Below are 55946 nucleotides of genomic sequence, written 5' to 3' on the forward strand. Positions count from 1 at the left end.
ACATTTCTATAGTATTAGAAATATATGACTTTGTATGTATGAGTTTACTATTAACTGAAAGGGTCAGTGGCATCCTTTGTGACTCTAATGTTTAGCTATAATTTCCAATAGACCAATTTTGTTACATTAAAATTGAACCTTAAACAATAGACCTCAGTACGAGGCTCTGGGAAATAGCAACAGAGTTTGGTGGGTTTATTGCAAAGAGCCTCGTGCTGGGGTCTATTGTGTTAGTCTGAATTTTTATGGCTCGAAATAATGGTCTATTCAGACCATTGAGTACATTCTGCTACGGTATTCGCTAAATCAGGAATCTTAGAGCCAGAAGAGGAAAAGAGTTTTTTCATTTCTGATGAAAATTAAAGTGGGACTGCTTAAGCCTTTGGCAAGAATCAGTAGAAGTACTTCGAAGATGCTAATTCATGTTCAGTTTAATTTGCCATAACGTATCATTTGTGGAAGGTTTTATAAGTTTCTTTTCCATAATTATTTTTTTTAAGTGAAGGATTGAATATCTATTATTACTACAGTTGAACTCTGCTATTTCGAACTCTCAGGGGAAACGAAAAATAGTTTAAATTAGTTGGAGTTTGAAATAGCTGATAGTAAATGGCTGAAGGGCGGATCCAAAGGAAATGGTTTTGAGTTCAACTTAAAGAGGAAATTGAAATAACCGAGGCTGTTCGAATTAGCCAATTCCAATTGTATCTTTGTAAATATGAATTTTTGCTTTCATCATGAATATGATAGATATCATGCTGTGATGCATGTGTGAATACTGTTATTTGAAGAGACAAGTATTCTAATTTTATGACCCATTTAGTACCATTGCTAATAATCTATGTACAGTATACTATTTCCAAGGAAAATAAATTTTGTGGAAGTGAATTTGATACTGATATTTTTATTTTCTGCTTTTCTAAAAGGAGGGGGCTTGAACCACCCAATCCACCACCCCTAAATCTTCCCCTGTAGTGTTACAAAGAGGGGAAACTAAAACAGGCCCTGGAGATAAGTGGGAGTGCTACTAAAACAAAAATTTATGGAGAGATAGATTCATCAGAGCATTGGCTTGTGCATTTCATTGTGTAAAACATTTGTCTGGTGTGTCTTACATAAACAGTATTTGTCCTGCATTTATCAGGGACAAATATGAAAACATATTTGTCCCACATTTGTTGTCTTCACAACCCGGACAAATATAACATCAGATTTGTCTCATATTTGTCTTAAAGCCAAATATGATCAAATCCATTATTTCATCCAGTGATAGTGGAACGTTGATTTCACGAACCTCTCATACGAGGTCCTTGGTATACAGCTGTTTTGACAAAGGTTGTCCAAAAAAGCGTAAAAGCGTACGCGACAATGCCGAAAAGTAGTCTGGAAAATACCCAATAGATTTCAATAAAAGCTCAGAATCCACAATGCCTTGACCGTACAACGAAGACTTGAGATGACGAGATTGGGCATTGTGGATTCTGAGCTTTTATTGAAGTTTATTGGGTATTTTCCAGACTACCTTTCGGCATTGTCGCGTAGGCTTTTACGCTTTTTTGGACAACCTTTGTCGAAACAGCTGTAACGATCGATATTCTCCAGCTCGGCCTTTTACAATGTATGGAACAGAATCTCGATATAACGAACTAATTTCCCTCTTCGCTAAATCGAAGTTCCACTGTTTTTGGTAATATTTCGCGGGGGGAAAAGCTGCTAGACATGAATTAGCCTTCTAGATGGTTTTCCTTCTTAAGCGTGAAAACAGCCATCGCTACTAAACATACTGAGAGGCAAGCTGCGTCTGTTTTAACAGTCATTATCGCATCGTTTGCAGTGCACAACTCCACTGCGCATTACGGTGAAGTGGAATTTTTATCTCTCCAGTTATATAGCTAACTGCTTTAGATAGTTTTCCTTCTTCTTCTTCTTCTGACAATAAACATTCTTAATTTGCATTATGCGAAAGAAGTTTAAGCCGAGATATTTTTCGTAAGAGTCTCGCCAGTCCCTTCTCGTAAAAGTCAGTTTTAAGGCTCGATTTACCACTCTCAACTGTTTTGTAACCCAGTAGTGTGTCAAAAACATTATGTCAACTAATATGAAAATTTAAGAAAAATTCTATCGTTAAAGCAATCTAATTTTGCGTCCAAATTAAGCCAACAGACATTTTGGCGTGCTTTAAGAGGTAACAAATGTTATATTGTTGAATTTCCCAGGAATAGTTTTGATATTTATAATAATTTATACAAGAATAAGAAAATTCTATAAAAATGAGCTGTTAACTATTCTCTTCAGCAAAGCAAGGCTAAGTGCTAAGTTTTCGTTATGAAAATTAGTATTTTATTTTTTATGCAAACAAAACTAATTTTCATATCAAAAGCTTTGCACTTAGCCCCGCTTTCATAATGATGTTCACATCAACTCGGAAATGGCCTATTCCTGCTGTTTGCAAACGCTTCACTTCTTTTAACGCTTTGTTTTCAAGAACGAGCGTGGTGATTTTGGAGCAAACACATGTAGATTACGTGTAGCTATATAAGAGAAATGAAACATTAACGTTGTTCACGTATTTTATCCTCCAATATTATATTAAATACGCTCTCATAAGTTTCTGATTGTAACGTTTTTTGTTTTGTTTTCAATTTCAATGTTGTAACGTTAAATATTTCGCTCATGCCTGTTGGCAAGCTCGAATTTCATTTTCAGTTTTCAACTTGTTAAGATTTTGTTATTTCTAACAGTTATTTTGCGCAAGCCTAAGTTATTGTGATACCTAATTACATCCCCTTTTATCAGTTAAATTGATACGTCTTTTCGCTAGGGTCAATTCTCATGTGTTTATTCTAGGGGAAAGTTAAGCAAAATCCTATAGTTAACAATTATTCACCGAAGTGGAGGTGAATAGTGATGGATATTTACCGGGCCGCGAAGCGGCGAGGTAAATATTCATCACTTTCACCGACACTGAGATGAATAATTGTTTTAGTATATGCCACACAAGCTGAATAACTAGCGGGCCAAAAATTATTTTACTTCTGACAATATACCGACAAATGGTATGAAATTTTAAAATCTCGTGCGGCACGCGGTAAGCGATTTCTTATTGTAGAAAGTTCCGTCTCGCTTTCTTGCAGACAAATAAAACTTTTGGAGACAGTTGTTTAGTTCCTACAGTGTCATTTCTTCAATTTTTCTTTGAAATTTGTCTTGTTGGTGAAAACATGCTGAAAAATGTTAGATGTTTCATTGTTTTCATTGTAATTTTAGTGCTCGGCAGTTTTCGTAAACAAGGAATTGTATTTTCATTTTTCGCCTCAGAATAAGTGGTTGAGAAGATTAAATAAGTTACCATTTAATACCGTCAAACCAAACTTTCTGGCAATTTATGTATTTTTTTTAAACAGCCGCCTCGTTTATCGAAATAATTTACTCTTAAGTAACCGTGGCGAAACGGGAAGCCATCTTGTTTCTCTTCGGCTGCTCGGAGGTGAATAGTACTTGGCTAATCACCTCCGAGCTAGCGAATCAGCGCGCGCGAAAAGTACTATTCACTTGTGTGGTATATACTAATCGCTTTTATTTTAAATCAATGCCCTCTTAAATGGTGTACAAATGGACACCGGTAACATACTGCCAGGGGTAACAAAACAATGGACTAGCATCCCATCCTAAGGGGAGTAGTAATACTCCAAGTTATTACTACAAGCTACAGAAACCGGGCTAAGCTCAGGCCGTATTAGCCACATAGGCTCTTATGCGACCTTACCTTCCATACTACAATACCATAAAGACGAAACAAGTTTTCAAAGGGGTATTTGGAATACATTTAAAACGCGTTTTGGACGTGTTTTAAACGCATTATCAACGCATTTTAAACGCGCCTTGATCGCATTTAGAACGCGTTTTACACCCGTTTTGAACAAGTTTTGATCACGTTTTGAACACGTTTTAAACGCGCTTTGATCGCGTTTTGAAAGACTTTTAATCGCGTCTTCAATGCGTTTTGATCGCCTTTTAAACGCGTTTCGAACGCGTTTAAATGGCGTTTTGATCGCGTTTCGAACGCGTTTTTAACACCTTTTCAGTGCCTTTTTAACGCGTTTTGATCGCCTTTTAAACGCGTTTTTAGCGCGTTTTAAATGAGTTTCCAACGCGTTTTAATCGCGTTTTGATCGCGTCTTGAACGTATTTTAAACGCGTTTCGAACGCGTTTTTAACGCCTTTTGAGCGCGTTTTGAACGCGTTTTATTCGCGTTTCGAACGCCTTTTAATCGCGTTTTAAACGCATTTTTAACGCGTTTTAAACGCGTTTTGAACGCGTTTTAAACGAGTTTTGATCGCGTTTTCAACGCATTTTAAACGCGTTTTAAACGCGTTTGGAACGGGTTTAAATCGCGTTTTAAACGCGTTTTTAACGCCTTTTAAGCACGTTTTCAACGCGTTTTATGCGCGTTACGAACGCGTTTTAATCGCGTTTTAAACGCAATTTGAACGCGTGTTAAACGCGTTTGGAACGGGTTTTTAACGCCTTTTGAGCGCGTTTTAAACGCGTTTTGAACGCGTTTTAAACGCGTTTGGAACGGGTTTTAATCCCGTTTTGAACGCGTTTTTGACGCCTTTTGAGCGCGTTTTAAACGCGTTTTATTCGCGTTTCGAACGCGTTTAAATCGCGTTTTAAACACATTTTGAACGCGTTTTAAACGCGTTTTTAACGTGTATTAAACACGTTTGAAACGGGTTTAAACCGCGTTTTGAACGCGTCTTTAACGCCTTTTGAGCGTTTCGAACACGTTTTAATCGCGTTTTAAACGCATTTTGAACGCGTTTTAAACGCATTTTAATCGCGTTTTAAACTCGTTTTGAACGCGTTTTAAACGCGTTTGGAACGGGTTTTAATCGCGTTTTGAATGCGTTTTATTCGCGTTTCGAACGCGTTTTAATCGCGTCTTAATCGCGTTTTAAACGCATTTTGAACGCGTTTTAAACGCGTTTTAAACTCGTTTTGAACGCGTTTTAAACGCGTTTGAAACGGGTTTTAATCGCATTTTGTACGCGTTTTAAACGCGTTTCGAACGCGTTTTGATCGCGTTTTAAACGCCTTTTGAATGCGTTTTAATCGCGTTTTAAACGCATTTTGAACGCGTTTTAAACGCGTTTTGAACGCGTTTTTAACGCGTTTTGATCGCGTTTTGAACGCTTTTTAACCGAGTTTGGAACGGGTTTTAATCGCGTTATGAACGCGTTTTGAACGCGTTTTATTCGCGTTTCGAACGCCTTTTCATCGCGTTTTAAACGCATTTTTAACGCGTTTTAAACGCGTTTGGAACGCGTTTTGAACGCGTGTTGATCGCGTTTTAAACGCATTTTAAACGCGTTTTGAACGCGTTTGGAACGGGTTTTTATCGCGTTTTGAACGCGTTTTTAACGCCTTTTGAGCGCGTTTTGAACGCGTTTTATGTGCGTTTCGAACGCGTTTTAATCGCGTTTTAAACGCATTTTGAACGCGTGTTAAGCGCGTTTTTAATGCGTTTTGAACGCGTTTTAAACGCGTTTGGAACGGGTTTTAATCGCGTTTTGAACGCGTTTTTGACGCCTTTTGAGCGCGTTTTGAACACGTTTTATTCGCGTTTCGAACGCGTTTGAATCGCGTTTTAAACGCATTTTGAACGCGTTTTAAACGCGTTTTTAACGCGTATTAAACACGTTTGAAACGGGTTTTAATCGCGTTTTAAACGCATTTTGAACGTGTTTTAAACGCGTTTTAATCGCGTTTTAAACTCGTTTTGAACGCGTTTTAAACGCGTTTGGAACGGGTTTTAATCGCGTTTTGAATGCGTTTTAATCGCGTCCTAAACGCATTTTGTACGCGTTTTAAACGCGTTTCGAACGCGTTTTGATCGCTTTTTAAAGGCGTTTTGATCGCGTTTTAAACGCGTTTTGAACGCGTTTTAATCGCGTTTTAAACGCATTTTGAACCCGTTTTAAACGCGTTTTGAACGCGTTTTTAACGCGTTTTTCTTGCGTTTCGAACGATTTTTAATCGCGTTTTTAACGCATTTTGATCGCGTTTTAAACGCGTTTTGAACGCGCTTTGATCGCGCTTTAAACGCGTTTTGAACGCGTTTTTAACGCCTTTTGAGCGCGTTTTGAACTCGTTTTAAACGCGTTTTTAACGCGTTTAATCGCGTTTTGAATGCGTTTTGATCGCTTTTTATTAATGCGTTTTGATTGCGTTTTAGACACGTTTCTAACGCGTTTTGAACGCATTTTGAACGTGTTTTAAACGTGTTTCGAACGCATTTTTACATACATAGATACATACATACATACACTTTATTTAAACACGGTAAAAACATCAGTTTCAAGATAAAAATTTAAATTAAAACTGATTTACATGTTTTCCGTTTTGGAGTACGAGGAAGACAATTGGCGATCTGTCTCATTTCTAAAGTTAGTAAAAGATCTAATGGCTCTGACGTTAGATGGAAGGCTGTTCTACAAATGTGCCCCACTGTAGCAGAAACTACGTTTCAAAAAATCGGTACGAGGCTTAGGCAGAGCCAATTTATTATCACTATTCCTAAGTCCATAGTCCGAGCTGAAGGGCTTGAATAGGCCTTTCAGGTGCTCCGGAGACTGATCATTTAAAGTTTTTAACATTACATTCAATTTTTGCTTTTTCCTTCTGGTACAGAGATTATCCTATCCCAGCTTACCGCGGAGGGCGGTAGCGGTAGAATAGTAATCAGACTTTGTTATGACCCGAATGGCGCGATTTTATAGTTTTTGTAATTTGTCAGCTAACTCGTTGCTGAGACTGTCCCACACAGGACAGCAATAATCAAAATATGGTTTAATAAGGGCTTTATATAGTGATTATTATATTATTATTATTATATTGCTGTATCTTCGCAAATGAACGGCCTCAATCTTTTAAGTGCACCAATGCCAGAGGAGATAATCTTGGCAGTCTCATTAACATGTTTGGACCACGAAAGACTTTGATCGATGTAAACTCCTAAGGATTTGGTGTGGGGCACTCTATCAATTTTTAATGCGTTTTGATCGCGTTTGAAACGCGTTTTGGACGCTCTTTTAACGCGTTTTTAACACGTTTTGATCGCGTTTTTAACGCGTTTTGATAGCGTTTTAAACGCGTTTTGATCCCGTTACAAACGTCTTCTTAACTCGATTTGATGGCGTTTTGAGCACGTTTTTTGATCACGTGTTTAACGCGTTTTGATTGCGTTTTAAGGCGTTTTGATCGCGTTTTGAACGTGTTTTAAACGCGTTTTGGACGCGTTATGATCGCCATTTGATCGCGTTTTGAATGCGTTTTAATCACGTTTAAAACGCGTGTTGAACGCGTTTTGCACACGTTTTAAACGCTTTTTACACGCATTCTTAATACCTTTCAAACGTGTTTCCGTTCATAATACGTTGTGTTTTTTGTTCCCATGTCGTTTTCTTGTCTTTTAGTGTTAGTTGTATAGGCTTTTATCGTATGTTTCAGTAGATCAGTATTACGTTATTTTGTACTTTTTGGGTTCAAGTAAACTGAAAAATTTTCTTTCAAACTATTGACAATCTCTGAGTTAACTAACGTCTTCCGAACAGATATCCCAAAATGAAATAATTGTTTGTTGGTCCTGATATTGTTATACTGAAAATCGTTGAGCGGGTGATAGAATGAGATGTTTACACGGTTAAGATGTTATATTGCGTTTGAAAAAAAAAATGAAATTTGCGATGGTGCAATGCAACTGGCAAACTGAAGCTTTGATCATCAAACTACTTTAACAATTTGTGAGCGGCCTTCAGCTTGGTTGAGTAGAGCCCCTGTCAGAAACTTCAGGCACTGGAGGGTTTCAGATGGCGCGTCAGTGTCGGATCATTTTCAAGGTGGACTCAATGCTACGTTGGGCAAGCTAATATGCGCTTTAAAAATAATTGGAAACGATCATCTCTAAATGTTATAAAAACTAACGACATGCGTGTTTTTACAACTTACATGTCTCTTAGTAACACCTGGTAACCAAATGGGCTTAACCTCGTCTCTAAAGAGGAAGTGAGAGGACCTGGGAACGAAGTTGAAAATGGGTGACGCTAAATGACGTCAAGCCCGAGTTCTGTTTAACTCACCCTGACTTCATACCTTGAGGGCTAATTCTTTGTCCCTGGTCCCTAGGGAGGCCTAACAATTGTCTCAGGCGACGTTTTCGGACACGCTGATACCATTAGAAACTTAAAAAAAAATTTGTATTTAGTCCAAAAATCGACTTTTTTTTCAAGGGGTAAGTCCAGCGTTTTTGGTAAAAAAAATGACCAAATCTGAAAGTTGGCATTTCTTACTTGTTTATGTCCCTAGGGATCTCTGAGTGTCATAAAACTCACTTGGAAACCATTTTTTAGTGCAAATAATGCCCTGACAAAGAAATTTCTGTTAAACTTTTACACTGAGTTAATATTTTGTGGACTATTTCTTTGTCCCTGGTCCCTCGGGAGGCTTAAAATTGTCTCAGTGGATGTTTTCTGATACACTACTTCGATTGAAAGCTTTTAAAACAATATTTGTATTTCGTTAAAAAATCGACTTTCTTCCAAGGGGTTACCCAGGGTTTTTGATCAAAAATGACCAAATTTAAAGTAGGCATTTTTCACTCGTACTTTCCGTACGGATCTCCGTGTGTCAAAAAACTTCCCTGAGAATCATTTTTAAGTGCAAATAATGCCCTGACAAACAATTTTCTGTGAAACTCTCACCCTGACTTCATCTTTTCTGGGATATTTCTTTGTCCCAGGTCCCTTGGAAGGCCGCAAAAGTGTCTCAGAGGACATTTTCCGACACAATGAGTCGATTGAAAGCTTTCAAAAAATATTTTTATTTCGTTCAAAAATCGACTTTTTTCTAAGGGAGAAGTCCACGATTTATGGTAAAAAATGACCAAACTTTCAAGTCGGCATTTTTCACTTGTTTATGTCCCGAGGGATCTGACGTGTCGAAAAACTCCCTTGGGAATCATTTTTAAGTGCAAATAACGCCCTGAGAAAGAATTTTCTGTTTAACTCTCAACCTGACTTCATATTTTCTGGGCTATTTCTTTGTCCCATGTCCCTTGGGAGGCCTAAAGAGTATCTCAGGGGACATTAAGGACACACTGATTCGATTGGGATTTCGTTCAGAAATCAACTTCTTTCTAAGGGGTAAGTCCATGCTTTTTGGCCAAAAATGACCAAATTTTCAAGTCGGAATTTTCACTTGTTTATGTCCCTAAGGATACCGTCGTGTCAAAAAACTCCCTTGGGGATCATTTTTAAGTGCAAATAACGCCTTGACAAAAGGATTTTCTGTTTAACTCTCACCCCGACTGTATCTTTTCTGGACTATTTCTTTGTCCCATGTCCCTAGGGAGGCCTAAAAAGTGTCTTAGGGGACATTTACGGACACACTGATTTGATTGGAAGCTTTAAAAAGAATACTTTGATTTTGTCCAAAATCGACTTTTTTCCATGATTTTTGGCCAAAAATGACCAAATTTTCAAGTCGTCAGTTTTAACTTGTTTATGTTGCTAGGGATCCCAGCGTGTCGAAAAACTCCCTTGGGAATCATTTTTAAGTGCAAATAACGCCCTGATAAAGACATTTCTGTTTAACTCTCACCCAGACTTAATCTTTTCTGGTCTATTTCTTTGTCCCATGTCCCTTGTGAGGCCTCAAAAGTGTCTCAGGGAACATTTTCGGACACACTGATTTGATTGGAAGCTTTACAAAATATTCTTATTTTGTCCAAAAATCGACTTTTTTCTAAGGGGTAAGTCCATGCTTTTTGGCCAAAAATGACTAAAATTTTCAAGTTGGCATTTTTCACCGGTTTATGTCCCTAACGATCCCGGCGTATCGAAAAACTCCCTTGGGAATCATTTATAACTGCAAATAACGCCCTGACAAACAATTTTCTATTTAACTCTCAACCTGACTTCATCTTTTCTGGGCTATTTCTTCGTTCCTGGTCCGTTGGGAGGTCTAAAATGTGTCTCGAGGGACATTTACGGACACACTGGTTCGATTGGAAGTATTAAAAAGAATACTTTGATTTCGTCCAAAAATCGACTTTTTTCTTAAGGGTAAGTCCATGCTTTTTGGCCAAAAATTACCAAATTTTCAAGTCGGCATTTTACATTTGTTTATGTCTCTAGAGATCCCGGCGTGTCAGAAAACTCCCTTGAAAATCATTTTCAAGTCCAAATAATGGCCTGAAAAGAATTTTCTGTTTAACTCTCAACCTGACTTCATATTTTCTGGGCTATTTCTTTGTCCCTGGTAACTCGGGAGGCCTAAAAAGTGTCGCAGGGGACATTTGCTGATACACTGATTCGATTGGAAGCTTTAAAATGAATACTTCGATTTCATTATAAAATCGACTTTTTTCTAAGGGGTAAGTCCATGCTTTTTGGCCAAAAATGACCAAATTTTCAAATCAGCATTTTTCACTTGTTTATGTCCCTAGGGATCACGGCGTTCTGAACAACTCCCTTGGGAATCATTTTTAAGTGCAAATAACAACCTGACAAACAATTTTCTGTGAAACTCTCACCCTGACTTCATCTTTTCTGGGATATTTCTTTGACCCTGGTCCCTTAAAAGGCCTCAAAAATGTCTCAGAGGAAATTTTCCGACACACTGAGACGATTGGAAGCTGTAAAAAAATATTTGCATTTCGTTCAAAAATCGACTTTTTTCTAAGGGTAAGTCCATGCTTTTTGGTAAAAAATAAGCAAATTTTCAAGTCGGCATTTTTCACTTGTTTATGTCCCTAGGGATCCAAGCGTGTCGAAAAACTCCCTTGGGAATCATTTTTAAGTGCAAATAACGCCCTGACAAAGGATTTTCTGTTTAACTCTCACCCTGAATTTATCTTTTCTGGGCTATTTCTTTGTCCCATGTCCCTTGCGAGGCCTAAAGACTGTCTCAGAGGACGTTTTCAGACAAACTAATTCGATTGAAGCTTTAAAAAAATATTTTTATTTTGTCCAAAATCGACTTTTTTTCTTTTCCATGCTTTTTGGCCAAAAATGACTAAAATTTTCAAGTTGGCATTTTTCACCGGTTTATGTCCCTAGAGATCCCGGCGTGTCGAAAAACTCCCTTGGGAATCATTTTTAACTGCAAATAACGCCCTGACAAAGAATTTTCTGTTCAACTCTCACCCTGACTTCATCTTGTCTGGGCTATTTCTTTGTCCCTGGTCACTTGGGAGGCTTAAAAAGTGTCACAGGGGACATTCTGTGATGGACTGATTCGATTGGAAGCATTAAAAAGAATACTTTGATTTCGTCCAAATATCGCCTTTTTTTAAGGGGTAAGGCCATGCTTTTTGGCCAAAAATGACCAAATTTTCAAGTCGGCAGTTTTCACTTGATTATGTCTCTAGGGATCCCGGCGTGTCAGAAAACTCCCTTGGGAATCATTTTTAAGCGCAAATAATGCCCTTACAAAGAATTTTCTGTTTAACTCTTAACCTGACTTTATATTTTCTGGGCTATTTCTTTGTCCTTGGTCCCTTGCAAGGCCTAAAAAGTGTTTCAGGGGACATTTACGGACACACTGATTCGATTGGAAGTTTTAAAAAGAATATTTGTGTTTCGTCCAGAAATCGACTTTTTTGTAAGGGGTAAGTCCATGCTTTTTGGCCAAAAATGACCACATTTTCAAGTCGGAATTTTTTACTTCTTTATGTCCCTAGAGATCCCGGCGTGTAGAAAAACTTTCTTGGGAATCATTTTTAAGTCCAAATTACGCCCTGACAAAGAATTTTCTACTTAACTCTTACCCTGACATTATCTTTTCTGGGCTATTTCTTTGTCCCTTGTCCCATGGGAGGCCTAAAAACTGTCTCAGGGGACATTTTTTGACACTGATTCGATTGGAAGCTTAAAAAAGAAAATTTGTATTTCGTACAAAAATTGACTTTTTTCTAAGGGGTAAGTTCATGCTTTTTGGCAAAAAATGACCAAATTTTCAAGTTGGCATTTTCACTTGTTTATGTCCCTAGGGATCCCGGCGTGTCAAAAACCTCCCTTGGGAATCATTTTTAAGTGCAAATAACGCCCTGACAAAGCATTTTTTGTTTAACTCTTACCCTGACTTTATCTTTTCTGGACTATTTCTTTATTTCTTTGTCCCTAGTCCCTTGGGAGGCCTAAAAAGTGTCCCAAGGGACATTTACGGACACACTGATTCGATTGGAAGCCTTGTATTTCGTTCAAAAATCGACTTTTTTCTAAGGGGTAAGTCCATGCTTTTTGGCCAAAAATGACCAAACTTTTAAGTCGTCATTTTTTACTTGTTTATGTCCCTAGGGATCCCGGCGTGTCAAAAAACTCCTTTGGGAATCATTTTTAAGTGCAATTAACGCCCTGACAGAGAATTTTCTGTTTAACTCTCACCCTGACTTTATCTTTTCTGGGCTATTTCTTTGTCCCTGGTCCTATGGGAGGTTTAAAAAGTGTCTCAGGGGACATTTACAGACACACTGATTCGATTGGAAGCTTTAAAAAGAATACTTTGATTTCGTTCAAAAATCGACTTTTTTTCTAAGGAGTGAGATCATGCTTTTTGCCCAAAAATGACCAAATTTTTAAGTCGGCATTTTTCACTTGTTTATGTTCCTAGTGATCCCGGCGTGTCAAAAAACTCCCTTGGGAATCATTTTTAAGTGCAAATAACGCCCTGACAAAGAAGTTTCTGTTTAACTCTCACACGGACTTAATCTTTTCTGGGCTATTTCTTTGTCCCATGTCCCTTGCAAGGCCTAAAGAGTGTCTCAGAGGACGTTTTCAGAGACACTGATTCGATTGGAAGCTTTAAAAAAATATTTTTATTTTGTCCAAAATCGACTTTTTTCTACTGAGTAAGTCCATGCTTTTTGGCCAAAAATGACTAAAATTTTGAAGTTGGCATTTTTCACTGGTTTATGTCCCTAAGGATCTTGGCGTATCGAAAACCTCCCTTGGGAATCATTTATAACTGCACATAACGCCCTGACAAAGAATTTTCTGTTCAACTCTCACCCTGACTTCATCTTTTCTGGGCTATTTCTTTGTCCCTGGTCCCTTGGGGGGCCTAAAAAGTGACTTAGGAGACAGTTTTTGACACACTGATTCGATTGGAAGCGTTAAAGAAATATTTTTATTTCGTCCGAAAATCGACTTTTTTCTTCTTTCTTTTTGGCCAAGAAAGACTAAATTTTCAAGTCGGCAGTTTTCACTTGCTTATGTCTCTAGGGATCCCGGCGTGTCGATAAACTCCCTTGGGAATTAATTTTAAGTGCAAATAACGCCCTGACAAAGAATTTTCTTTTTCTCTCTCACCCTGACTTCATCTTTTCTGGGCTACTTCTTTGTCCCTGGTCACTTGCAAGGCTTAAAAAGTGTCTCAGGGGACATTCACGGACACACTGATTTGATTGGAAGCTTTAAAAAGAATACTTTGATTTCGTCCAAAAATCGACTTTTTTCTAAGGGGTAAGGCCATGCTTTTTGGCCAAAAATGACCAAATTTTCAAGTCGGCAGTTTTCACTTGATTATGTCTCTAGGGATCCCGGCGTGTCAGAAAACTCCTTTCGGAATCATGTTTAAGCGCAAATAATGCCCTGACAAAGAATTTTCTGTTTAACTCTTAACCTGACTTCATATTTTCTGGGCTATTTCTTTGTCCTTGGTCCCTTGCGAGGCCTAAAAAGTGTTTCAGGGGACATTTACGGACAAACTGATTTGATTGGAAGCTTTAAAAAGAATATTTGTGTTTCGTCCAGAAATCGACTTTTTTCTAAGGGGTAAGTCCATGCTTTTTGGCCAAAAATGACCACATTTTCAAGTCGGAATTTTTTACTTCTTTATGTCCCTAGAGATCCCGGCGTGTAGAAAAACTCCCTTGGGAATCATTTTTAAGTCCAAATTACGCCCTGACAAAGAATTTTCTACTTAACTCTTACCCTGACATTATCTTTTCTGGGCTATTTCTTTGTCCCTTGTCCCATGGGAGGCCTAAAAAGTGTCTCAGGGGACATTTTTTGAGACTGATTTGATTGGAAGCTTAAAAAAGAAAATTTGTATTTCGTACAAAAGTTGACTTTTTTCTAAGGGGTAAATCCATGCTTTTTGGCCAAAAATGACCAAATTTTCAAGTCGGCAGTTGTTACTTGTTTATGTTCCTAGTGATCCCGGCGTGTCAAAAAACTCAATTGGGAATCATTTTTAAGTGCAAATAACGCCCTGACAAAGAAGTTTCTGTTTAACTTTCACACGGACTTAATCTTTTCTGGGCTATTTCTTTGTTCCCTGTCCCTTGGGAGGCCTAAAGAGTGTCTCAGGGGACGTTTTCAGAGACACTGATTCGATTAGAAGCTTTAAAAAGAATATTTTTATTTTGTCCAAAAATCTTTTTTTTTCTAAGGAGTAAGTCCATGCTCTTTGGCCAAAAATGACTAAAATTTTGAAGTTGGCATTTTTCACTGGTTTATGTCCCTAAGGATCTTGGCGTATCGAAAACCTCCCTTGGGAATCATTTATAACTGCACATAACGCCCTGACAAAGAATTTTCCGTTTAACTCTCACCCTAACTTCATCTTTTCTGGGCTATTTCTTTGTCCTTGGTCCGTTAGGAGGTCTAAAAAGTGTCTCAGGGGACATTTACAGACACACTGATTCGATTGGAAGCTTTAAAAACAACATTTGTATTTCGTCCTCAAATTGACTTTTTTCTAAGGGGTAAGTCCTTGCTTTTTGGTAAAAAATCGTTAAATTTTCAAGTCAGCATTTTTGACTTGTTTATGTCCCTAGGGATCCCGGTGTGTCAAAAACCTCCCTTGGGAATCATTTTTAAGTGCAAATAACGCCCTGACAAAGCATTTTTTGTTTAACTCTTACCCTGACTTTATCTTTTCTGAACTATTTCTTTATTTCTTTGTCCCTAGTCCCTTGGGAGGTCTAAAAAGTGTCCCAAGGGACATTTACGGACACACTGATTCGATTGGAAGCCTTGTATTTCGTTCAAAAATCGACTTTTTTCTAAGGGGTAAGTCCATGCTTTTTGGCCAAAAATGACCAAATTTTTAAGTCGTCATTTTTTACTTGTTTATGTCCCTAGGGATCCCGGCGTGTCAAAAAACTCCTTTGGGAATCATTTTTAAGTGCAATTAACGCCCTGACAGAGAATTTTCTGTTTAACTCTCACCCTGACTTTATCTTTTCTGGGCTATTACTTTGTTCCTGGTCGCTTAAGAGGCCTAAAAAGTGTCTTAGGGGACATTTTCGGACACACTGATTCGATTGGAGGCTTTAAGAAGAATATTTGTATTTCGTCCAAAAATCGACTTTTTTCTAAGGAGTAAGTCCATGCTTTTTGGCCAAAAATGACTAAAATTTTCAAGTTGGCATTTTTGACTTGTTTATGTCCCTAGAAATCCCGGCGTGTCGATAAACTCCCTTGGGAATCAATTTTAAGTGCAAATAACGCCCTAAAAAAGAATTATCTGTTTAACTCTCACCCTGACTTCATCTTTTCTGGGCTATTACTTTGACCCTGGTCTTTTAGGAGGGCTCAAAAGTGTCTCAGAGGACATTTTGTGACACACTGATTTGATTGGAAGCTGTAAAAAAATATTTGTATTTCGTTCAAAAATCCACTTTTTTCTAAGGGGTAAGTCCATGCTATTTGGTAAAAAATGAGCAAATTTTCAAGTCGGCATTTTTGACTTGTTTATGTCCCTAGGAATCCCGGCGTGTCGATAAACTCCCTTGGGAATTAATTTTAAGTGCAAATAACGCCCTGAAAAAGAATTTTCTGTTTCTGTCTCACCCTGACTTCATCTTTTCTGGGCTACTTCTTTGTCCCTGGTCACTTGCAAGGCCTAAAAAGTGTCTCAGGGGACATTCTGTGACGGACTGATTCGATTGGCAGCTTTAAAAAGAATACTTTGATTTCGTCCAAAAATCGACTTTTTTCTAAGGGGTATATCCATGCTTTTTGGCCAAAAATGACCAAATTTTCAAGTCGGCAGTTTTCGTTTGTTTATGTCTCTAAGGATCCCAGCGTGTCAGAAAACTCCCTTGGAAATCATTTTTAAGTCCAAATATTGCCCTGACAAAGAATTTTCTGTTTAACTCTTAACCTGACTTCATATTTTCTGGGCTATTTCTTTGTCCTTGGTCCCTTGCGAGGCCTAAAAAGTATTTCAGGGGACATTTACGGACACACTGATTCGATTGGAAGCTTTAAAAAGAATATTTGTGTTTCGTCCAGAAATCGACTTTTTTCTAAGGGGTAAGTCCATGCTTTTTGGCTACAAATGACCATATTTTCAAGTCGGAATTTTTTACTTTTTTATGTCTCCTAGAGATCCCGGCGTGTAGAAAAACTTTCTTGGGAATCATTTTTAAGTCCAAATTACGCCCTGACAAAAAATTTCCTATTTAACTCTTACCCTGACATTATCTTTTCTGGGCTATTTCTTTGTCCCTTTTCCCATGGGAGGCCTTAAAAGTGTCTCAGGGGACATTTTCGGAGACTGATTCGATTGGAAGCTTAAAAAAGAAAATTTGTATTTCGTACAAAAATTGACTTTTTTCTAAGGGGTAAGTTCATGCTTTTTGGCAAAAAATCACCAAGTGCAATTAACGCCCTGACAAAGAATTTTCTGTTTAACTCTCACCCTGACTTTATCTTTTCTGCTTTATTTCTTTGTCCCTTGTTCCTTGTGAGGTCTAAAAAGTGTCTCAGGGGACATTTACGGACACACTGATTCGATTTGAAGCTTAAAAAAGAATATTTGTGTTTCATCCAAAAATCGCCTTTTTTTTTTTTTCATTTTCAAGTCGGAATTTTTTACTTCTTTATGTCCCTAGAGATCCCGGCGTGTAGAAAAACTCCCTTGGGAATCATTTTTAAGTCCAAATTCCGCCCTGACAAAGAATTTTCTATTTAACTCTTACCCTTACTTTATCTTTTCTGGGCGATTTCTTTGTCCCTTGTCCCTTGGCAGGCCTATAAAGTGTCTCAGGGGGGACACACTTATTCGATTGGAATCGTTTAAAAGAATATTTGTATTTAGTCCAAAAATCGACTTTTCTCTGAGGGGTAAGTCCATGCTTTTTGGCCAAAAATGACCAAATTTTCAAGTCGGCATTTTTCACTTATGTCCCTAGGGATCCCGGCGTGTCGAAAAACTCCTTTGGGAATGATTTTTAATAGCAAATAACGGCCTGAGATGGAATTTTCTGTTGAACTCTCACCCTGACTTTATCTTTTCTGGACTATTTCTTTGTCATTGGTCCCTTGGGAGGCCTAAAACGTCTCCCAGGGGACATTTACGGACACACTGATTTGATTGGAAGCCTTAAAAAGAATATTTGTATTTCGTCAAAAAATTGACTTTTTCTAAAGGGTAAGTCCATGCTTTTTGGCCAAAAATGACCAAATTTTCAAGTGGGCATTTTTCACTTGTTTATGTCCCTAGGGATCCTGGCGTGTCAAAAAACTCCCTTGGGAATCATTTTTAAGTTCAAGTAACGCCATGACAAAGAATTTTCTGTTTAATTCTCAGCCTGACTTCGTCTTTTCTGGGCTATTTCTTTGTCCCTTGTTCCTTGGGAGGCCTAACAAGTGTCTCAGGGACATTTTCGGACACACTGATTCGATTGGAAGCTTTAAAAGAATACTTTGATTTCGTCCAAAAATCGACTTTATTCTAAGGGGTAAGTCCATGTTTTTTGGCCAAAAATGACCAAATTTTCAGGTCGGCATTTTTCACAAGAAAACAGTGAAAGCTGACAGAGTGAGACAATTTCAATATGGAGGTTGCGAAAACTGCGTGACGTCTTTGCAGGATCATAACTTTCCACAATTGTGTAGACTTTCTCCAGCAACAAATAACTGAACTTTAGACATTTTCGGGTACTATTTGAACCATATCATACTGGCAAAATTGACACGGAAAGCAGCTGAGGAAAAATTCACTAAAGTTACGTGTCTGAGTACATATCTGTAAACTACTATAAGCTTTTTTCATTCATTCAACTGTAGCAACGCACGCAGCGCCACCGTTTTGGCGCCTTCTTGACTTTACTGTTGAGAGTCATGTGATTAATATGCCGCTTATTCCAACTTTCCCCGTCTTCTTTCAATTGTTACTTTTTTGTTGTGAGAGTCTAATTCCTTAACTATGGGCACTGAGGATATATTCCCTGGCAGAATTTTAAAATTTGGACGCCATTTTTAACGGGTAGAAAAAGATTCAATTTCTCCACGCGAGATCCTGACCATTTACACGCGTGCGTGCACGCGCGTATGGCGCAATTAAAAATAGATTTTTTGGTACAACACATGGGGACAAGCCCACAAGTCAAAATGGCATCTCGTTACGGTCTTCATCCCTGACTATGGCTCCTGATTTTGGCCTAATTTTCATTCTAATACTATACACTACAGATATTGGCCCAATTTTCATTCTAATTCTATACACTATGAATTTTGGCCTAATTTTCATTCTAATACTATACACTATGAATTTTGGGCCAATTTTCATCCTATTAGTATACACTTTGGGTTTTGGCCGTATTTTCATCAGTTCACGCCCGCATGCAACACGTGGCGAAGTCAGCGGAGAAACGTCTTCTGCTCACCGTCAATGCCATGCATCCCCGGATGTCATTCAATATTTGACAGCTTTCCAAATGTACGGTTGCATCCCTGCATGCACCTTGTCATGGTAAACGACGCCGTCTTGGCAGGAAATTGGTAGCCGGGTTACCAATTCCAATGCATTTCCTTAAAATTGCTTTGTTCAACCGCGTCTGAGAAATCGCAGCATTTGGACGAAAAAAGGTTAATGGCGGCCAAAAGTTGAGTAATTTTTCTCTACTGATGTCAAGTTTCCGCTTTGTTGAATGAACCCATGCGTTGCTGTGTTACCCGATAAAATACCATGTACAAATTGACATTTTAGTGTCTCGCACCTGGTGCAAATAAGCAAAACGTAAGCAACTCACCTAAGTATGAAAGTGTTTTGTTCGGTTTTCAATTTCCTATTCATTTCTCGCGGACGTTTAATTTGTATAGTTTCTCAGAAAATTCAGCTCGGTTTCGACCTTCTCCTGAACATAGCAAAAATTACCCACCTCTAAGCGCATGTGGATCTTTGTTGGCCTAAAGGCTTTAGTTCTTAGACTTTGTTGACGAACTTCGCAATAACCTCGCTAAGCAATTCGAAGGATTGCCAACCTCGCCTTATGTTTCTTGTCTTACTTATCCAAGATGGCGTCGTTTACCTTGACAAGGTGTATTCCTCATGATCATGGTATCGAATAAAAAAAAGTGAAGTGATGCATCAGTGACTCACTCTTCATCGCCAGTCTCATTTCCTTGGTTTATCACTGAATAATCTCCATCTTTATCTGTTTTCGACGCTCCTCTGTTTTCAACACAGGAAACCTCAATAGAAAAAGATTGAAATTCTTTGTAAAACGACGAAGCGTAAATCGCCAAACTCAAACACGCGATCCATTCTCCGGCACAGTTGACCACGTGAAGACTGTAACCACCGTTCTTTGGCTTCCAGTTGGCCACTTTAATGGAACTGTGGCTACCTTTAAACTGCGTATAGGAAAACCATTTAAAGAATGGGTACAGTATCCCTGTGAAGGTCAAAATACAGCACACAGCTAAACGGAATACAAACATGCATTTAGTATTGAGGCCAAGTGTGGCTGCATGATAGCTGATGACAGTCTGGAACCAGTAGTAAAGTACTCCGCTGACAAGCAGTAACACGGTCCCAGCATCATGAACTTTACCTATGACACTGTTTTCCTGCAGAAGAAACGAAAGATGTAAACTGCTCCATGAGCAAAACTATTATTTTTCGACGAGCTTTAGTTTACAACTTCGGCTTTGATGACATGCTCTTTCTTTCCGATTCCGATGCTGTTTTTAAAGGGGAAGTATCATGGGGTTTTTGATATCTTTTGTTAAAAATGATGAAATAAGACCTTCAATCACCGGCCAAATAATTCTAGAATGACGAGAGGAACGAAATCAACTCAATTCTTGAAAGAAACAACTTGTGATCTGTTCTAGCGCATTTTGGAAACAAAAATGCGAGAACTTGAAAAACATTAGCCTAATATTTTTCAAGTTTCAATCCAAACCGGCCTACTCTGTCTCTGGCCAGAGGCACTAATCGACAGTTTTATTGCACTGGGGTGATAATTTTTAACAAACTAGACAATTATTTCGTTGTTTCTGCTGACAGTCAAACATTTTTGGGTTTTGAAATGACAGCAAATTTTCGTGATACTTCCCCTTTAATGGTGTACAATTTGAAGTGATTCTAGATTTTGAGTCTGTGCGTAAAATCCTACAGTGTGACCATTCAAATGCAAGCTACTGAGCAGTACTTTCCTGTGGTGCTGTTTATTATGCTGTACAAGGCGATTCTAATTTTTTAGTGTGTGGATAAAATCCTAAAGTGTGACCATTCAAACTATAAAAACCCAGCACATTTTTGTGAGGAACTCTGCGACAAAGTAAAAGCACCGAATCCTGGAGTAAACGATCTAATCAGCAACAAATTGTAGAACAATAAATAAGGCTAATTTCACAATACATATTTTTCTAAACGTGAAATTAGCCTTGCTCTTTTCTTGTATTATTTGACCATGCAAATGAAAGTTACTCGGAGAATTACCTCCCTTTGGTGCTGTTTATCATGCAATTCAAAGAAAGTAGAACCCTTTATTGTGTCCAATACTTTCTATTCCAGCTGCGGTGCTGTTTATTTGGTGGTTCTCAACTTTTGACTCTATGACTTTAATCAGTCTCATATAAGACTCGATCAGCTTGCGTAGAAAATGTAGCAGATGTGACTGCTGTGATGTACAAGATTGTTCTTTCTTTAGAAGTAACATGTATCAGAAGCGGATCTTGGTTAAATATTATATTGTGCTGGGATAAAATGAAATTTGTAATCGTACAATGCAAATCAGAAACTAATGTTATGATCCTCAATACTGTTTTAATACAATCAGCTTCTTTTGTAGACCCCCTCTCAGTAGCTTCCTACACTGGATCCCGGAGTTTAAAAATGTGCTGAGTATCGGATGATTTGAAGGGTGACTCCATGTTGAGCGAGCTAATATGCCCTCTAAAAATAATCCGAAAATGTTATTAACAGTGACGATACGCGTGAATATTTACAAGTTGAATGCCGCTAAGTAAAACTTACTTCATCTAGAGGAGATCGAAAATTCGCCACCACCACGACACCCAAGATACACGAAACACCAAATGGTAAAGAAAGCTCGTTGAACCACTTGACTTTGTGTAAAGTATTCTCGTTAAAGTGGTCTTCAGCTCCATCAAGTTGAAGATAACGGCAAAAAATCGCCATCAGACCAAAGAATCCTACAAACGTCATTAGACAACCAAAGATGGATCCCTCGGGTTGAAAGGCCGCTGTTTTACTAATGCTTGGTAAAAACGGGTACACATGGTCCAACGACACTGCTATGATATATGGAGTAAAGATTGTAACAGAAATCAAAAGAGGCCACAGTAATGGCAGCAGGTGAATTGCGCGAGAGAATTTCGCCATGCCAGTGGAACAAGCTGTAGTCAACGACCACGAATTTTTTATTACCATAAACGTTAAAATATGCTTTCTACGCTTATTGTTCCTCAGGCGGAATGAATTTCGGAACAAAGCGCCATTTTGTAACAATATAGCACTTTGATAAGCTTGAAGTTCAAATCGCAGTAGTGCCCTTCACATCTTTCAAAGTGTTTTTCAGGCTACTCCTAGCAGCTATGAGAACTATTTCAGTTGTTTGTTTATTCTTTGTAATTTCCCGGAATATCGCGTTAATGTATTTATTCAATGCTGCTAAATTCGGGGTCACCGTAGTAACCAATCCTTTCAGACAAACCTTTCTTTCCTTTACCTTTTAGTTTCGTAATTTGTTTTGTTTTGTCGTTATATCAGTGCATGTAAGGCCTGATAATCAAGCTTCGAACTAGGGTCACTCAACAGATAAAATTTCAACGAAATACTTAAATTTCGCAGATGGTTTGCCGGGGGGTCCCTGCAAGTCAGCTATTTGCACAATAGCTGGTATCTTAATATTTCGCTTTCTTATTATTATTAACACACTATTTAAGACCTACCTTAAATGAAATATTAACTCATGAAGTAAAAATGCGAGAACTTGAAACGAGTTAGCCTAACCTTTCCAGTCAAGTAGTAATCCATTTTATTAAAAACTGGATCATTGTATAATGCAATTTCAGGGTTTTGATTGGCTTAGCGGCCATGGTATATGAGCCATTATACCATGCCCGAGAAGTAGCGACCATAAATTGTTTTCTGGTTGCTTTTAAAAAGGAAATCAGCGAGGCCTACCAATATTACTTGATTGTTTTTAATAAAACAATTATTCCACTCGCGCTTGTTGGATATGAGATGATTATAGCCAACTCGGCGCTATGCGCCTCGCTGGCTATCTATCATATGATAAATAAACAATAACCTTCATTTGGCGCGAAAATATGCTCAGATATTTGTCTGCGGACATTACCTGTTCCGAGAAGCGAACAGTTGCTCGAGGAAAACTGTGAGCTTCGAGGAACAGATAATGTTCAAGGACAAATATCTGAGAATATTTTTAAAGCCAAATGGAGGCTATTGTGGTTATTATCCTTCAAATATTTTTCGCAACATGTAGCAACGAGCTTGAGTATTTGAACATTTCGTTTAAGAACAGTTTACCGTCAAAAACGTTTAGAGCGTATGTTAACCTACAGGTTAATCGCTCCTTTTGTCACAAAAGCAAACCGTTCCCCATCTTGACTTTAACTTTAATTGTAAACAAGACGCGCCTTGAAGTTTTTTGAAATTGGGTTTATCAACTGGGGAATATCATCGGATATTCCCCAGTTTTAGCGTGAGGCGTTCAGACCAATCGCGCGCGAGCGAAAATATTTGATGGATTATATATCCAACGCGCGCTCGTGGAATAATTGTTAAATAACCCAGTCCATCTACAGCCAGAGCCACTCATCACGGACAATTTGAATACACTGGGTGGTAATTTATAATTTATAGTAACTTAAAATGAACATATGGTAGCCAGAGCGTCCGAAAATGTACTGAATTAACATGTATGAAGCTGGGCAAAATGCCAATACAAACGTCTATGAAATTCTTCGGAACTATATAAATCTTCGATCTGTTAAAAGACCTTAAAAGACACTGGACACTCCAAACTGGGCCAAAGGGTAGGGGTGTGCCGCCCGGTTCTCCAAATCCTGTCCCTATCTCAGACCAAAACATGCTATTTTTCACACCCGTTTTCAGATCTTTGATCAGCAGGGATTTGCTGAAGCAAAGGCATATATAGTCTGAAATGTCAGCCGTCTCCTCCCCCTAACCCACAGGGGGCGCGGGAGAGGAGGGAGAGGAGACGGCTGACATTTCAGACTAAGGCATATAAAAAACCAGGAAAGATTTATTGCTGCTCGACGTTTCGGGGTCATCGTGACTCCTTTATCAAGAGACTAGTTAAATAGCATGTAAATAAGGAAAGGTACAAGATAAACTGATAAATTACAATAAACGGCCTCAACAAACACCTTGGCGCGGATGGAATCCGTTTGCACGTTCAGTGTAGGTTTATGCATACGAATGTATAGCATTTCTTTAACGAGGCAATCAAATTTGCCGCTACATTTTGCGATGATGTGAAGTTGCTGGATGAAGCGTTCAGGCATAATGTAATATTTGTAATGTTTGTAAATCGAAGATGACTTTCTAGTTTGCCCTTCTACGTGCTCGTGTAAGTGACCACGTGTATAACTCACATACCCTGCATCACACAGGTTACATTTAAATTCATAGAAGACACATTGTTGGTTGACAATAGGGGGCTTAATTTCGTGTCGCGTAAGTTGTTGCTCGAGCTTAGGACTTACAAACACTGCTTGGACAGTCACGTTCAACTTCGAACTTGGATTGTTCAGTTGTTGTTTAACATAATTAGCTGAAGACTGGTCTTTGAAGGGAAGGGTTTTCAGATCTGGCCTCTAAAATCCATACCTTCGCATCACTGCCGAAGTCAAGAATTGGTAAAATTCACTCAAAAATTCAGCTAGAATGATATATTTTGGATATTTCTATATCTCTACTATTCATTTGAGGTCAAAAAGACAAATACATTTAGACGCTTTCGTGGTTCTCTTGAAAACCATACCCGATTTAAGACCATAATGTTCAAACACTATAACCGTTTTCAGACCAAAACAGCTCAAAAACCATACCCTTTGGGGCGTCACATACCTATAGCTTATATAGGGGACTACCCCCCTCCCCCGGGTTTCTCACTTCGTCCGCCATCGCTAATAAAACGTCGAGCCAGTGATTACATGAGGAGTTGGAGGAGCTATCACTTAGATGCTACCCTTACCAGCAGGTGTCAATGGATTTTCAATTCCTGGTTACACCAAAATTTAAAATTAACGTGATACATGATCCATGAAATGTATTATGTATTTAAATGAGTCGTGACATTTATTCGCAAATTAGAATTTTTAGAATTTACTCAATAGGTTTCGCTCGCCATGATGAATGATGTTTTCCGGCAGAGTTCATCTTCTGCCATTGCTGTGGTGTCTTTCGGTTTGCGTTACAATCTTTACTCCATATATCATAGCAGTGTCGTTGGATCATGTCCATCCGTTTTTACCAACCATCAGTTTAACAGCAGCCTTTGAACCCGAGGGATCCATTTTTGGTTTCCTGATGACTATTGCGGCTTTCCTTGGACTTCTGACAATTATCTGCCGTTATCTACAATTCCATGGAGTTCTAAAGGATTTTGAGCAGAATAGTTCACAAAAAGTGCAGAGATACAACAAGATTGCTTTGCCATTTGGCGTACTGTGTGTGCTTGGGGTTGTGTTGGTGGCAAACTTTAGAATCCCATTGGATTATGAGGCAAGTTTAGTCGAATGCCAATCATACTTACGCGTAGTGATGATATAGTATCGCCAGTAATATCTGTCGGTATGGCTTCTCCGATTGTGAATTTTAGTTAAACTAACACTGCTTAATGACGTTGTGCAACAGTTAATATGTCTGCCCTCGTAGCTTAGTCGGTAGAACAACAGAAGATCAAATCCGGAGGTCGTGTGTTCGATTCCGTCGTTTCCACATGTGATCTCCAGTTACCCTACTTGGGCTAACGCTCAGTGGGAAATTCAAGGGTTCACATAGCACTACAACATACACTACAGAGTTAATTCTCTGATCTATCATTTGTGCCCTCGTGATGGTCAACTTTAAAATCGTTTCCAAATTTCACAATGAAATGATTATTACACGATATCACTTGACACTAATAGCATTTTCTTGCAAATAACTGCCTTATTTACAAATGATTTTAACGCGTTCCAATTTATCCTCCACTGTGAAAATACAAGCATAAAATGAAAGTTCAAAATAACCGATCTATTCCTAAATGGGAGGCACTCGATCAGGTTTTATTTCGCGGATTTGGTTTCAATGTTGGCAGTAAAACCTAAACCTTTTAGTGCTATTTAACCTCGAGTTTTTGATTTTTAAATTCAGTGTCTACCCAAAAGCTGGAATTCTTTTCATGAATGTAGGCGAGAGTGGTTTCTATAGAAATAAGCATAATTTTTATAACAAACACTCTTCAAGTGTAAAAGCTCGTAGCTGCAGACTGTACATTTTAGTAAACGAATTATCATTGAAATTGAGTTATGTGCCAAAAACCTTTCCGACTACCTTCAGCAGAATTAGCTTGGAATAAGTTATTCCAAATATTCTTTCTACAGGAACACAGAGCCATTGGGGATGTACACGGAGCGGGATCCACAATCGTGTATGTCAGCGGAGTATTGTACTACTGGTTCCAGACCCTTATCAGCTACCACACGGTCAAAGTGGGCCTCGACACCAAATACATGTTTGTCTTCCGGTTAGCTGTGTCCTGTGTTTTGACCCTCACTGGGGTCGGGTTCCCTTTCTTGACATGGTTTTCGTATACAGAGTTCAGTGACAGCAACAATTCCATCAAAGTGGCAACATGGAAGGCAGAGGAAAATGGGTATAGTCTTCACGTGATAAATAGTGCGGTGGAATGGATCGCCTCCTTAAGTTTTGCGATTTATGCTGCGTCCTTTTATAAGGATTTTAAAACTTTCTCCCTTGAGGTTTACTGTGTTCAAAGCAATGAATTGAAAGTGGAAAAGCATGAAGATTGTTCGAAGATAAAACGAAGCAATGACGAGTATGGCGAATAAGACAAAATCTGTTTTAACACTCTCGATCTCTCTTCTTTAAACAAACGTGTATTTGTTTAGTACGTCACAAACAATTTTACAAAATTTAGCAGAGTAGTTTATTATAGTTTTTCTTAGGGTAATTGATATAGTTTCATTAATCTGTTTCATGTAATTTAAAAATGGACTTGTGATTAGGTGGATTCATGATAACAAAATAAAACGTTGCATTGACCAGAGTAACGTTTTATTTGTTATCGTGTTTCGTGTAGTGTTCGTTTTCTTTCACACGGCTCATAGGAAGACCATTTGTTTTTAATGATAGTGATGTCGTGTTTAAATATAAAATATAATAAACATGATGATGATGATGCCATGTATTTGCTTCGACTCTGATTGGTTCATTCAGTTGTTTAGATCTGTTGTGATTGGGATATTCGCCAGTTTTGAAATTAAAGTCGTTCCAATGCGATGAAAAGACCGCCAGATTGAAAATTTTAAGATGGTAGAGCGTTTTCCTTTCCTAACAGACGAGAATGTCGAAAACCGCCTTTTTTATAATGTCTTTTACTGGGAAACAAAAGAGCAAACTGTAGTCAGTTTTTTTTAGCTGTAAGTGTATATTTTGGCTTATTCCTAGAAATTCTAAAACTTCAATGTTCAGTTTAAAAAGTACGTTAAGAATTAGTTTTATTTTACTCTATTCTATTCACTGCTTACTGAAGCCTTAATATTTATTCGCTTTTTTGTGTTACATTTTTGCTTCATAAAAACTGAGTTCTTAGTATTTTTGGTAATTAACTTTTCAAGTAGAGAAAACAACAACTTTAGAAACTTATCTTTAAAAAAAATATTGCTTCTTTTGGAAGGTGTTTTCAGCTGCGAAAATGGGATATAGCCGATCTGTAATAAAGGTTTGTTTTGGGCTCAGTCTTGCTCACTCACACCTCGAAGCTGAATATCTCATAATTAATGATTAGTTTAACGAACCTCATGCCTTAAAATCCAACTTCGCTCGCACACTTTAACACCTCTAGGTTCTTTGTTGCCAACTCAATCACTTTCAGTTAAGTTTTATTCTTCTTTCCAGCCTTAAACTAAACTACGTTTTGACAGAATCTTAGTAAAATTATTTGGTTACTTTCAAACTAGCGACCTGGATTTCTGTGTTGGAATTCAACCTTTCAGATATCTTATGTTTTCCAAATTTTTGCACGAACAAAGAAACCTTACCTAAATTAAAATCTTATTCTTTTAGTTTTCCGACTCATGGCAACTGAAGACATCTACTTTTCGCATAACAATAATGTTTATCTTTAAGAAAAAACAATTAACTTTAACGTTCAACATAATAGAGCGGCTTTGTAAACCATAGTCAGTAGTGGATGACATGATCCTGAGCTTTGAGAAGAACAACTCTTTAGGCAAATAAAGCAAGTTTGGACACCTATCCTTGTCGACTCTGCGTCACTAAAATCTGTCCCTTAACATAGCGATTTCTCCAAAATACATAGGAAAAACTTCAAAAATTGGCCACTTTTTTCAAGTTTGCAATCCATGTTGCCATAGGCTGTCTGGTTGTGTTTGAAAATGACTTTTTCAGAGATTAATACAAAAGTAAAAATAGTAGAACAAAATTATATATTTAAACTGACAGGGTAAACCTTTTCAGTGGAAGCACTGTGATCAACGAGGACGCTACCGAGGCTAGTTTTTGGTTAATTACAAATTTCGGTACACACTGAAAAATAAGTAAACAAAAAACGTGTAGATAATACTCTACCTAAAAGTGACATTTTCAGTGCTGCTATACAATTCTAAAGGTCTGGCTAAACTGGGAAACATTGTTGCGGAAACACTGTTGCGGAGGCAAATGTTTCCCAGTTTAGCCGCGCGGGAAACATATGTTGCGGAAACAAATTTTGCTGCTCGGAAACAAGAAAATGTTTTTGCCTCAGGTCAAAAACATTTTTGCTACCCGGACACAAATTTTGCTTTCGAAACATATGTTTCCCAGTTTAGCCACCGTGAAAGCAATGGTGACTAGTTTCCAGTGCTGCTCATTAAAATGTTTCCTAGCAACAAAGTTAGTTTATTATTATGCACATGCGTTCCGAAACAATGTTTCCTCGTTTAGCCATCCGGGCAGCAAAAAGTTTTGTTTTCTTCCCGCTAGTTTAGCCACCTCGGAAACATAACAAGAAACAATGTTTCCGCAACAATGTTTCCTAGTTTAGCCAGGCCTTAATTGTCACTTTCCCACTAATGAACATTCCAATGAGGAAAACATTTCGAACGTTCATTGATGTCATATTTCAAATTTTGGTGTCAATTAACAGGAGAATGATATGTTATCCAAGTTTAATAATGTTTTGTAGATCTCGAACACCTTGCCAAAAAAAGCAAAGCAAAAGAAAGGAACATATAGACGGAAAAACTTTTAACTTGGTTTCTGTGGTGACACCAAATTTAAATCGGCTAAAAAATGGACGCCCCTACGCGAAATATTTATTCCTGGAGAATACAAAGAAAAACAAACAGAAAAAAATACCCCTTGCTGAAGAAGGAGCAGCAACAAAATGGTACTAGTCAGAAATTTCATTTCCCTAACGTGTAATATAGTTAGGCATAATTTAATTTCATAACACCTTTTAAAAGTACCTAACTATAGGCTAATGAAATTTGTTGTAACATTTCGGCTTCACAAAGGTTCCAAATGTCGACATGGCGAAGTTTTCGCGCACAGTTCACGTTCTACCTTTACTGTGGCCTCTTTTGACTTGTGTTACAATCTTAACTCCATATATCATAGCAGTATCAATGGACCATGTGTACCCGTTTTTACCAAGCATTAGTAAAACAGCATCCTTTCAGCCCGAGGGATCCATCTTTGGTTTTCTGATGGCGATTGTAGCGTTCTTCGGCTTAATGGCTTCAACTCGACGGAATTCGAGGTGATTGCGAGCAAAATACTTCACGGAGGGTGAAGTTTTTCAACAAGGTTTCTTTGCCATTTGGCCTTTCCTGTTTCGTGGGTGCTGTGATAGTGGCGAATTTTCGATCTGGTGAGGTATGTCAATTAATTTTTTCTAGATCACTAGTGAGATGAAACCACGTGAATTTCCTTTATGTGAGAATGTTTGACGAACAATCCGTCTGATTACCCGTTCCATGAGACGGAATTGAGGACGAATGTAAAACGTCTGAGACGGATAATCTGTCTTCTGTGAGTTTCCAGTTTCAGGCACTAGAACAAATGATTCGTCAGAGAAGTTATCTATCTCTGGACGGATGAGCCGTCTTTAGTAAACGTTATATTCAAATAGCGATTGGGTTATCGGTGTTAATACACGTTTTTAATATCAGTGCAATGAGAAACCTAACTGAAAAGTTGCCGTCAAGTCAGAATCCCTTAGAATAAAGTTTTTCGTTGAAGTTTACTGTGTTGAAAACGATGAAAAGGAAACTGTCAAGAACACAGAGTACTCACCGATAAAACAAAGCGAAAACATTGAATATTAATGAGATGATTTTCATTTAAGGCATCTACGGCAGAGAGGGAACACGACTGAAGTTCACCCAGTGATGAATTTTTCACTGGTTCTTACCACTCTTATATAACTATATTGTTAATTTTTCAGGGTTTTGAGGGGGAAGGGGAGGGATGGAGGACTAACTTATCAGTAAAGAATGGCCGTTTTTATACTATTGACGAAATATCTTCCGTTATTCGTCTTGAACGCTAGCCCAAAACAGATTGAGATGGCGGGTAGTTTCCATGGACCTATGTTCCACTGGGAGTAGCAGAGAATAAGTGAGTAAGTCACTCGTCTTGAACGACGCACAACGGAAAATAGTTCGCCAAGACGGATAATGCGTCTTGTGCCCGCGTCTTCATACTAGAGACGAATAACCAGACGAACAACAAATGTTTGCCCAAGTTTGTCCAGACGGATAATGTGTCCTCTAGTATAAAAACAGCCATTCTTTATAAGCTAGCCCTCCATCCCTCCCCTTCCCCCTCAAAACTCTGAAAAATTAACAATATAGTTATCAAGAGTGGTAAGAATCGATGAAAAATTCATCACTGGGTGAACTTCAGTCGTGTTCCCTCTCTGCCGTAGATGCCTTAAATGAAAATCACCTCATTAATATTCAATGTTTTCGCTTTGTTTTATCGGTGAGTACTCTGTGTTCTTGACAGTTTCCCTTTCATCGTTTTCAACACAGCAAACTTCAACCGAAAACTTTTGAAACTCTTTGTTAAACGACACAGCGCACATCGACAAACTCAGGCAAGCGATCCATTCTCCGGGCGCTGTTTAAGGTGGCCGAACACAGTTTGCGCGCGCTTTACAGATTCTGTTAGTGATACTATTAAGCACGCGCTAGGGTTGTGGTACGTAAATACGGCGGTCGATAAAGTGATCCCTCAATTTCACATGAAATGGATAATAAAGGTAAGTTTTGATCCTAAATAACTAAGTTTCTTGTTTCTGGACTCTTTTTCTTTTCTTTCCGAGCAAAAAAGTCATTCACCGAGACCTTTTGCATGCTTTTCAACTTTGCCATGAAACCCAATTAAAGCCACGCATGCGCATTTGACCAAAAAATTGCGACTGGTTGTTTTCGTGGAAATGAACTGTTTTCTAAGGAACCGCTCATTAGAATTTCGTAAAATTTGGCATGAAAATAGTTCCCTAAGAGCGTAAATTGCCTACAAAGAGAAACCTAAATCTAACAGAGGGTATCTTCACAAAACATTAAAATGCAAAATCAATATTTACAGGAGATCTGTCTGTTAAAATTACATGAAAATAGTGCAACTGTGTCAGTGCTTTGTGAGTTTATCTGGATACAAAAAATGGAAAAAATCTAATGAGTACATTTTCTAAAAATAAAGGAAACCTACAATATATGGACGTTTAATAGTTCGCTGCGCTGCCATGGAAACGGTACTTAGCTCGACAAGACGTACAAAAATCCATTCTTTCTTAGTTAGTCTTACACCATACCAATTTTGGGCGCCCAGAAGTACATAGTTTCCAAATAACGTCTTCTAACACCTGTACACTAAAAAACTGTATTCGGCCACCTTAATCACGTGAAAAGTATAACCACCATTGTTTGGCTTCCAGTGTTCAACGCACTTCATCGCCAGTCAACATCGTGTATGAAAACCATTTAAAGAAGGGATACCCCACCCCTGAGAAGTTCATGAGACAACACACAGCTAAGCGGAAGACAAACATGCATTTGGTATTAAGGCCAACTTTAATCGTTTGGTAGCTTATAGGGGTCTGGAACCAGTATTAAACTAGGCTGCTACAAAAACTTCATTAGATAACGGAAATGGTTTAACTCAGTAACTCCCGGTGATTTATATGTGAGTCCTTATGATGTGAAATTGTTAAATCGATACTGTATAGAATATATTTTACGCCGCACAAGGTGATTCTAATTAACTAACATGTGAAACTGTGAAAATTTGAACTCTGATTCAAATGAAAGCTACCAAGCAGTGCTTTCACGTAGTGCCGGCTTGTTTGAATTATTATATATCACTGAAAATTTGTGCGTTGAGAGCTTAGTTTCATGGTAGTTGTGTCACCGTGAATGTAATGACGACTTCAGCCAGTTTTTCCTGCTTTCTGGGGACATCTCACATGAAAAGGTTATCAATATACCTAATATAATCAGAAGTAAATAAGAAATGTTTCCTTCCTTCTTGTTTCGCCAACTTTGGAAAATACGGAATTACTTTGATTAAAAAAATGAAAGCTGAAAGCTGGTTAATGGGGGAATTAAGCATTTAAAACCGTACATTGAGGTACACATGCATTTGCCATAAATTATGGAATGCACCTCCAGAAATGAACTACAGCTTATGTATGATCGTGAGAGAAAAGTGCTTTGAAGTTGAAAAGAAGCTAAGAACACCTAGTAACATTTTGTTATAAAACAGAAAGTAAGCTTCACAGCTTCCGTGTATTTATTGATTCATGATAACTTAAAAGACATCAATTTTTTTGTCTACTCTTACCACTTATTCCTTAACTGAGTCCCCCATCCCTACCCTCTCCTCCCCGCACAAAAAAAACCTAAAATCTTAATAATATAGATACCGAGTGTTTTTAAGGGACAACTGAACAAGGACTTCCAGTATTTTACCACAATGTGAACTATACTCGTGTCCTCTCTGTCCGTTAAATAAGAATTGTCTCATTCATATTCAGGGTCTTCTTTCTGTTTTATCGGCGAGTACTCTCTACTCTTGATAGGTTCCACTTCATCGTTTTCAACACAGCGAACTTCAACGGAAAAGTTTTGAAACTCTTTGTGAAACGACACAGCGTACATCGCTAAACCCAGGACAGTGATCCATTCTTGGGCAGTGTTGATCACGTGAAACGTATAACCGCCATCTTTGGGCTTCCATTTTGCCGTGCCTTCGTCGCCATTGAACATCTTGTAGGAAAACAATTTAAGGAAGGGATATCCCACCCCAGTGAAGGTCATGATACAACAAACAGCTAAGCGGAAGACAAACATGCATTTGGTATTAAGCCCAACTTTGATCGTGTGGTAGCTGATAAAGGTCTGGAACCAGTAATAGAGTACTCCGCTGAAAAGCAGTAATGCACTCCCCGGAAAATGAACTGTTCCGCTATATTTCTAAAGTGAAAAGAATGTGAAAATTCGTTAGAAATGGAAATGATTTAAAATTCACTCCCGGTGAATTCAAATGCAGTAGCCTCAGCCGCAAGAGAAAGCAAATCCTATTGCTGTGATTGGTTACCATGGAGCTACCTCGGCTACTCGGGATTACCTGTTTCCCGTTCATTGTTCGGCATTAAAAGCTAAGCTTGCTAACAATGCAGTTAAATCGTTGTCATCAGGGCAAAAGCCCTTGAAAGGGTCTGTTAACTACTTAAAGAAAATAAAAGAAACGTCGCGGTACAAAGCATTTTTTTTAGGCTACGCTGAATGATCCTCTGTGTCAGTTTCTGGAAAGCTTCTACCTGTTCATTTGCGAGTGAAGTTGAGCAACGAATTAATCAGTTGTCCCGGTTTTGGTGTTTTAAAAGGTAGCGTTGCTAAGGGTGAAGCGAAGTTCAAAAAAATGTTTCAAACATTTTTAGCCGGTTTCACCCTAATTAAGATACACAAATTGATTTCAATGAATGATTTGCCAGTAATCAGAGACTCATGTATGCGCAAAGGATTTTGCGATTGCCAGGGGGCAAACATTGCTAGTCGCTAGAAAGAAACTGTATGGCGTAAAGTTGTTTCTTTGTCAAAAGCAGTGGTTTTGGACAAAGAGTAACGCATTTTTGCAGTGATTTTGTGAGAAGCGGAGGTGACTAATGTTTGTGCGTGGAAATTGTAAGTTTTTGTGTGGTTGATGCGATGAAATCTATCGATAAACACTCTTGCGTAAGGTTGATTGTGAAATCTACTGAATCTACATCAAGTTATTGTATTGAAAAAGTACAAAGTTAGGCTGCTTAGGTGTAAATTTGAGGGGATTGACTCAATAAAGCCTTTTCAGTTGTAATTATGTGTGTCGAGATTGCTTTCTTTTTAGTTACGTACGTGTGTTAAAACTTCATGGCTGCTGAAATTTTACCCAAACAAAGGAGAGAAATTATTGTGCTAGGGTATGGAAATTACCGAATTATTGCGCTGTGGAGGGTTGAAACCAGTGATACTTAACACGGGGAAATCTCCCCTGGCCAGAGCAACGAGAATGCTAACTCAGGATAATTGTCTATTATACAATTAACTGTGTAAACCTCGCGTTTTGATTGGTCTAGAGGAGTGTGTGGTTAGAGTATAGACGCACGATTGACGTCATCGAGTGGTGTGACCAGCGCGTGATCAGAGTCTCGAGTCCAGCGAGAGCGACTGGTCAACAAAGTTTTGCAAACTGTTTTTGCGAGTAGCGGACAAACACAGGCAAATTTTTCCCAGGAAAGGAAAACTGCCCATTAAAAGATTGGACAAAGACCGTTGAGAGTGACCACAACCAGGATAGGAGAACTTTGTTGTGACGTGAAAAGGAAGCAAATATTTGTCGAAATATGTCGCCGATAGAAATCCGGTCAGCTTAATGGCGAGTAATCGATTACAAATCGCAGTGAAGTGACTTACATGCTGTAAAATTTTGGGGTCAGGATTTCCTTCTGGAATAAAGGTCAGTTTTGAAAATATTGTTAGTGAAATTCTTTCGGATTATACTCTAATTTAGAAGGTCGCAATTGCATGTGTGTAGCCCGGGGGGGGGGGGGGGGGGGGGGTACTTGGGTTCAGTTTTGCTGGGTATGTGCCGCTGGCCTCTCAGAGCCCCTGCCCCATTATAGTCTTTTTTTATGGCCAGTTATAGACCCCATCTTAGTCACTTTTTGGGAAAATGTAATTCTCGCGATCCCAACTAAGTCACTTTCTATTTATTTTTTTTTCTTACCCCAAAAATCCGAAAATGTGCGACCCCATTCTAGTAACTCTACTGAAAATGCAACCCCATTCTAGTCAATCCAGTCGTGAAAATGCGACCCTATCTAGCGGCACATCCCCATTAGCCTCTTATAAGGGGGTACCCCCCCCCCCCCCCGGGGGTGTGTAGTAGTCTAAAACTGAGTTTGCTGGAAAGCCTGTTTTGACTCAGCTCAGGCAACGCGATCCTCGCTCACGAAATGTGTTGAAATGTCTTGGTTATTGTATAAAACAAATAGGTTCCATTTTGCCGTGGGCCTGTACTCTGATAACGCACAGAGGACGTCAAAACGTGGTGAGAACATCAGTCACGCGCGTACTTCTTTGTTCTCACCACGTTTTGACGTCATCTGTACGTTATCAGAGTACAGGCCCACGGCAAAATGGAATCTATTTGTTAAATCATTCTGTAGGCGTTCTCAAAACGATATACCCGTGAGGGCAAAACTAAAACACGCACGTGAGCGCGAAGGCTTGTCAACCCTATATTTATACACCTCATACAGCACAGTGATCACCGCCTGGCATAGGGTGTTACAACTGAAAAGGCTTTATTGAGTCAATCCCCTCAAATTAATACCTACGTTTGTATTTTTTCGAGACTATTGGTCACCATTACTTGATGTAGATTCAGTAGATTGCACAATCAACATTTCGCATTTATCGATAGATTTCATCCCAGTTATAACACAAAATCTTACAATTTCCACGCACCAACATTAGTCACCTCCGCTTCTCACAAAATCACGGCGAAAATGCTTTTGACGAAGAAACAACTTTATGCCATACATTTCTTTCTGGCGACTTGCAATGTTTGCCCCTCTGGCAATCTCAGAATCCTGTGCGCATAACATAGGTATCTGATTACTGGCAAATCATTCATTGAAAACGTTCAAACCGATTGCAGAACGAGCTCTCAATTTTCAATTTACTACCTTGCTTTTGCTTGTTGGAATCGATCATCACATCCCTTTTTCGAACTGGTCTGAACACTACAGAGAAATAGTCCTTGTGACACGTAACGGATCGATACCGGAAGCTTAGGGTGTAGCAAAGTTCAGAAAAATGTTAATTTCAAACATTTTTTGTTTCGCCTTTATTAAGCAACACTATGATTTCTGAAAACGCTCAAACCGATCGCAGAACAAGCTCTCAATTTTCAATTTACCGCCTTGCTTGTTGGAATCGATCATCACATCCCTTTTTCGAACTGGTCTCAAGTCTTTCCAGATCTATTTTTCGACAGATTTCTGCATATACGATCAATGTATCTCGTTTCGTTCAATAATCGTTTCCTTTTCAAAAATATTCATTATTTACGCCAGTGCTTCTGAAGTAGTTTAAACGGTTTACTTGTGGGTCGTGTGGTCGCCCTGCATTCAAAAGTTTCGTAACTACGAGTTGGTTATAGGATATTGCGCTGGAACTTTGCAATTATTACTACCTCCTCGATGGAAGCTATGTTTACCGAAAGTCGGTTAGAACGGGAAAATCCTAGAAAACTGTATTTAAAAAGCTTTCGTTCATAACGCAATAAAGATCACTGAGAACTTTAGTTAACTTTCGCTCTACGCTAATGAGTTGTGTTTGACTCGGCTTTTATTCCAAAATAACCTACGAACTCGACTAATCACGAGTTGCTATTTCAAAAGAGTCAGATATTGCCTATGTTATGGTATGTAACCATGTGTTAACTGCTTCGTTAGTTATGGCAGTATGCCATAAGTCAAGACTGTTTTTTACACTCGGTGGTCGCCTTTATCAATTACACTTACGTTTTTAAAGTCAAAAAAAAAAAAAAAAAACTCGGCTGAATAAACGTTCATGTCTACGAGTAATTCACGTGCAACTGAGAATAATTTTCAATTTCTAAGAAATTGATCATGAGTTCCTTTTTAACACTACCGAGAAATAGTCCTTGTGACACACAACTGATCGATCCTGAAACTTAACCGATCGATTAAAACAACACTGATCGAATAAACCACAACCAACGATTAAAACACAACCGATCGGTAAAAACACAACTGATCGATTGGGACATAACCTGACTGATCGAGTACCGAAATTCAAAAGATCAGCCCAGATAGGTAACCTCTCTGACGAATCATTTGTTCTAGTGCCTGAAACTGGAAACTCACAGAAGACAGATTATCCGTCTCAGACGCAAAATTCGTGCTCAATTCCGTCTCATGGAACGGATGATCAGACGGATCGTCCGTCTAACATTCTCATATAAAGGAAATTCACGTGGTTTCATCTCACTAGTGATCTAGAAAAAATTAATTGACATACCTCACCAGATCGAAAATTCGCCACTATCACAACACCCACGAAACAGGAAAGGCCAAATGGCATAGAAACCTTGTTGAAAAACTTCACCCTCCGTGAAGTATTTTGCTCGCAATCACCTCGAATTCCGTCGAGTTGAAGATAACGACAGAATATCGCAATTAGGCCGAAGAACGCCACAATCGCCATCAGAAAACCAAAGATGGATCCCTCGGGTTGAAAGGATGCTGTTTTACTTATGCTTGGTAAAAATGGGTACACATGGTCCATTGATACTGCTATGATATATGGAGTTAAGATTGTAACACAAATCAAAAGAGGCCACAGTAAAGGTAGAGCGTGAACTGTGCGCGAAAACTTCGCCATGTCGACAACAACATTTGGAACCTTTGTGAAGCCGAAATGTCCGCCACAACAAGTTTCATTAGCATATAGTGAGGTACTTTTAATGGGTGTTATGAAATTAAATTAAACTTCGTTATTTCACGTTGGGAAAATGAAATTTCTAACTTGTGCCATTTTGTTGCTGCTCCTTCTTCAGCAAGGGGTACTGTTTTCTGTTTGTTTTTTCTTTGTATTTTCCAGGAATAAATATTTCGCGTAGCGGCCTTCATATTTGTTGTTCAAGTTTGTTGTCACCGCAGAAACCAAGTTAAACGTTAATAATATTTCAAGACCCTTGGAACTTTCGAGAACTAAATATTCAACAAATTTCTTCAGCAAACCAGCGGCGCCTACTGCAGCATGGCGCGTAATTTTAAGTTCTACCTCGACGAAAATTGTGCACCTGTTGACTGGTAACTTGGCAACTTCTCTTCAACCGAAAACCTAATGGGTTTGAAGTTGCAAATTCGCTTGGATGATTCATAAATCTTCATGTCTGCTTATCATGTTTGACATCTTATGGTATTTATTTTTATATCAATCCTTTCTGTTTACTAGCCCTCTAAATAGAGCATTGCCTTTCCTTTCTGTCATTGGCCGTCAGTTTTATACTAAAGGACGCATTATCCGTCTGGACGAAATATTTTCATTTTTGGCCGATTTAAATTTGGTGTCTCTGCAGAAACCAAGTTAAAAGTTAATAACTTTTCACAACTCATTGAATCCTCGTGAACTAAATATTCCAACAAATTTCATTAGCAAACCAGCGGCGCCTACTGCAGCAAGGGGCGTAATTTTAAGTTCTACCTCGACGAAAATTGTGCTCCTGTTGACTGGTAACTTGTCTTCAACCGAAAACCTAGTGGGTTTGAATTTGCAAATTCGCTATGAAAAACTTAAATCTTGATGTCTGCTTATCATGTTTGACACCTTTTGATATTTATTTTTATATCAATCCTTTCTGTCTACCAACCCTCTGACCATCACAATAGCAAATAGAGCATTTGCCTTTCCTTTCTGTTATTGGCCGTTTTTATACTAAAGGACGCATTGTCCGTCTGGGCCCAGTTGCTCGAAGCATGGTTAGCGCTAACCCGGGTTAAATGCCATGACAACCTATAGGTTTTAATGCCTCTTAACCAATGGTTAGCGCTAACCATGCTTCAAGCAACTCAGCCCTGGACGAAATATCTTCCGTTATTCGTCTTGAACGCTAGCCCAAAAGAGATTGAGATGTCGGGTAGTTTCCATGGACCTATGCTCCCTCTGGGAGTAGCAGGGAATAAGTGAGTAAGTCATTCGTCTTGAACGACTCACAACGGAAAATAGTTCGCCCAGACGGATAATGCGTCTTGTGCCCGTCTTTATATTAGAGACAAATAACCAGACGCACAACAAATGTTTGCCCAAGTTTGTCAAGTTTTTTTTTTTCTCTAGACGGATAATGCGTCCCTTAGTATAAAAACGGCCCACAATAACAGAAAGGAAAGGCAATGCTCTATTTGCTATTGTGATGGTCAGAGGGTTAGTAGACAGAAAGGATTGATATAAAAATAAATATCAAAAGGTGTCAAACATGATAAGTAGACATCAAGATTTAAGTTTTTCAGAGTGAATTTGCAGCTTCAAACCAGGTAGGTTTTCGGTTGAAGACAAGTTACCAAGTTACCAGTCAACAGGAGCACAATTTTCGTCGAGGTGGAACTTTAAATTACGCCCCTTGCTGCAGTAGGCGCCGATGGTTTGTCAATGAAATTTGTTGGAATATTTAGTTCTCGAAGGTTTAATGGGTCGTAAAAAGTTATGAACTTTAAACTTGGTTTCTGCGGAGACACCAAATTTAAATCGGCCAAAAATGAACGCCGCTACGTGAAATATTTATTCCTGGAAAATACAAAGAAAAAACAAACAGAAAAAAATACGCCTTGATGAAGAAGGAGCAGCAACAAAATGGCACAAGTTAGAAATTCTATTTCCCCAAAGTGAAATAGCGAGGGATAATATAATTTCATAACACCTTTTAAAAGTGTGATAACAGGTTTTGGGCCTGGGGAAGCTCTTAAACAGATCTCGGGGCGAGACTCTGCAAACCTGGGGAACACACTCGCTGGCTGCGAAGAGGCCGGGATCTGTTACATGAACGTTATCTCGGAGACATCAACAGCATACAGAACTTTGGTCCAACAGTGGGCTTTTAATCCACTTCGTAACCAGAACATAACCAGAACGTAACCAAAGAATAGTTTACAAAGCACTTGTAATTACGACAAACTACAGAAGCGACGCGATTAGGTAATTTTCATTAAAAAGTCTAACACAACATTAACTTATGCGCTCATTGAAACATAATTGGAGGAAACGGAATCTAGCTTTTACAACATTAATAACCTTCAAAACAGCACAGGTGGATAACAGTTTAACAAAGGCTAGCGCAGGTTACAATAATACTTCAACGCTTAATATACAGTTATGGTCTTATTAAACAACAGCAGGTAACAGTCACGGTAATTGAACTGGAAACTCCAAGTGAATGTTGGTTTTTCAATTTTTTTATCAGCGATGCAAATAAAACTTCTTAATCCTAATTTCTTCCCTCACAAAAGTACCTCACTATATGCTAATGAAATTTGTTGTAACATTTACTTCACAAAGTTTCCAAATGCTGTTGTCGACATGGCGAAGTTTTCGCGCACAGTTCACGCTCTACCTTTACTGTGGCCTCTTTTGACTTGTGTTACAATCATTACTCCATATATCATAGCAGTATCAATGGACCATGTGTATCCGTTTTTACCAAGCATTAGTTCAACAGCATCCTTTCAACCCGAGGGATCCATCTTTGGTTTTCTGATGGCGATTATGGCGTTCTTCGGCCTAATGGCGATGTTCTGTCGTTATCTTCAACTCGACGGAATTCGAGGTGATTGCGAGCAAAATACTTCACGGAGGGTGAAGTTTTTCAACAAGGTTTCTATGCCATTTGGCGTTTCCTGTTTCGTGGGTCTTATGATAGTGGCGAATTGTCGATCGCGTGAGGTATGTCAATTAATTGCGTCTAGATCACTAGTGAGATGAAACCACCTGAATTTCCTTTATGTGAGAATGTTTGACGGACGATCCGTCTGATTATTCGTTCCATGGAACGGAATTGACGACGTGGAATTTATTTAAATTTGTCACCTTTACATGTATAATTTACGTTTTATCGCCTTGCACGGTATATATTTAGTTGTCAATTTTATTTTATTTTCACTTGAAAATGATGACATGGAGTCATCGAAACGTATAAAACTTCTTTCGCTTATTACCTAATCTTATTCGAATTTTACGTCTAAGACGGATAACCTGTCTTCTGTGAGTTTCCACTTTCAGGTACTAGAACAAATGATTCATCAGAGAGGTTATCTATCTGGACGGATGATCCGTCTTTAACGTATAAACGTTATATTCAAATAGCGATGGGGTTATCCTTTTTAATACACGTTTTTACTATCAGTGCAATTAGAAACTTAACTGACGAGTTGCCGTCAAGTCAGAATCCCTCAGAATATTACAACGAATAGTGGTCGGAGGGATTTTGATTCAGCTTTGAATGATTTGAATGGTGACACCTCAGGATTGACATAAACTGAGCAAGCATGCGGTTAAGATGTTTGTTTCATTCTTTGCTTTTGAAGTCAACAAACCCCCCCCCCCCCCCCCCAAAATAATAAAATAAAATAAAAATAAAAATTAAACATAGTTAGACAAAGTATATAAAAAAATTTAGGGTTATCGGTAAAGCGATCAGGCAGTTGTGTATCAAACTATCGGTAAAGTAAATCGATCAGTTGTGTTTCAATGATCTTTTGAATTTCGGTATCGATCAGTCAGGTTATGTTCCAATCGATCAGTTGTGTTTTTATTGATCGGTTGTGTCAGTTTAATCGTTCAGTTGTGGTTTTATCGACCAGTGTTGTTTTAATCGATCGGTTAAGTTTCAGGATCGATCAGTTGTGTTGTTTTTCACAAGAGCTATTTCTCTGTAGTGTTAAAAAGGAACTCATGATCAATTTCTTAGAAATCGAAAATTATTCTCAGTTGCATGTGAATTACTCGTAGACATGAACGAGTATTCAGTCGAGTTCGTAGGTTATTTTGGAATAAAAGATCAAACACAACTCATTAGCGTAGAACGAAAGTTAGCTAAAGTTCTCAGTGATCTTTATTGCGTTATGAACAAAAGCTTTTTAAATACAGTTTTCTAAGATTTTCCCGTTGTAACCGAGTCTCCGTAAACGTGGCTTCCATCCAGGAGGTAGTAAAAATTGCAAAGTTCCAGCGAAATATCCTAGGAAACATGGCTTTGGACTAAATAAAGACTACAGCTATTTCAAATAAAGTTGAATTACTCACAATCAAGTAGTCTTTAGTTTTTTCTAGTCGTTACTCCCCATTTATTTCTTGTAGAATAGCCCTGATTAACAAGTAGCAACGCACCGTTTGACTCAAATCAAACTTAGCCTGCATAATACATTCATTCTTTACGGTGTTGGTAACCGTGCGTCCTATTGAAATCCCAGGCGCGGCCGCTAAGCGCGCGAGCGTTAACTCATAATCCGCCTCGTAAGAAGAAACTATGCCCATCTCCATATAAGGAAGCAAAGGGTGGGTCTAAAAAGCCGCTGGAAGTCTGGTAACGAAGTGGTGTCGGACCGATGTTCGGGAGAAAGAAAACTGGAACCGCCAAGAGTTGCTACTGAGCTCGAAATATGTGGTTAGTTGGAAGCTGTTTCACCGGAATATTTCATTGTTTGTTTTGAATACCTTGCCATGGAACCACAAACTAGCTTCATTCCAGCTTCGGAAAAAAATACCATCGTTTAAAATATGTTTACTCCAGTTAAGCGCTTGAAAGTCGTTTTTTAAAGTGTTTGGCCATGGTTTGTTTTCCTGTGTATATTACAGCGATTGTTGCCATAAATATCTATATCTCTTTAAGCTTATTAGAATTGCAAGTAATTTAACTACCGTAACAGAACTGCAACAAATTTCATACGATGTTGAAGTCATCCGAAGAAGCTGGAATTGGCGCTCGCTCAAGCTCGGAGTACCGGACTGTACTCCAATACGTCAAGTAATGTTTGTATAAATCCTGAATAAAATGTTATTAATGCAACTTTTTGCCTCGTTAATCTACTTCTTGACCTTCTTCTGTTTATCTGACTTAGAAAAAAATGTCATTGATTTCAATATACAGTTTGGCTAACAGCAACCCAATAAACTTAGCATATTTCAAAGCCCAAATATTCCAGTCATAAATTTCAAAATTGTTTTCGACTCCTTCCATGTTGGGAGAGTAATCTTTTTGTCACATTTTTCAACTAGCAAGGGGGGAGGAGTTTGCGGTGCTCTTACCGCGTGCAGACGAATTTGAAAAACAATGCCTATTGTATTTTCAGTTCAGTGATTGGCCAGTAGCTCTAATCTCCTAGCAACAGTTAAATCGTTTCCGACCCAGTCACTTTTTAGTGTTAACGCTAGCGCGCTTAGCGGCCGCGACTGGGGTTTCAATAACACGTCACGGTTACCAAGACTTAACGAATGCATGCTGGCGACATAGAATGTTAGGGCTATATTCTACAAGAAATAAATGGGGAGAAACGACCAGAAAAGACTGAAGACTACTTGATTGTGAGTAATTCAACTTTATTTGAAATAAATGTGGTCTTTATTTAGTCGAAAGCCATGTTTCCTATTGCCCATACTCGTAGTTACGAAACTTTTGAATGCAGGGGACCACACGACGCACAAGTAAACCGTTTGAACTACTTCAGAAGTCGGCAAACTCGCCTTCTTTCGACTTATCAAGCACCAGGGGCACCCAACGGATCGTTTCGGTAAATTATCTGTTCGGAAGGCCCTTAATCTCCTACAATTTTCTAAAGTGAATTTTCACCACAAACTTTTGTGATATGGGAAATTTAAGGCCTAGTGTTTTCGGATTGATAAAAATGTTGTTTCGGGTGCCGAAAAAAGGTCAGCTAAGATTTTCGGAAAGGAGATAAGACCTAAGATTTTCGGGAAATGGACAAAAATGCCCTACTAATTTCGAAAAGACTCAAGTTCCCCTAGATTGACCGAACAGATAAAAATATTATAGCGCTGCCTAAAATGAACCTATAGAGCCGTAAAGCCACTCCAGATCGCCTAAAATAACGTTTCAATGGATCTGAGAGAAAATTGTCGTTGGGTGCCCCTGAAGCACTGGCGTAAATAATGAATATTTTTGAAAAGCAAACGATTATTGAACGAAACGAGATATATTTATCGTATATGCAGAAATCCGTCGAAAAATAGATCGGGAAACACCTGAGACCAGTTCGAAAAACGGATGTGATGATCAATTCCAACAAGCAAGGCGGTAAATTAAAAATTGAGAGCTTGTTCTGCGATCGGTTTGAACCGTCTTTTTCAGAAATCATAGTGTTGCTTAATTAGGGTGAAACAAAACATTTTTGAAACATTTCTTTTTAAATTTCGCTACACCCTAAGCAACGCTAACTTTTAAACTTAAAAACCGGGACAACTGATTAATTTGTTGCTCAACTTCACTCGCAAATGAACAGGTAGAAGCTTTACAGAAACCGACTCAGAAGATCATTCAGCGTAGCTTAAAAAAAAATAAAAATGCTTTGTACCACGACGTTTCTTTTATTTTCTTTACGTAGTTAACAGACCCTATCAAGGGCTTTTTCCCCGATGACAACAATTTAACTTTATTGTTAGCAGGCTTAGCTTTCCATGCCGAACAATGAACGGGAAACAGGTAATCGGTAGCTCCATGGTAACCAATCACAGCAATAGGTTTGCTTTCTCTTGCGGCTGAGGCTACCGCATTTGAATTCACCGGGAGTGTAATTTAAATCATTTCCATTTCTAACGAATTTTCACATTCTTTTCACTTTAGAAATATAGCGGAACAGTTCATTCTCCGGCGAGTGCATTTTCGGTTTTCAACGGAGTGCTCTATTACTGGTTCCAGACCCTTATCAGCTACCACACGGTCAAAGTTGGCCTTAACACCAAAAGCATGTTTGTCTTCCGCTTAGCTGTTTGTTGTATCATGACCTTCACTGAGATGGGATATCCCTTCCTTAAATATTATTCCTACAAGATGTTCAATGGCGACGAAGGCACGGCAAAATGGAAGCCCAAAGATGGCGGTTATACGTTTCACGTGATCAACACTGCCCAAGAATGGATCACCGTCCTGGGTTTAGCGATGTACGCTGTGTCGTTTTACAAAGAGTTCCAAAACTTTTCCGTTGAAGTTCGCTGTGTTGAAAACGATGAAGTGGAACCTATCAAAAGTAGAGAGTACTCGCCGATAAAACAGAAAGAAGACCCTGAATATGAATGAGACAATTTTTATTTAACGGACAGAGAGGACACGAGTATAGTTCACGTTGTGGTAAAATACTGGAAGTCCTTGTTCAGTTGTCCCTTAAAAACACTCGGTATCTATATTATTACGTTTTTTTTTGTTCGGGGAGGAGAGGATAGGGATGGGGGACTCACTTATAAAGAATAATGAAACTCAGTTAAGGAATAAGTGGTATTTGTTAATGTGATGGTAAGAGTAAACAAAACGGTTGATGTATTTTAAGTCATCATGAATCAATAAATACACGGAGGCTGTGAAGCTGACTTTCTGTTTTATAACAAAATGTTACTAGGTGTTCTTAGCTTCTTTTCAACTTCAAAGCACTTTTCTCTCACGATCAGACATAAGCTGTAGTCCAATTCTGGAGGTGCATTCCCATAATTCATGGCAAATGCATGTGTACCTCAATGTACGGTTTTAAATGCTTAATTCCCCCATTAACCAGCTTTCAGCTTTCATTTTTTTAATCAAAGTGATTCCGTATTTGCCAAAGGTGGCGAAATAAAAAGGAAGGAAAACTTTGTTATTTATTTCTGATTACATTAGGTATATTGATAACTTTTTCATATGAGATGTCCCCAGAAAGCAGGAAAAACTGGCTGAAGTCGTTATTATATTCATGGTGGCACAACTACCATGAAACCAAGCTCTCAACGCACAAATTTTCAGTGATATATAATAATTCAAACAAGCCGGCACTCTCTGCTTGGTAGCTTTCATTTGAATCAGAGTTCAAATTTTCACAGTTTCACATGTAAGCTTCACATGTTTCACAGTTTCGCATGTAAGTTAGAATCCCCTTGTGCGACGTAAAACATATTCTATACAGTACCAATTTAACAATTCCATATTTAAAAGTCACATTCATCTCTTAGAGCATGATAAACAAATTCTGGGTCTCGACAACGATAGAGCTTTTCCACACAGTAGAGACCAAAACTATGTATTGAATCCAGTATAAATTTGTTTTGTGTGAGAGAGCTAGATAACTAGCGCTCCTGTCATTGTCAAACTGCTACCTAGGAACAGTGAAAGATAGCATACAGTTTTAATATGTCGACAACTTTCTCACAGACTGGGTAAAACAACAACCAATGTAAGAAATGTTGCGGAATTTGTTATCGATACAAGGCTTGGTTCACACACTGGTTTTTTTTTTTTTGGGTAATGATCGATAACAATGTAACTATAGTTGAGAATGATGTAATGTTAACGCGGTGTAATGAACAACTTCCAAGTGTTCATTTTTCCAAGCAAGAAATGGGAGCTAAATTAATACTGCTCGGGATTTTTCATAGTACACACGAAACTCGCAGAGGCAACTATGAATCCAAAGAAGCTCAAGCATGTTCACAACGGCGTTCACGTAATTCACGTCTCAAATTCTAGTTTTTTAGACGCAGTACAATAGGCAAACTCATCCGAGAGGATGAATTTTGACCATTTGATATTCAAACGGTATTTCTAGTTTTCCCATGTCACCATGGTAACTTCCAAGCACTTCAATGTCAAAGAAGTTTTAAATGTTCAGTACTCATCACAGCTTTCATTATCTTGATCGCTCAGCATGGGACGACTGTCTGTCGCACGCTCTTGTTTGCGTTTGTAATCCCCTGAGAAGCAAATCATTTCAACTCCTAAATCACGAAATTCCGGAAAATACGTCGACGAGAAGATTGCGAAGAGCAGAAATGTTAGCCATTCACTGATATCACTAATAATGTCTGGAAAATAAGCTTCCGTATCTAATCCATCTAAATACCAAGGCTTATAAAGTTGTGGATTTTTTTTCAAAAGGCGAGTGGCAAGCCAAGCTTCCATGGCTATGTGTACAATACCACTGACACACAAGAGGCTCCATGTGACGATGCGCATGACAAAAAGCTTGATGGTGCTGATTTCAAGTTTACTGAGGCGAAAAGTGATAAAGGTTTGGAGCGAGCAGTAAGTTATCCCGCAAAGGCCAACAAGAATTCTTCCAGTGTGGTGCACTGTTCCCAAACCCTTGTACTCCTACGAGAAAACAATGTAAAATGTAAACGTCAACTGCATGGCTAATGATTGTGTATCTACTAACACTCATCTCGGTCACCTTGAGGGGAGGTCCAGATCACGTGTTCATTTCACGTAACTTAAAGTTAGCTCTCTTCACGACACTTTGCCTCACGCAGTTACAAATCAAATTTAAAATTTCTTATCTTTATTTACCCTAGTTTTTGTATTACGGGTAATCACCGAAGTTGTGGAAAATCATGGTCAAATCACGCTCCACAAAGAAGAAATCAGCCATTTGACGTTATATGCGAAAACAAAAACGACAATGAAATTTAACAATATCATGGCTCACGGCAATATCGTACTTCGCTGTATCAGATGGTAGATCGGTTTACTAGCATGTATTATTTCAAAAATTGCAATAAAAGAGCTGTGATCCACTCAAGTTACCCTATAACCTAATGCTTGCAATATTGCTACTCTATGCCAAATGATAACAGCCGTTGAATTACATAGATAAAGCAGAACTTAGAATGCATAAAGCTTGAGCGGCAATTCATATAAATTTCTTGACAGGTGAGCACAACATAGAGCAGCATTGACCCAAAACGTTTCTTACGTGCCTATTCTCAGTATCACTATTTTTTGCCTGCGAGTAATGGACAATCTCTCGTTTTTTTGCGATAGCTCGCTTTTCTGTTGAACTGAAATTTTTCAACAAAGAGAGGATTATCTTATTTTAGAGGATAAAAGCTAAGTTAAAATAACGTGGTAAAAAGATAGGTTGCTAGTTTAGGAAAAAATAGCCATTTAGTAATTGACGGAGCTTAGCATCAAGGAAAATCCGCCATGTTTCCAACATGCGCGCTAATGACGTGAGAAATTATACACAATATAAGTGAGAATACGCAATCCAATTAAGGACGGTGCCTACTAATACCGAAGTATTTTTGTGCGGCTTATGACTATGCGGGAAAAACAGATCTTAGCAAGGCCTCTTGGAATCCAAAAAGAAAATTTGGGGTAACCACGCATTTTTCAGAGATAATTAAGCAATAATATCTCTAAAAAGCGCCAAAATATAAAGCAATGTACGGGATTTTTTCCTAAATTCAAGCTTAATTATCTCTGAAAAATGCATGGTTACCCCTAATTTTCTTTTGAGATACCAAAAGCATTTGCTAAGTTCTGCTTTCTCCGTATAGTTTTAACCCGCGCAAAATTATCCCTGTATTAGTAGGCAGCACCCATAGGAAACCCGAGTATCTCGAGATGCGCAGAACGTATGCGCAGTAACAATAGTAGGCACCGTCCTTAAATGTAATACTAAAAAACTTTGAAAGAAGTATAACTTTATTCGTCAAGAGAACATGAGGTATCCGTACATAAAGTGAAGTTAGAGGTTTGCTGAACCAAGGAAAGGCTTTGCTGAAGCCCGTGACGAAATCGGTAAAACCTTGCTATATAAAAGTAAACAATCGCATCTTCCTGTTATCTGGCGAAGACCAAACTATTTTCGTTAATTCGAACTTCATCAATTAGTCGCCATGTTTTCTTTACGGCCTACACATTGCAAGCAAAAATATACGACAGTACTAAGCGCAGGAAAACATGCATCCGGGACACATACCAAGCGCAGCAATGCACGCAAGTGGTGGCAAGCGCGGGGAAAAAATGCGAGCGGTACTGATTACAAAACGCTGCTCCGCGGTTTTCGTTCATCCATTTTCAGCCAGCATCGAATTAGCATGACTTGCGACTTTAGTTAACAAGATTTTTGCTGTCTTTTCAACGACTGAAAAATTTCCACAACACAAACAGGTTGTCACGTTCTGGATATGTCGTTTACTGTGTAATGTGTTATAAACGTGATTACAAACTTGACTTACCAGATCATTTGGAGGACGAAAATTGCTGATCACTGTTATACCCAGCATGCTCCCAACGCCGAAAGTTAGTGATGCCATTCTGAGACGTCCAATACTTGTATGTATTTCTTCTTGGCATCCTTTAGTAAGCATTTCCAGGTGTAAATAGCGAACAACGATCGAGAGAAGTCCAATAAAGGCAAGCAAGTCTAGAAGTTGGCTGAGAATTGATTGCGCGCATTGGAAGGCATTTGTGTGAACGAATTCTTTGGTGTGGATAGCGTTGGCCATCAAACGAGAGGAGACCACAGTGGTGACCAAAAGAAGCGACCACAAGATTGGAAGAAAGCGAAGACCATAGGATACACTCGCCATAACGCTAGATCAGGACCAAGGACGCTAATTCATTACTTGCATGTAATTACACGCGAAATTGATTGGAAACAACTCTCAAGGGATTCTCATGAAACAAAACGGAAATTTTAAGTAAATTTTTATGCGAAAGAGAACAATTCTGGGCGTGTTTAGCATACCGATGTATTATTTTAAATCGAAGTTTATTCACTGAAAACAACAGCCAATGTTGTTTCCGTTTTGTTTTGTTTCTTCCTGATTTCCGTTCCGTATCTTTTACTTTTGAGTTTGCGAAAACCAAACAAAAGCTAAAACTTCGTCGGTGTATTTGAACAACAACTTGATGGGACAATGGACAAGAATAAAAATACCGCAGTCTAATAAAGGAGCCGAGAGACGCTCGCGAAGTTACATATTCAAACGGAATGACAGCTAAAACGCGAAAATTGCTACTCAAGTGATGGTCCGCAATGCGTGCAAACTTCTTCACGCGACGTGAATTAAAGTCACTTCACACTTGGTGTATTGATTGCGAATTCATACCGTCAACGCGACGAGTAAAATGTCTAAAAAGGAAAAAGCTCTGATGGATAATTGTCTAACATGAATTCAAGCCAGTTTAAGGGTCTAAAAAATTAATTCTCATAGTTGAAGTCACTCAAATAGGTCCTGCTCTACTTCATCTCTAAGAGAAAATTAACTCGTGAGCAAGCTCTCTTTTAGGTCAGCCGCGTAAGGATAACGAGAGCGGCGAGCGAAGCGAGCCGCGAGAGGATTGGGGTGGGATGCGGGCCTCTCGCGGCTGACCTAAAAGAGAGCTTGCTCGCAGGCTAAAAGAAAATCGAAGGATAAATTTCAGCAGGTGGGAACCTTTTCTTCACGAGATTGAGGTGAAATTCGGAAACTTTGTTAGAATGGTCCTAAAACGACTGGGCCATGACCCAAAAACTACACAAGCAGCTTCACAAATCCAAGACATTTATTACGTCGAATTTTTTGTTCTAATATCGTGTCAATAAAGTGCACTACTATCACTACGTTAAGCTTACTTCTAAGCCCAAGTGAAGTTGGCCAGTCATGGAGTCTTCCATATTTTAAGGGGGAGTTACACCTGAACACCATTTTTCCGCCACTTGACATGGCTTTAATGGAAATATCTCGTTCGCGTTTCAAGCAATCCAAAAACCTTATCATCACATCGTAAAACTGTGTTGTGGGGTATTTTGTGAATATTTGGGTGGTTTTTTGGTATATTTGGGAGGAGCAGTTTTTCTAGAAAGATTGGTAAAATTAAGAGAAATAAGAAATATTGAAGATTTAGTGAAGTTTTAAAATTGGAATTTGTAGTTAATAATTAATAGACGGATACCAAGTTAGTCCACTAGCAACCTGGGGTGCTCTTGCGTGGGTATCAACTGTCTGTTAGTGTTCCAAAATTCATTTTCTTTCCTCTATCCCTTCTTAAAACCTCTTCAAATTTCATTCAAATTCCATTCAAATTTAGGTGTATTGCCCCCTTAAAACTATGATGGCTGCCTAATTAGTGCATTAAGTGTTTGTGTATATGGGTTATTCTATGCTAAAACTCTTGGCCCTAGCTGAATGTAAAGACTGAATAACCAAGATAGATCATCGTGCGTTATTTAACCGGCCTTCTTCTTTGCTTTTTTCGAAAAATAAAATAGTTTTCTTGTTACTTCTGATTTAATGAAAAAGTAAGTGAATAAAAATAAATACGAAACGGCAGGGTAGTAAACTGAACAACCAGTCCCAAAAGATTCTCAGCACTGAAGGTTACCAGTCAGTCTCAAAATCATATTCAAACTAAAGAAATACCGATTTTTTTAATCGAAATTTTTGACAGGGTATCATCCCTTTATAAATTTTAACTCACTGAGAAACACGATTTCTGAAAGTTGAGGCTAATTGAACAAACAACACAGCACATTTTGTGTCTCATATGTCTATCTTAAGATAGTAAGACAATTTCAGTTCTTTGGCGATCATTACACAATTCTGTTTATTCTCGTGACCAGTGTGGTTGATTATGTGATTGACATTAACAAGACAGGAAGAAGATAACTCATTGTCCTCATTCAAATATTGAATCGAAGTAACCGATCAACCTTTTCCCAGTCACTGTACAGTTTATGTCAGAAAATCGACCCAATTCTTTTTCTTGAGTGTTATCCAACCGGTTTGTTTCATTTGGTGATTTCCACTCTTCCCGCTGGCTGTCTAACCCCCAGCCATTCTCAGATTAATTTTTTCACCATTTGCCCTCAAACCAACCATCCCAAAGATAAACTTTCCCTTGTTCCTCAATACTGGGACGCATAATAAAGCCTTTCTCTTCATCTCTGCACAGTTTTTTACATACTGAGTTGCTCAGTTTATAAATAAGTATTAAATACATCAAGCGGGTGCCTTGGTATCAAACATTAAATTATTACAAACGAGTTAATCGACCTCGCTTACACGGACATTAATCAATTATTATTAAATAATAATTATCGACTATATAATTACTCTTCGTCTCCACTGTTTATGTTAGTATAGTCGAGCAAAGGGCTTGATTGGCGTTCCCGAGGAGCCTTCTCGCTGCATTCCACAAGCAGAGAGATCTGCTGGAATTCGTCAAAAAATGTGATGCCAAACAGACCAAAGCACAGAGCCGCAATCCACTCGCCTACATTGCTGAGAACATGGACGCTATAGCCTGGGTCCGAGGGCTGCCAGTTGGCGACCACGTGACGGGACTGATGACGAAACTCCTCATAGGCGAATAGTTCCGCCACGAAAAATATTATGCCAAAGACGGTTACCACGCATGTCAGGAGGAAGCGAATCGTAAAGAGGAACGGGGTGTTTATTCCATGCTGCGTTAACTTGTATGTGAGTGAGGATTGGACCCAACAATACAGAGCACCGCTGCCAAACAACAGAACTGCACCGGCGTCGTGGACGTAAATCATGCTGTCTTGCTGTGAATCAAATGACAAATGAAGAAAGTTTATATTTTGTTTTCCGCATGAGTGAAGACTGAAACAAAACTGTAAAGCTGTTTGAAGATGGGTAAAAGGAAACACCTAAAAATATGCAGTTTGTAAAACACATGAAATCTTGCGTCTACACCCGAAAAACACACCGACGAACGTATCCTGTCTTTTATTATTATTATTATTATGATTATAATTATTATTATCATTATCATTATTATTATCATTATTATTATTATTATTACTATTATTATTATTATTATTATTATTATTATTATTATTATTAAACTCATCTTATGAAGCGGCGAGAAACGCCTGTATTCGCACACTATAGTGTACTACTACAAAACCGTATCACTGATCTGCGAACGGAATTGAAGTCGTGTCAAACTACTACAATTTCGACGACAGAAAATGTCCCGTTAATATTGCGGGAACTTCTTTCTTTCAGGAGCCGAATGTTAGTAAACAATAACATTCGTATTAGATTTAGGATCACATTTCTTGGGTGGTTGTTGTTGGTCGAAAACACTCATGTTTATATTCATATTTTAGAAAATAAAACCTTTCATGCCTTGAGCTCAGGTTAGTTAATTATTGATAACTTACGTCGTTTTCCTGCAGAGAGACCGCAGAGGATTTTCGCTTTAGTTCCCCGAAAGATTATTCAGAGCTCGGTTGACCAGTATTTCGTTTTAAAATGAATCTTGATCCATTTTGTATGGTCATATTTCAAAGAGAAACATGATGGAAATCGAATGTGACGACCATTCAGGCCTTCTCCATACGTATCCGTTTTCGTTTGAAAACGCAAGGGCTTTTTCTCGGTTTCGCCCCAGGAACTTTCCAAAAATTTGCGTCAGTTTCGGTGACCGTTTTAATTACATCGGATACGTGTGGATGGGAGACAAAACGCTGAAAAAACTTTTGCGTCTTCTACTGAACGAAAGCGAATATTTGTGGAATAGGGCTCAGTGTTTTACGGGACGCCGGGATAGGAAATCCATACCCTATTCACGAAATAGAATTATTTGACTGCACGAACGATATCATAACAGATGCGTTGCGCTAATTGCTTTGAAGCCGAGTAAAAACTCGGACAAAAGCATTCGTGAAGCCATTCTGCTTTCGAAGACACCGTCTTCATCGTTAATTCTGTTGAGCTTTGAGTTAAACGTTTTAAGAAATTAGAATTGGCAATGAATATTAAATTAACATGCTACTGTTCAGCCAGCTGGCAGTTCGTTTTAAGATAAAAGAACTTTTGCCAACGATAAATGCACCAGAAAAAAATGAAAACGGTAGGTATCCTGCCTTCTTTAACTCACGGCTGTTCACGAAGCTACTTAAATACACCGCATATACCTCTAAAACTGAATGATACCGAGAAAAAACCTACCACAAAATTAAATAAAACGCTTTTATCTATTCAGTCTTCGAAATTTCAATAAATCAGTGTTAATGGAGAATGACACGAAGAGTCGAAAATAGAACGCTTTTCGAATTGAACCTTTGTATTATTTACCCGTGAACTGAGTGGGTTCAGATCGGAGAACATATTCCAGAATTTAAGGATACTTTAGCCATTTATTACGTCCACTGATAAAGAGCTTTTTTAAATAATCTAAACCAAAACGTGATTCCACTGTAGTTTTAAATCCGTGCTGAGTGAACATTTTATTAGTCAAAATCAAATTATTTACGTAGAAAAAGAATAATATATAGCATAATTTGCATTTTGTATCATAGCAAAAAACGACAGATATTTGTCTATTTACAGCTGGAATGAATGATAAAATAACCGGGCTGTATAAATTAGAATGAATTCAAATTTATCAATACCCTTCATTGATTTCTGTTTCGACCGAAAGTATTAGAGATTTGTGTATATTCATGATCAGCAAAATTAATGTCAACATTGAAAGCTTGGAAAACACAAACGACATTTCGATCGCGGTCTCTTTTCCATTTTTGACAGAGCGGTTTTCTAAAGTAGTAAGAAATCTCCCACAGTAAATATTAAGTCAACACCCTAAATAAAACAAATTCCGATTAACTAGGAAAATTTATCAAGTATGGAAGAGGGGTTGGTTTGTAATTTAAACGGGAGAAATGTCTTTAAGTTATAGTAGCAGAAGTAATAAAATTAGGAAGTAAACATTCTGGCATACCTCGTTCGATGGGAAGTTAGCAATTATCGTTCCTCCGAAAGCGCTGACGAGTCCGCAAGCCAAACCAACCTTATTTAAACGATTCAGAAGGAAGTCTGGCGAGTCCAATCCTTTGGTCAACATTTGAAACTGAAGATAGCGAACGACCAGACTAAGTGCCATCAAAACCACGGAAAAATTAAAAAGCTCCGAGAAGATGTTAGCCTCTGGAATCTGCGCGCCCGTATCGCTAATGGCGGGAACATATGGGTAAATGTGATTCTTCGACACTGCGATTCCGTAGCACAAAAGGAAAGTGAACGAAGTGAAAAACGCCCAGAAAACAGGAAGGTATCCATAACCGAGAGATAAGTCACTAAACATGGCCGGCTCAAACACGGTTGCCCTGGTTTTTCGATAAACTGGTTGGAATCTACATCGCTGAGGTTAAGTTTTTCGCCATTTCTACCATCGGAAAAAATATCCCAGTATTTCTTATCAATAGCAGTTCCAGACACGATTAAAACAATTTAAGGTTCTTGGCACTGATCAGCGTCTGGACTACTGGAACACGGATTAACTGAAGTGCAAAATTTTCAAGACTGCGGATAGTCGAGAGTCGCGTATGCAAATTTTGGGGATGAAACAAAAGCCGGCTGAGCTAAGAAGTAACGCGTTGAATCATTTACAACAATTAAGCTCGCTCCAAGGAAAGCTGATTGGTCAAAATTGGGCAGTTTGGTTTACAGTTCACAAACATGCGATCAAGCACATGCACAAAAATCAGGAAGCATCCTTGACAAACTTTACAGCTTGTATTTTTCTTCCTTGCCTCCATATTTCCGATGTTGACGATAAAGTTGAAATCACCAGACAGGTTGATTTTTTTAACAAGAGGAGACGTTTGTTCTCGATATTTGCTCTCTGTTTAATGTGAATAATTTGGTACTGACATATCCCCTGCGGAAAATAAATAATTTATTGGCGTTAGAGTTATATAAGAATAGATTTCACTAGAGGTTTCAGAAAATAAAAAATAAAAAAATGGACGACACAATACAAATTGCAGCTGTCTTCTCGAGGAGTTACACATTACTGCAAGACAAAACACGGGAATACCGTTTGTTTAATGAACACTTTTTTAAAACATATCGCGTTTTCTTTTTTTCTGCGCGACGCAAGTTGTGTCACTGATAACAAAAGAATTCACCTAATTTAACCAAGAAAAAAAAAAAAATATCACCAACCATTCAGTACTATTCTGTAAAGAACGTTCGATTGGTTTCTGTGCATAGAAGTCCCCATAGGCGACGTTTCGTCAGTGTTTCAGTACAGTGAAATCGAACCTAGTAGTGAAACTGAATTTGGATCAAAAATCGGGGGTAAAAATCTGACAGAAGCAAATCCAAGGAAAGCAACTTTTGGTTCGAAAAATCGGGAGTTCCACTGTAATTTGTTCAGCTATTATTTTGGAGATGAAATTGTACTTCAATTATTGAAACAGACAGCTGAAAAATTCTCTCCGTATTTTCGGTTTTTGCAAATTAAAGATTTGCGACGAGAAATCTGATTGAATCCCCGTATAAGCTCCATATCAAGGAATTTGGTATAAAGTTGGACCACAGAA

At 38.5% G+C, this 55946-nt stretch overlaps 5 protein-coding genes across 6 annotated transcripts in view; 2 read left to right on the plus strand and 3 right to left on the minus strand.

Moving 5' to 3' along the window:
• Positions 1-1265, plus strand: part of LOC146471876 (uncharacterized) — a 5415-nt gene extending 4150 nt beyond the window's left edge. For both annotated transcript variants that reach the window (XM_085120429.1, XM_085120428.1), the window contains one exon: positions 1-1265. This exon is cut by the window's left edge and continues 2735 nt beyond it. The gene's annotated coding sequence lies outside the window, so the exon portion shown is untranslated.
• Positions 1266-18360: 17095 nt separating this feature from the next.
• On the minus strand, positions 18361-21842 carry LOC146471877 (DNA damage-regulated autophagy modulator protein 1-like). Its single transcript, XM_085120434.1, has 2 exons — positions 21284-21842; positions 18361-19869 (listed from the first exon to the last, which is right to left on the minus strand). The coding sequence occupies exons 1-2, from the start codon at positions 21698-21700 to the stop codon at positions 19396-19398; spliced, it is 891 nt and encodes a 296-aa protein (XP_084976560.1). The 5' UTR covers positions 21701-21842; the 3' UTR covers positions 18361-19395.
• Positions 21843-31606: 9764 nt separating this feature from the next.
• LOC146471878 (DNA damage-regulated autophagy modulator protein 1-like) lies at positions 31607-37967 on the minus strand. Its single transcript, XM_085120848.1, has 2 exons — positions 37147-37967; positions 31607-33030 (listed from the first exon to the last, which is right to left on the minus strand). The coding sequence occupies exons 1-2, from the start codon at positions 37507-37509 to the stop codon at positions 32578-32580; spliced, it is 816 nt and encodes a 271-aa protein (XP_084976974.1). The 5' UTR covers positions 37510-37967; the 3' UTR covers positions 31607-32577.
• Positions 37968-39711: 1744 nt separating this feature from the next.
• Positions 39712-45561, plus strand: LOC146471879 (DNA damage-regulated autophagy modulator protein 1-like). The gene is made up of 2 exons (XM_085120849.1): positions 39712-40563; positions 44477-45561. The coding sequence occupies exons 1-2, from the start codon at positions 40087-40089 to the stop codon at positions 44927-44929; spliced, it is 930 nt and encodes a 309-aa protein (XP_084976975.1). The 5' UTR covers positions 39712-40086; the 3' UTR covers positions 44930-45561.
• A 4570-nt stretch (positions 45562-50131) lies between these two features.
• Positions 50132-55258, minus strand: LOC146471880 (DNA damage-regulated autophagy modulator protein 1-like). The gene is made up of 2 exons (XM_085120445.1): positions 54341-55258; positions 50132-52154 (listed from the first exon to the last, which is right to left on the minus strand). The coding sequence occupies exons 1-2, from the start codon at positions 54701-54703 to the stop codon at positions 51696-51698; spliced, it is 822 nt and encodes a 273-aa protein (XP_084976571.1). The 5' UTR covers positions 54704-55258; the 3' UTR covers positions 50132-51695.
• Positions 55259-55946: the final 688 nt, after the last annotated feature.

Source organism: Pavona decussata, unplaced genomic scaffold (genome assembly GCF_977016875.1).
Source record: "Pavona decussata unplaced genomic scaffold, jaPavDecu1.1 SCAFFOLD_102, whole genome shotgun sequence".
Taxonomy (NCBI): domain Eukaryota; kingdom Metazoa; phylum Cnidaria; class Anthozoa; order Scleractinia; family Agariciidae; genus Pavona; species Pavona decussata.

Coding starts and splice junctions, on each gene's coding strand:
- LOC146471880 (XM_085120445.1), bottom strand. CDS start 54,703: ATGTTTAGTGACTTATCTCTCGGTTATGGATACCTTCCTGTTTTCTGG. Junction 52,155..54,340: donor CTAACTTCCCATCGAACGAG/GTATGCCAGAAT, acceptor TTTGATTCACAG/CAAGACAGCATGATTTACGT.
- LOC146471878 (XM_085120848.1), bottom strand. CDS start 37,509: ATGGCGAAGTTTTCGCGCACAGTTCACGCTCTACCTTTACTGTGGCCT. Junction 33,031..37,146: donor CGAATTTTCGATCTGGTGAG/GTATGTCAATTA, acceptor TTTTCACTTTAG/AAATATAGCGGAACAGTTCA.
- LOC146471877 (XM_085120434.1), bottom strand. CDS start 21,700: ATGGTAATAAAAAATTCGTGGTCGTTGACTACAGCTTGTTCCACTGGC. Junction 19,870..21,283: donor TTCGATCTCCTCTAGATGAA/GTAAGTTTTACT, acceptor TTTCTTCTGCAG/GAAAACAGTGTCATAGGTAA.
- LOC146471879 (XM_085120849.1), top strand. CDS start 40,087: ATGCAAATAAAACTTCTTAATCCTAATTTCTTCCCTCACAAAAGTACC. Junction 40,564..44,476: donor CGAATTGTCGATCGCGTGAG/GTATGTCAATTA, acceptor TTTTCACTTTAG/AAATATAGCGGAACAGTTCA.